This window comes from Tachypleus tridentatus, chromosome 9 (genome assembly GCF_004210375.1).
Source record: "Tachypleus tridentatus isolate NWPU-2018 chromosome 9, ASM421037v1, whole genome shotgun sequence".
NCBI classification, from domain to species: Eukaryota; Metazoa; Arthropoda; class Merostomata; order Xiphosura; family Limulidae; genus Tachypleus; species Tachypleus tridentatus.
The window spans coordinates 87,227,892-87,299,980 of NC_134833.1; the positions used below are offsets into that span (position 1 = coordinate 87,227,892).

The window sequence follows — 72,089 nt, forward strand, 5'->3', positions numbered from 1 at the left end:
CAGAAATCTTAATTTAACCACGACACTTAAACTTTCTTACTCACCATATACTTAACTCACAATTGAACTCCTTATATTTTGGTTTGCAGGAATATCCAACAGTTCAAAAGATATAATTGGAACATAGTAGGCAAGACAACTTTTTTCCTAAGCCTAAAATCAGAGAACTTAGGAACAAAGAACTTGGCATGGCGGTTGAACATTAACTCATAAAAACAAACAAAGGAACTTGTACTTCTTTTATACTCCTAACTCAGATGGATGTATTAGTAGAAAGAAAGTTCATGATATTTCTTTTTATTTTCTCGCAAAGCTACACGAGAGCTATCTGCGTTATCCGTCCCTATTTTAGCCGTGAAAGACAAGAAGGAAGGCACGTAGTCATCACCACTCACAAGCAACTCTTGGCCTACTCTTCTACCAACGAATAGTGAGACTGACCATCACATTATAACGCCTCCACAGCCGAAAGGATAGTATTTTTGGTGCGACGGGAATTCGAACCCAGGACCATCCTATTTACGAGTCGAGCGCCTTAACTAACTGGCCATGCCGAGCCTGGTTTATGATATAGGGTAGCGTTAAATCAACAAGTAGAATTAACTAATATGTGATCTTGAACAGAAGATTTATTCATACATTTCTTTAATAGGCAAGTAAACTATATTCCTTTTACTATGTTCGAATCATGTCAAGAATTATAACTGTATCTTTTAAGCAAATCGAAAATATAAAGGACCTTTTTTATCCAGCTGACAAATGAAACCACTGTTCCATAAGTGCTAATATTTGAAAATTATAGTTATACATTTTTATATAACAGTATAACTCACTTTAAAATCTATTTCTATATATAATTTATTTATTGTAAAATTATTTTATAGTAACTAACCTGCGTATTTCTCTGTGTTTTTTGCATATATTGGTTGTATTTCAAAGTAATGTTTTAACAAATATTCAGTATAAAATAAATTAATTTCATGCATCTAAAGCTTAGAAAATAATCAAGAAGAAATCTCTAGCTATATGGAACAAAGGTCCAAGGGGAGATGAAACAAGTTATAGGATAACTGAAAGTTTGTGGAGGAACTATAGTGAGGAGCTTACAATTAAAGGTAGAACATTCACTAAGTGAGAGTTAACTTGTGGCTAACTACAAGAATTAAGAGAAACTTGGAGCGACCTGCGCGGTGAAACTTTTACTTTGCCACGCAAAATATTCTAAGGCCTATAACTCTGATTATTGTCAAAAGTGATAATGACTTACCTTACCTACTATACTGTATATTAGTGTTAAATTAGGGATGGCTGACGCAGATCGCCCACGTGCAGTTTTGCGTGAAATTCAGAACAAGCAAACAAACATTCACCTTGTTCGATCTTGTTTCCATCTATCGACTGTTCAAGGTATGGAATGCTGCTTAAATCTTCGTTAGGAATAATTAAAGAAAAAGCGAAATGTAACAACACAACCATCTCATATTCATCACATACAAGCCTTCCTATATCATCCCTCAAGAGTCACAACAGCATATCAAAAACATTTATTTACTGTAAAGATCTATAGGTTCCTGTTAAAACTGAAATATTTTTCTACTAACTCGCAGAAGCAAGGCGTGAAATTAGACACGTCGTTTAGTAGTTGTAAACAATTTTTTTTATAACTGAGAGAAATGGTACTTTTGAGGTAAGAGGGAAGGAAGATAGGGGCATCAGCCCATCCGACCATCTTTTTGGATTGATTTAGTCCTATGTGACGTGAGTATTAATTGATCTACATACAGAGAAAGAACTCTGAAATTTAATGCAAAGTTTTTTATTATTCATTTCACTCTTAAAAGGTTTTTTTTCACGCCTTCGTGTATTATTTGTATTTCTAAGTTGTTGTTTTTTTTCTAATACATTGAATTATTAAATTTAGACTTGAAGAATATGCTTGCATGTAAGGCTAGGTGACGCTATATTTCATGGTAGGTAACGCTCACGTAATTAAAATTAGGAGAAACTTCTTACATTAAGGATTTTGTGATTCAGGTAATAAACTTTTAAAATTATACTTCTACTCTTTTAATGATATAAGATGTAAAGTAAATGCTTTAAATGTTTATTTTCGTATATAATAGCTATCTAACGCCTAGTTTTAGTCGTGTTTAACTATTTTTTTTTTGAACCAGTAAGGTCCAATGTATTTGTTAGCTGCAGACCATTGGGAATAACGTCAGTGCATATACTGTTGTCAGCCATGTTAGGTTATTATCTGATTGAAATTTTTACTGTATAACACAGATTTAATTACGTATTAGGACGTCACATTGGATATTGTGATTGGTTGTAGTGTATTACAAATAGTTATCATGTTTTAAGTTATTGTGTTTCTACATCTCTAGCATTTTTGAAGATAGTAAGTTCAGAAATTTAGCAGTTTTACAATATCGGCATTACTGGTTAAAATAAATGTAAATCTGACTTTAAAAAGTTAAAGTTACATTGATTTAACTTTTAATTTTTATTGCAGTTTCATAATTTATTAGAAGCAGTACAACTACAAGTTTTTATTTTACCATTTAATTACTATTTTTATTTGTAGTTAGCTCATTAGTTGTTATCGATTTTCAACTCTTAGAATCTTTTTAGAGAAATTATTAGTAATTTATAGTAATACTAATAATAAGTAGTATATTGCTGTAGTAAACTAATGAATGTAGTAATATTATTACGATTGACAAGTTCAAGCTGTGTCATACTTGAATGGTTATATAAAAAGGATTTGTAGTAGGGGTGTCCTGTTATTGTCACTACAGCAAATGAGAAAACTGAAATAATACTATCACTAATAGTGGAATAATAGACTTAAGACAGATTTCATTTAGTCTGGTATCTAATAGTAGTATATATTGGATGGATTATCTTTGTAAGCATATCAGTAATTGATATAAGAGAGTATTTCCATAGGAGCTACAAATGGATTATATATGTGGGTAAGTGGAATAATTTGATGTATGACAGATTTGTCATCGTATTCCAAATGATTTGACAATTTGTAATGTACATGATGAAGAAAGAAATTAATCTTTAAGATGTGAGTACTGATACCATTTATCCAGTTATTTGATAAGTTATACATTTAATGCTTTTAATTTTCTGTCATTAAATTGTGTAATCTTAGATATAATGCTAATATGTAAATCTATTTTCACATCTAGGGTATTAGTAGAAAAGTCCCAACATCCAGTGTATCTGGTTTTTCAAAGTTTTAGGAACAAAAAAAAATTCTTGTGGGATTAATTTATGGATTACTGTTAGTTGACTGCTTGTTAAGCAGTACATTAGTTTGGTGCAAACAGCACTCTGAGACAGATGATTTTGTCACAAATAACAAACTGAAACTTGTTTATTAAGAAAAGTCAGATTTAGTGGCTGTTTTAAAATATGATTATTGGAGGCATTTAGTGATACTCAATGAGTTTAAGTGGTGACAGTACAAATGTGTATAAACAACTCAAGAAACTTGTGTACACACACACACACACACACTTAAACATTGCTACCTGGAATGACAGGTTCATTTCTCAAATGCTTTCCTGTTATAAACATTGTTATAACAGTTAAAGATGATTCCTAGCCTGCAAAAGTTTGTCTCCTTGTCCTATAATTCTTACTTTTAAGAATAGGGAGGAAAAGATGATGCATTAATACTATTAGTTATCAAAACCTTAAATGCCTTATTCTGATCCTCTCCAACAATTTTAATTTTCTAAGATAAAGCAGCTTTTGGAGATATTAACTTAATCTTTTATGAGAAAATTACCATACTAGATATAATACCAGTAAATCCCCATTTAAACTCTTTCCAACAATTTAATGTCCTTCATGAGGTAAAATATTTAAGACCAAATACAGTGCTATAAGTTTGGTGTAATCAGTAACCTATACAATGAAATTATAACCTCTTTAGACTTGTATTTAGTATTTCTGTAAATACAACCAAACATCCTACTCTCCTACCACTAGCGGTAATATATTACTTGAGTGGTTGGAGAGACAAATGAATTAGAATATCTGTATCCATTTCTTTCAATTATACAAGTAATTAAATTATGGTAGTTTCCATGCATTACCTTGCATCTACTATAACTAAAAGGAAAGTAAGAAAAGATTTGCTCTTGTGAAACCATCCAAAAATTTTTTAAACTTTCTTAAATAACTTTGCAAAGTATTTTAATCAGAATTTGAAAACATTTTCCTTGACTAATGTAAGACTAAATAAGCTTACAACTACTAGTACAATTTTTTTTATCACTTCCTTTATAATGAGTAATATTAGCCAGCTTCCAATCCTTTGGCATCTGCTCACTGTTCAAGGACTTGTAGAAAATATTAGAAAGTAATTCGTATCCAATCTAAACCCTTGGGGAGATGTCTGATCCAGGAATTTTATCATTCTTTAGCATTCCTAATTTTTACTTTTTTTTTAAACAAGTTCAGAATTAATGTGACCATCTTGTTCATTCTTGTTTCCATCTGTCAACTATTCAGGATGAGGAATGTTGTTTAAATCTTCATAAGTAGAAATTGAAGAAAAGGCCAAATTTAATAACTCTCCCATCTTCTTGTTATCAAATATGAATGTTCTGGTATTGTTACTCATTTTCTCTGTCATACTAACATTTTTCTTGGGCATGGACAGGTAATTAGTGTGCTCGACTCATAATCTGAGGATTGTAAATTCAAATCCCTGTCACACCAACATGCTCGTCCTTTCAGTCGTGGAGGCATTATAATGTTATGATCAATTCCACTATTTGTTGGTAAGAGAAGCTCAAGAGTTGGTAGTCAATGCTGAAGACTATCTGCCTTCCTTCTAGTCTTTCCCTGTTAAATTAGGGGCAGCCTGTGCAGATAGCCCTCGTAGCTTTGTATCAAATTAAAAAAGCAGATTGCTCTTAAATTAAAAATTTTAAATAAATCCTTATTATTAATCTATAACTTTCCATTCAACATTTTTCATAGTTTTTCCAATTTTGTAGTTTTTCTTTTTACCAGCTCTTTTTATCTTATGTAACTCCTAGTCTCCAGAGTTGTCAGTTTGAATTTTTTTAAAAATTTGTATTATTTTTATTCTATATACCATTATTGTTTATTCTGTATACTATTTGAGAGCCAACCTAGTTTTTTGTTGTGAAGAACATATTTATCTCGAATATTTAATGTGTTTTATGAAGTTTCCTTTTTTTTTTAATCTGTTTTTTTCCAAGCAATTCAGTTGTCTTGTTAACAACTTATGTTTGCTTTATCCATTCAAAATTTGTTTTTTGGGGGATTTGTATCATTATTCCTTGCATTCATATGCAGCTAAACATCAAAATCAATTGAGCAATGATCACTTTCATCCTTAGGTTTCCTAATTTATATCCTACCAAACAATTCTGTCTTAGAAGCTTACAATAAATCTGAAATTTTTTTTTTCCAAGTTTGTTTTCTGATCAGTTTAAGAAAACTAATCTGAAAAAAATTTAAAAATTTGTCTCTTGTGTGACTTAGCATTTTCGAATCTGCACTTCTGAAATTAAAATGTTTCAAAATTATGACCTTTAACAATTTAATTCTTTATCTCATTGTAGAGTTCTTTACTATATCACTTACTGTCAGTTATATCTTCTACCTTTGACCCCTAGATAGCAAAATGTTATTCTCATTCATGCAAGTTTTTGTCTGTTGTATTTAGTAAGACCTTTGTTTATTTTATTCATAACATTTCGTCAGGTTTATATGGTGTCATTAGATAGGTTACAAGAAAAAACAAACCCTTCCACTATATTACAAAAAAAAATCCCTTTCCAGGTAATCTTTGCTGGAAGTTGTGCTGTCTGTGGTCCCTGAGACAAAGTTCTTGGGGCTTATCTTTGACTGTAAGCTGACCTTTGTGCCACACATCAAGCAGCTACAGGTCATTTGTACAAGAGCACTGAACATCCTTTGTGTCCTCTCTTCCATCACTTGGGGAGTGGATCAATGTTCTGTGTTAAAGATATGTCGTGCTCTTATTCGATCAAAACTGGAGTATGGACCATTGGTCTGTGGCTCTGCCAGGACCTCAGCCTTAAAGATGCTGGACCCCGTTCATCATCAAGGACTTTGGCTCTGCACTGGGGCTTTCCCAGTTTAGAGCTTATACACAGTCTCATGAACCTTCTTTCCATCTCCACCGTTCTCAACTGTCTTTACTATATGCTTCAAAACTACATTCCTTACCAAAGCACCCCATCTGGGGTTGTGTTTTACTTCCTTGGTGGGCCATACTTTTTCAGAACAGAAGATCTGTCATTACTCCTTTTGGCCTTCATATCCAGGTGCAGTTGGATGAATTGGGTCTGTCCTTGATAACATTGCTGTATCCACTGGTCAGCTCATCCCACCATGGCTTCTTACAATCCCTAAATGTGACCTATCTTTAAGTCATCTGAGAAAAGCAGACACTTCTGATTGGAAATACTGTCTGTCATTTGCTGAACATCTTTCTAACCATCCTTCCATTCCTATTTATATGGCTCTGCCATGGTTTGTTGCAGTTCAGTGGTTGCGTGCAGGATTCCCTCTACAGCTTTTGTGTTCACTGCTGAACTGTATGCCATTTCTCTTGCCCTGGATCACATATAAGCCAAGCAGTACTCAAACTGCACTACTTATAAGTTCTCTACTGGCCCTGGAGTCGCTTCACATTAGTTTACGCCCTGTTCTTGCCGATATTCAAAACTGACTGGCCCATTTCTCTTTAACATCTACTTCTATCCATCTCTTCTAAACACCAGGCCATGTTGGTATTCGTGGAAATGAGCTCGCCAACACCGCAACTAAATCTATCAGCTTTGGCACTATCACTGCTAATGTAATGTCAAATAACTCGTAACCAGGCCTGGAAAGGCCTACTTCAGATGACTGGTGGTTTTTGTACTTACCTGTTAGTCCTCCTATGGAGTTATGATGATTACAGTTATACTACAGAAAGTCCTTTACAGCTTGTATAACTAGTTTTTCTCTTTCTGCTGCAGACTAGATGTGAAAATTGATTTTAATGCTGTTTGTTTTTTAATTCAAAAATTAAACATTGTTTTGTTTTACCTTAATTTCCTTTTATGAATTTTACTAATTTTGCTTTAATTTTAACTTTTTACTGGATATTTTGCACAGATAGTCTAGTTGCTTTGTGTCATAAAACACCCAACCAACCTTCTGTCAGCTCTCTTCAAATGGAGGATATTCTTACCACAAAGGCTTGGTGTACAGATGCATTTAATTTTGGGGTACTGCTGTCTGGAGTTGTACCAAAATTTGAAGAGTACTGTCAGTTGTTATGTCAAAGAAACTTTTGACAGAGTATATAGTTAGCCAGTTCACTTTCTGTATGTGAATTTCTTGTGGTGCTGTATGAACTCGTGTTTTGGGTAAAACTTGAACCACTTCAGTGGTGGTTTTTTAGGCTCTTCGTTTGGACGGGAAATTACTGGGTTTCCTTCTGCTCATCTCAAAACTTTCAAGGAATTTAAATTGCAAGATAACTTTTATTACACTTGCAATTTGGCTTAGTCAGTATAATGTGACTTTAGCTAAAATTTAAGCTTTTTCAGTGATGGGTCAGTTATAAAATAAGGTAAATGAATTGTATTATTACAAAACTATAAGGATTTTAGTTTTCTCATTTTAAAGAAAAAATGGTTTAATGTTGTCAATAGGCTACTTGTATTTAGTTTTGATTATATAATCCTAGGTTACAATGGCTAAGAGTAATGTAGGTGTTTAAGTACTTGGTTATTTAGAGGCTTTAGGTGCAAGGATTAGGTTTTATGTGAAAATTGAGGGCTGTCTTGTACACTTAAAGAAATTAGCAGTGAAATTCTAAAGTTTGTATGTCGAGTTTTAAGTGGGAGGAGAAACTGTAGGTTGTTTTTAAATAGGGTAGGGGGCAAAACTGTGGGAGTTAGCAGAAGGATTTAAAGAAGCAATATGGGGGTTTGTGATGAGTTGAAGGTTGGAAGCAGTAGTAACAGTACAGCTGGTGAAAGATTTAATTATAAGCAGTAAAGAACAAATTTCAGCTTTAGGTTTGTATAGATGATGGACTTGAGGAGAGGGTGATAACAATAGGGATAGATAGGGATTGAAATGAAAAAATATAATATCATAGAAGATTATTTACTATGATGTATGGATAAGATAGTCTATGGGATACACAAGGAGAAGATAATTAGATTTTGCTATCCAGGAGCAGGAGGTGATGGGTATAACTGGGATGAGTGATATAGTAAAGGGTGCTAGTAGTGATGGTCTTTGCAGTGCACATAGGAGTTAGTGATATAGGGAATGGTTGATTAGAGTAGGTATTTAAATATAAAGCAATGATAAAGGCATTCTAAATAAAGGGTCATGATAACTAATTCTGCTAAGACTTAACTGTGTAAATGAAATTATAAAGTTACTTGGGCTGAACACTAGGCTTAGGTTAATGTGTAAAGAGGAGCAGATTGGCTGGTTAGATTTATGGCTTCAATTCAATGACAAGAGGAAGAGTTAAAATATATGATTTACATATGAATATGGTAGAAGATAGCTTGTTTACAAGGGCTTTTAACTCAACTACAAGGTTAACTTGAAACTAGGGTTAAACAGTACACAGGGCTGTAATAATGAACGAAAAATGTAGCAAAGAGTATAGTGTGGGAATAAGGAACAAATTTAGTGTCACTGGTAAGCTGAACTGTTGTTATAATGCAAGAAGAATGAAAAATAAAATGAAAGGCTTCAGAAAAGTTGTCAAAACAGAGGAATTTGTTATAATAGGAAGAACTGAAACCTGGTTAAATGTAGACATGATAGTTAAAAAGGAGGGAATGGCTTTGTGTAAAATGTGAGGTGCAGCCTTTTCAAATTGAGGATGTTAAAGTTAATAGCACAGAAGTTGAATCTATTTTGATTCCTTTTAAGAAAATAAGGCTTTTTGTTGGAATTTGCTTGCTACAGATAAAATTGATCAAAGTAATGAGAAACTACAGTGAGATAAAGAATTCAACTGTCATCGAGGCCATAATTATGGGAAATTTTAATTTCAGGTGTATAGATTGGAAAATGCTAGTCAAATCATGAATACTGTATTAGAAACTGTTCAGGATAATTTTCTTCAATAATTGGGTATGGAATTTATTACAAACAATATATTTTAGATTTTTTTGTTAGTTTCTAGTAAAGAAACTGTTGATCAGGTAGATGTTAGAGATTACATGAGTTCAAGTGATCATTGCTCAAGTAGATTAGATGTTTTACTGTATATGGAGGTAAAGATTAATGAGAATTTAGTTTCAAATTATAAGAAAGGAAATTTTAAACAGAATTATGTACTGTCAGTTGGTTAACTAAATTAGTTTGAAACACTAATCAAATTTAGAAAAATTTCAAAAATAAATTCTTAAATATTCAAGAGAAATATGTTCCTGATAGACAAAAAAGGGTGGGTTTTACAACAGAAATAAAGGGTAAAATTATTATAAGTTTAGATTTACTGCAATGATAGGAGATTAAAAGAATTACAGAAGATAGTTGGTTAAACATGAAATTACGGAATCAAAAACTATATGAAAAAGGTTGGTTTAAAATTATTTTTTTTAACGTACAGGGTATTTGGAAAGTCACTGTGCACTTATATATTTATTAACAGACATGTTTCAATATAGAATACAGGAGGTAAATATGAATAACAATTATAAACAAATAATGTTGAAAGTGACCCCTGTTGGCATCAATACAGGATTGGATTCTTCTTATTTTGTTTCTAAACATCGCTATCAGTTGCTGGCTTGAAATAGACTGAATGAATGCTGTTATCGCTGCTTTCAAAACTGCACAGTGACTTTCCGAACACCCTGCATTAAGGGAATGTATTATGTTAGGATGTGAATAAAACTGGAAGGCTGCATTGTTTTTTTATTGTGAGATTACTGAGTTATTAAATTTAAATTTTCTGCTGTTTTTATTCCTGAAGATTTAAACAGTATTCCTCAACATGAACAGTTGGTTAGTTAGAAGTTAAACAAGATGATTACATTAATTTTGAGCTTAAGACAAAATTGGGACATTTTTAAAGAATCATAAAGCATCTGAACCAGATAAGGTTTTGAAAAAGGTTAAGGATTACATGTGAGCTGGTTGGTATTACTTTTTCATAGTCTTTGAATAGTGGACAGGTACAAATAGATTAGAAGTTTGTTAATGTTACTCCTCTCCAAGTAGTCTTACATTGGTGGAAGGAAAGGTTGAAAAATTTTGTTGAATAATCAACACTGGGGCAGTTAATTTTACATTCTCTGAAGAGGTAATATTTGTATTTATATAAATATTTTAGTGTTCTGTTGTATTTCAGTGTAACTACTTTGCAGGTTGTGGATGGATCTTCACCAAAATTGGTGTGGAGGTTCATTGCAGATTTTCAGTTTTGCATTTTGCAGTTTTTATGGGAATTTTTGCAATTTTACCCCTAATATGTCTCCCCTGTAGATGGATCTTTACCAAATTTATCAGGCTGACCGAAATTATAGGTGTATGTCTCTTCTGATTGTTTGCTGTAACAAATCTGTGTAAAATGTAATGATGAATTTTGAAGTAGTTATAAGGATGGACAAGGATGTATTGTATGCACCCATATTAGTAAACAAAAAGAACATTGACCTTATATAACATGTTAATCAAGTGATGTGAATGTGCTGTTAACTGATGCGAATATAAATTTCAATTTGTTATTCTGATACCTTATTTTGCGGAACCATTCAGTTGAAGGTGATTACTTAATTACCTTTTTTTTTTTTTTATTTCTTTTGCAGGTGAACTCACTTCACTTACCTCTTTTATTTATTCGTGGTAGAAAAAGAATGCAACTATGAGCTTCAGTAGTGATGAAGTAAATTTCCTAGTTTATCGTTATTTACAAGAATCAGGTACAGTTTAGGTGTCTTATGTTTCTCATAAAATTGAGAGTATTTCTTTGTGGCTTAGTTAATTGTACTTAAAGGAATATTTAAATGTAAAAATGGATTATTTTATTAAAGAAGATTGTGAAAGTAGTGATAATAACAGCAATGTCAATATTAATAAAATTCATTGATCACATACTTACCTAGTAATCTAATAATTTTTTGTACTAAAACAACTTTAGAAATGGTATCAGTCACTTAGGAAAGGTACACATATCTATAAGAAAACAACTAGTAAGGTAAACTTTGCATATCTAGACACCTCTTTATTGAGCACAAAGAGCAGTTTTAATTCTTTCTCATTGCTCTTTATATCTTTTTAAAAATATTTATTTGGAGAAATGTGATTAAAATCATAACTGCAAGGTTTCTCTTGTTGAAATTCCAGAGAACTATTATACACACTTGTACTAGTAAAGGAATAGCTTGCATTTCATGCATGGTTTGTGGTGACATATTAACACTTTTGCAATGGACTTTATATAATATAAAGAAAAGTATTTATATTGTAACTTTGCAGTATGTTTACCTTCAAAAACATGGTTGACTTTTAGTAAAGATTGCAAGATTTTTAACTGAAGATTTTGTTTGAAAATAGTTTTTTTATTAGTGTGAAGTACTTTTTGTTTGATTTAAAAATGTTTTGAAATGACCAAAAAAAATCACAAATAACTATTTCAATACCATGGAATTCTACTACAATTTATCAAGTTTAACGAGTAAACCATGTTTTGTTGGAGGTGGAGGGTAATGTAATTTAGAACAAACTAAAGATTCAACCTAATTCATATGAAAGATGTAATATTTTAATATCATGACATCTAATTTGAACCAGTGCTGTATTTAACATGCTACATGATATGCAAAAATTGATAAGATGCACTTTTAATATTTACCTTTTAATTATGAAATTAACGAATATATAAAACTGATAGTTGAATTATAATGTAATATTCTATACCAAATTTATAAAAATAAATTCACAAAGTAATCGTTCAATAAAATTTTGAATGCAAGTCAACAACTGAAGTGATAAGCTTTTAACTTGTGACTTGTTGAGGTAGTGTAAGCAACTTTTCAAGTATACTAAACTGTTGTTCATTTCCAGTTGTGTACATAAACCTGCATTAGTAAAAATTGGTGTTAGCACAAAAGACTGTTGATATGTGGCAAGCTGGGTTTTTTGTAGTGATTGACAGTACCTTTATTACAGTACAGCTCATAATGTGTTGATTGTGTACCTTCAGTTGGAGGTGTGTTGTAGAACTACTGGACTAAAGTTTTTTTGTTTTTTCCAGTAAAATATAATTACCTAAATTTTTTGTTGTTGTATAATTTGTTTCATAATTTTATTCAATAGCTTAATTGTAATGAAATTGTTAACCTCTGGGCTGCATAAAACACATTTGTCAAGGTTTTTCAGGATAATTATTATGGGATGTAAGTTACTGTATGTAGTTTTATTCCAAAGTGATCGGAATTGCAGAAAATTTCATGTTTCCCTTTGAACATTGAATGTGGCAGACTCACTGGTAGATTAGTCATTTTGACTTGTCTAATACCAATTTTGATGAGCAGATCTATGCTGTACTGCATTAATCTTTTTGATGCATATGTATTAAGTAATAAATATGGTATATTAATATAAAAAACTTCTGAATTTCTCCTAGTGTGAGAATTGTGACTTTTTCCCTTTTAAGCATCTGTTTTTTAATTTATTTACCACCAATCAGTGGAGTACAAAATTTAATGAAAGTAAATCATTATAATGTTGTAATTGTTTAGGGAAAGCATTCATTTTTACAGACTACTTAATCTTGTTTGATTAAAGATCTTTTAACTAGAAAATAGAATCTCTCTTGCCCCCCACCCACAACTGTCACATTAAACTTTAATACTACATTACTTATCACCAGTAAAAAGTCAACATTTTTAATTGATCAAATGATGTATTACATTGTTCTTTGTAGAGGAAAATGTTCATGTATTCTAGTATAATCTTAGTTCCCATGGAAAATACAGTGACTAGCTTGGATGATGATTGTGTAATGAATATTGTTGGATAGTTAGAAATGCTGTGAAAATGTGATTATTTGTGGAGCATTGTGTGCTTTTTGCATGTTGTTCTGTTCTTTGGTGCATTATTTGATAAAATAAAACTTAAATGCACTACTACAGTTTTGTTTATATTAGTAGTAAAAACAAAAGCCCAGGTAAGTACTATGCATCTTGTGTTTTCACTTTTATTCTTTATTGATTATTATAAAAAATAATTAAGTGTAAAAATAGGTAATTCTTAGAAAGGAAAAAGGTAACTTAGGTATATTTTGTGTGTGAGATTATAAGGGCAGTCAAATTGACCAACTTTGCAGAGAGTTAGGGTAGAGAAAATAACAGATAAAATGTAAAGTTTTACTGGGGGAAGGGGGGAAGGTAAGTTATTTGGGAAGTCTTGGAGATTACACAAATGAACATAGATTTTTGAAATGAAAAAAAAAAAAGATAAAAATCACTTTGTACTTGGACTAGTAAAATGAAAACTATTTATAAATGAATCTTTATTAAAAATACTTCTATGAAAATCAGATTTTAAATGTTTATGTATGTAAAAGCCTTATGTTAATTGAAAATCTGTCAAATTTGTGAAGATAAATATCATACGTTAACATGGTCAGTAAATATGAGCTCATGTTGAAAAAGTTAAGTTACAACTAATTTGATTAGTACGTTTCTTCTGTTCCATATAATTTTGTTAATTAGTACAATTATAAAAAGAAAATGGGATATCCATATAAACTTCCAGTCTGAAAGATTAGAGATCTTGTTTAAAATTCATCAGTGATCATTCAGAAATGAAGTTCAAATTCAAGATGAATTTTAAATTATTTAAGTCAATCATAATCTCCATACTATTTGGTTGTACATAATTCAGCACTCCCAAAGTACTGATTCACATTGATACTTCTAAGTAAAGGAACGAATGGTAAAGGACAAATTTTATTTTATGGCTTAACTGAAATTTTGTATTTTTGCATGTCTCGTCATCTTTCTTCACATATTTGCTTGTCTTGATAGATAACACTATGTAACAATCTTTACTTTTTCTTGTTCCTGGGCAGAAAGTGTTAGTTCCCAATTGCTTATGCCTAAAGTAAATGGAAAAGACTTATTTTTTTCTTAAGACTTTTCTTTTGTGACCTGGGAGCGTGTAACGAAAACATGATGGGAGACTATTTGGGGGCTGATATGTGAAAGTGAATTACAGTACAGTTGCAAATCTCTAAGAACTACTTGCATCTAAACATTTTTTGTTCTTTTTTGTATTATTTGTATATAAATACATGTAAATCTTGATTCATATGTTATTTTATTCGGACTTTATGTAAATGGAAATGTGCAAATTTGCCTGTTTTTACATAGAAAATAGGTTAATTTCTAAATTTCATTATCCAGGTCACAAAAGCAAAGTTTGAAGGTAATAATGGCCATTTTCTGTACTTTTACAACATAAGCAATTAAGAAATTAATGCACACTATCCAGGAACAAAACTTGTTACATAGTGTAATTGTTTGTTTAAAGGATGAATGGTCAAGACTTTAGTGGACTGAATTGTTGAACTTTGCACTTGAAACTGTCAAGGTGAGGATGCAGTGCAGAAATAGCAGGCTTCCAGTACACCACATGAGGATACATTGATATTAGGATGTTTTTACCTTAATTTCTAGTTACCACTACAGTTGTACAGTAGTTGCTTGATAAGTTTTAATCTTAGAAATTACAATTTTATAGGTAATTTAGGGGTTTCATTGTCTTAAGAGTATGGTATTTTGTTTGAATGATAGATCAGGCAAACATAGTGCCTTTTTGGCACAATCAGAAACACTATATTTTTTGCATTTCTGACCAATTTTGAAACATCAGTATAAACAAAAATAGTGGATTGAGATGGTAATAAGTTAATGTATTGAATATTTAGCTCTTATTCGTACTAGGAATTAACACCTATTATATAAATACTGTGTTCCGTGTGAAGTTCTTGCGATTCTTCTGAAGTAAGTAAAAACTTCCTCTGACTGTAGTTTTCTCTGAACTTCCATGATTGAGGGTCATAATCCAGAAATCAAAATGGAATTCTAAAGCACTTGAAGTCTCTTTCATTCTTTGTGATAATCTTTGATATGTACTTGGACTTTATGATATACAGGATTTTCTAAAGAGGTTCTTCATTGATTTCTTCTCATTTAGTGCTTTTACTATCTTTGTCTTTGTGAATACAGCTAAATCAAAGAATGCCAGACTAACAGGTTCCTCATTGAGATACCATAGATGTCTAGAAAATGTTTGAAAATGGGATTTTGCAAGAGCAAAATTCAATTACTCTTTTTATAGGTAACAACACACTTTGGGAAGTTAAGATTGTTATGAAGAGGAACATTAGCATCAGAAACAATGAACTGTACACTAAGATAGGCTTAACAACAAAGTTGCAGATGCTAGACTGCTCTCCTTATACTGAGTGTGCTTAACCATCCATTGTGCACAAGATGTTATAGATACTCTGTGTGCTATAAATCACATTCTGTGAAGAGGGATACTACCACAAAGGGTCATGGCTAGCTCAAGAAGTTTGTGATAATTCTCTTGGTTGGCTGATCTGAAACTGTCTTGTAACATATTCAGGACACTGTTCTTCACTTTCGTTATGGCTTTTAATATTTCATTGTTAAGCTATTTCATAACTATTCCAAAGATTACTGGAATCAATTGAAAATTTCAGTATCTGGACCATTGGAAGGTTGTATACAGTCTTTTAAAACATATGCCAAGACAAATTCTGAGGTATGATGCTACATGCCAGAAAAAAAAACAAACAAAAAGAACTTTAATCCTTATTCTAACAGCACACATGCTATATTTCTACGAACAGTTGCATGCTGTCGTCCCAAAGTGAACCGACGTTACACAGTGGGTGACTTCCCTCCTTTCTTCCATCAAATGTACCAAAGCAGAAGCTTGAGCCTCTTAAGTGTTAGAAATCAACTTTAGAACACTTAGAAGTTGATTTACTTCTGTTCCGGACAGGATCACTGGCAAATGATCCATTTGTTTTTCCTGCAAGGTAATTTCCTGTGAGGGTTTTGTACATAACTCAAAAAGACACTATGAAATGATACAATATTTAATTTTTAATATACTCGGGAAAAGATTTTCTTAATTTTATGCTGCTGCTTGATGCTTTTGTGTAAATGTCATATCCTTTGGTTAATTTCTTAGTTTCTCTAAGAGTGTATACAAGTGTTTCTCTACAGCATGCTACATCAACTGCATGTCCAAATAACCTAAATATCAGGTAAGCTGGTTGTTATTGTGTTGTATGTTTTGGGGTAATCTAGGGTATTTAGACCCCAGGTTTGTACTTTATATTTAAAATATTTTAGTCCACAACTATTGTCCTATGTCTTGAATGTTGTAAATACTGTAACCAGTTGTTTTTTTTAATTCAAATAATGAAAAAATCTTCACTTGGGTAGTTGTCTTGGATTTAGTAAAAGGTTTTCTTCCTTGATGTTCTTTATAAATAGGATGCTTCTCAGCTATGTTATTTTTGCACTTAGGCAAATCACTGATAATTAAAAGAATAGTTCAAATAAATTCATATTATTACTTATATTCCTGTACGTTTCCACATTTTTGGAAAATATGTGACTAAGTCTTGTATACAGAGGGTTGAGTACATTGTATATTCAAATAAGCTAATAATAAGCTACTTCATAACCACAGCTGATAACGTGAAGCCTTGGTGAAATGGTATATATTGGAAATGCATTTTACTTTTCTGTGGAATTTATTTGGTAGTATGCTGTCACTTAAAATGATTGTATTTGGGAGGGGTAAATAACATTTCATTTCTAATGCAAAATATTCATACACTCCAATCATAAATGTATCCTTTGTAATTAATGAATTTGGAAATGTTGTATAAGAATAAAGAGACCTGCATGCAAATGAGTTGTATCCCAACTGTTGTGTGCAACGTGCTGTTTAGTAACAAACAAGTATCTATGAACACACAGGTCAGTGGCAAAAACCATCCATATGTCCATCTAACAGTATGCAACAAAATCAGAAAAGGGATATCTGCCAGGGAAAGCAGCACAAGCCATGTGTGCACAATTTACTTTCACAACATACCTTACAACTGTTGCATACCTCAGGTGGCTGGAAAATGAAATAGGTATTTATTTCATTCAGAGATATACTGGTTTAGTTACAATTGGACTGTTGTGCTAGAAAACATTTATTCTCGTAAACTTGAATTATGGAAAGCAACAAGGAGTATTGTGTTTTAGATGTGTCTTTTTTTCAGGACTGTCTAGATGCATTTGTCAGATAAGTATGATCAGACGTGGTGAGGTTACAAAATCTTTTTAACACAAGTTACTCAGCATTTGTATTTATATACACTTTCAAAATAATTATCTGTTGTGTTATTTCACAAGCGCGTTAGATTTTCATTTCATCTGAATATATAAATTTTCTAATAATGTTGTTTTCTCTGATTCTCTAACATTGAAATACACTTCTTTATCTTCAGTGTGTTGGGTGGAGTCATATTTCGTTTAATAACTGACACTGAAGTGAGACTTTCAGTTCTCACTGCTGTTGTAGAAGAGGTACAAGTATTGGTACAGAATAAGATCCTACATTCACAGTGCTGTTGTGACAGAAATCATATTTGATTTACTAACACTGATGTAAGGTTCTAGATCCTCAGTGTTGTCACAAAGAATTCATATTTCATCAAGGTGTATTTAAAAATTATACTCTACTCAGTATGAGATAAAATTGGTCTTATTCTTTTATATTTTGAATTTGAAACAATCATTAATTAACAAAAGAAAACTATATTCAATTTTATACTTGCTATGAAAGATGTTTTACTGAACAATATGAAACACAACTTGCGGTTGTTGGTATTGGTTGGAGATTCACTTAACAATTGTTGTTGTTTTACTGAACAATATGAAACACAACTTGCGGTTGTTGGTATTGGTTGGAGATTCACTTAACAATTCTTTTTTGCTAATAATCTTATTAGACAGCTAAGTAGGTTATGTGGCTACGTGGTGTAACAAATGGTTTTTCCTAAAACATGTTACTTATAGTTGCCTGCCCATTGTTAATTCTGTTGCTTAATAAACAGATCAACAAATAAGCCTACTCATTCTAAAGCTTTTGAATTAAAACATCTATGATGTACTGCTGCTATCTGGTGCAAGACACCATCAGCAAAATATTTTGAAATTGTGGCTGTTAAAAAGAATAATCTTTCAGGTTTATAAAAGGGGCTGCTGCAGTTTTGATGATTCTGGATAATGTTTGATAAGTAACTGAGTATAGCTTTCTTTACAGGGACTCTCAGTACTCTGTTTTTATTTTAAAGGACCATATAGACATTCATTAATGTTGTTGTTTTTGCCACTGAATCTAGTTATAAGTGGTTTGTAAGGCTTTTCTTTTATAAAACATACAAGTTAATCATATATACAACTTTTTGAAATTTTTGTCTCCATTTCCTTGGAATACAAAATGCCTAGTTGTAAAGGTGTTGTTAATCCTCACTTGTAACATGACTGAGATCTATTGAAAGTATATTAATGATAATGTTAAACTGCTGAACACCCTCTAAAGCTTTTATGCTATACTATATTGAAGACCTCAACAGTGGGAGACTTGTGAAGTAGCTACTTTCATGGCCACATGTAGCAAAGTGGTCTGTGTCCTAGGACAAATTCTATGTCTGATATCCTAAGGAAGCAAAGAGAATGTGGCCGTAAAGTTTTCTAGATACAAAGTTGTTTGGGCATGCCCATGATTGGGATGTATAGCATGACAAAATTAATGCATCTGGCAACATCCTGTAAGCAGTGCATTTTTCATGTACTCTAGAAAAGATAACATTGTGAACTGGAAATAAATAATGTAATCATGCATCTAGAACCAGCATAAATGTGGAAGAAACCTAGGGAGGACAGTGTTGATAAGAAGAAAAAAAAATTGAAAGAAAGTGTATTTTCTAAACAAATGATTTTTTTCTGGGAAGTACTTCATGACAAAAGGTACTTGGATTATACTCGTTAGTCACAGTACAGTTTACAGAGCGCAGTGTTCTAAGATTTTATTGATATAGACTGTAATACTTTTATATATTGTGTGGTACCATGTATTGAGAGCATAATAGCTGTTTTAAGAACTTCAGTTTCTTAGTATTACATTTTAAAGATTACATTAAAAAGATATCAAATTTTTACTTGCATTCCTTGTGAAAGTCATGCTCTTGTAAGTATTTTCACTTAAAATTGTGTTTTATAATAAAAAGGTTGTTCCACGTAATAGATATTTCTAATTGTCCAAGTGTTGAGTACCCAAAGTGTGATATTCTTTATGGATATTTGTTTGAGGTAAAATTCAATAGATAGGGAATGAGTTTTGATTACATATATAGATACTGAGATACGTGCTGTGTTCATTATACTAAGAATTAACAAGAACCTGGAGTGATTATTTAAGAGAAAAAAATCTTTAAGAAATTAAAATGTGAAAAAAAACTGAAGCAAACTTTATTTAAAATAAATATATATGTTCATGATGAATACAAGTTTTTGCATGGAGTTTATAACACTGGAAGAGGGGGGTGTAAAAGCAAGTTATTGATTTTAATCCCAGAATAATGGGTTTAACAATTTAAGCATATTTAATAGGAACCCATGAGTTAGATTAACAAGTCCTATTTTTGTTTTTTATATCTTTGTTGTGTAATATACATTAAGGCTCTTCAACTGGCACCCCATGGGCCACATCTGGCCTGTAAGGGACAATCAAGTTGACTCGTAACATAAACAACGAAAGAAAAATAACTGGAACAAGCACTTAGTGTTATTAAATGGTATTGTAATTTTATTTTTAAAACTACTGCATATAGTCCTATAAACTTAAATGTGATACTTTGTTGAATGTTACGCTGTTCTGTTATTAAAGTGCTACTTGCATAGTGAAACTTGTATGCTGAAACAAGTTTATTATATTGCTTAAGAATCTTTTTCATTCTGGCTTTCTTAAAAACACTGTTGAAGCACCCTCATGCCCATCATATGACAAATGGAAAGATCATTTAGTGATGTTGTTGCTAAATATATAAATCTGTTACAGATTTTGTAAATGGTGAAAGATTACTTCCATATTGGGACATCAGAAAATGAGCAGCTGCAAGTGTATTTAAAATGTATTTTGATGTGCTAAAGTAATTCCTATATCATTTAATTATTACATGAACTCAATATTAAGTGCAATTACCAGATATGCTTAAATAAAAATGTTATAAAAATAGTTTGGAATTTAAAGAATGAGCTCTGATACTTATGTTTACACTTTTCTTTTTTCCTTCAGGATTTCAGCATTCTGCCTATACCTTTGGTATTGAAAGTCATATTAGCCAGTCAAACATTAATGGAGCACTGGTTCCACCTGCTGCATTATTGTCAATCATTCAAAAAGGTCTGCAGTATACAGAAGCTGAGATCAGTATTGGAGAGGTAATGTTCACACTTGGGTATTGTATTTGAAATATTCTGAGAACTGAATTAAACTTGAATTTAATTAAATAAATTAAAAATAAATTTGTGGGTTATAGTGCTTTGTTTTGTTGCTACTTCAACATTAACAGCTGATCAGTTTGCAACTGTAATATTTGTCTCTGCTAAGAAGTAATCCACAGACTCAGTAAATGTAAGAATACTGTTTTTAAATTTAAAGTTTATAATTTTAAGCTAGATATCCTTAAATTTTAATTCCTTTATGTTGAGTATTAGAGAAGAATCCTCTAACAGATTGAACTAAAAAGTTTGTTGAAATAATCAGTGATGAAGAGAAAGCCCACTTGTAGATAAAAATATACATGTAAAACGGCTGGTTTGGGTTGAGAAAATTTTTATGCAGAGGAGTGAACATTTCGACCTTCTTTGGTCATCGTCAGGTTCACAAAGAAAGAAAGAGGTTCACCAAATACTAAATAAAGAAACAAACAAATGCAAAATTAAAGAAGCCTTGCTTATACAACAACTCAAGCCTAAAATAAACCAATACAAAGGAACACCTTTATACCTATATTAATAAATATAATCAAACATCTACGCATGCTGTCTACATTTCTATACTGAGTTGCACAACCCCCTTCAAACATGTGGTCAGCTATCAGTCAGTTACTTGTTTTTTTCTTTGTGAACCTGACGATGACCGAAGAAAGTCAAAACGTTTGCTCCTCTGCATAAAAAATTCTCAACTCAAACCAGCCATTTTACATATATAAAAAGTTGGTTGCTTGAATCACGATAAGTATGATAATTTTGTAACCTTAACTCTTTTAAATATTAATTTTCATGATTTCTTAAGGATAACATCTTTCAAGACTAACAGTTGAGTGTTATAAATTATTTTTCATCTGTTTGTAACTGTACCAATGCAAGATTCTAGTAAAAAATGCATTTAATAGTACTTTAAACCACTTTCTCTTGAATAAAATTGTTCAAATAGCCTTAATTTGATAGTTGACAGCTAGAAATGCTCTCACTTTTAGTGATGTGATTCCTGATTTTTTTTATATTAGATCTAGAGTATGTGATATTTGTAATCATCTTTCAGAACTGAGAGTTGATATTTTAGTAAATGTTCACTATGCTAGAGTATCTAATATAGATTATTTGATGTTTTGTGTCTACATACTTGCAGTGTGGTTCATTAAAGATATGTTAATTGGATTTTATGAAACATAACTCATTGATTTGGGATCAAAACATCCACCTGTATGTTTGCCATGTATGGTAACCCATGAAGGGGAGGAGAGGATCCTGGTGGTTGAGGAGTCCAACTTAAACACACCCTTTTGGCTTTGAATTCCTGTAGATGGGTGCTCTTGGGATGCTTTTACCCCTTCCCCCCTTTCAAGATCAATCAGCTAATCCATTTGGGCCAGGATCAACCAAGTGCCAATGTAGGACGTCCTTAACAGGTGTAGTGGACATTATGTCTGATACTGGTGTTTGGGTGTAGTACTCATGAAGCCCTGGCATTGCTGCAGTGACCTTATATACCACTGTAGTACATCCCTTCGTAGGGTTCCATGGTGGTTGTGGTCAGTGGGCACCAAAATATATTTTTTTATTATGGATACCCCTTACATTAAACAAAAATACAACAAGCATGACAGCATAGAGAAAAATCTGAGTACTGGCAAATGACTGTGCATTGATGATTCTCTACTGTCAAACTCACAACTTGAATCTATTCCATGATTTTTAATTATATGTTGTTTAAGGGAAAACCCTCAGTGCAGATTTCTCCATTTTTTTTATTCAGAAGGGTTTGGAAGGGCTTGCTTTATCACCTAAAGTGGTAAAAAAAATTATGGTCTGGGGACATTTTAGTGGAAATGGCTTCATCACAACATTCCAAATGCCTCTTGAAGTTGAAGGCCATTGAGGTTACTCCTCATTCTACTTTTAATTCATCTAGAGGTGTTATAGTTGAGAGGGATTTAAAGACCATTTCAGAGTTTCACTCAGGTTTCACTCAGATGTCTATTGGCTGTAACATATTATATGTTAGTTACCATCCTATTATTATCAATATCCAAAACGAACTGGCCCATCTCTCTGTCCAGTTTTTGTGTTGGTATTTGTGGGAATAAGCTAGCTGTCAGAGCAGCAAAGTCCATCTATTCTGGCTCTATCACCACCATCCCTGTTCCATACATGGACTATGATCCAGTTATCAAAACCCAACTATACACCAGTTGACAGTCAACCTGGAGTGAGCAGTGAAATAATAAGTTTTTTTAAATCAAGCCTTCTTTTGCTCTTTGGCCATCTTATTTCAAGGTTAGGCGAGGTCTTGGCTAGGCTACGCATTGGTCACAGTTTTTTAACTCGCTACTTCCTTTTATCTGGTACTGATGCACCAATGTATGATCTGTGTGGCAATCAGGTGACAATCATACATATTTTATTATCCTGCTGTCATTATAACCAAGAACAACAATGCCGTTTTAAACATATTTTTAAGGTAGGTTTGCTCTTGACATTAGCCAGTGTCATGGGTGACACTGGCCATCTCACTCATGTTTTTACATTTTTAAGAGCCATTGGTCTTTTTAACTTAAGGTTTTTATTGGACTATACACTGTTTTAGCATGATTTCTTTCACACATTTTAATTTTATTTTGACCTGAACCCAGGACTGGAAAGGTTAACTTCAGGTGACTGACAGCAAGTTTGAACTTAATTCTTCAGTCTTCCTGGTGGTTCTTAATTTTACATATTTTATGTATTTTTAAATTAATTTCCATATACCATTATAGTATACTACATCTTGTTTGGCACAGATAGCCTATTAGCTTTGTGCCAATAAACATGAAATACCTACCTACCTACCTCGTTGATTCATGTGACATTATATAAAATTATTTCACTTCTCTTTAATAAGAAGATAAGACTTGTTACAGTTTGTTTTCCTTAAGGTTTTTTTTTATCAATTTGATGCTAAAAATGAAGGATTTATCTTGTTGGTACATGAAGTTATGTTTAAAAACTAATTCAAGTTTATGTGTATATTTCAGACCGATAAAAGGTTCTCATAATAAATGAAAATGGAGAATCATACTGTGGGTCTTAACCAGATACTTATCATTGTAATGATTGCAGGTTTTTGATGTGTTTCAGAACATTTCCATGGTTAAATAATGTTGTAGAAAGGAACAATTGCCTTTATCTTGGAAGGTGTTATGAAATGCAAAAGTTCTTGGTATTGCAAAGAATGTATGCTTTTCCATTGTGAGCACTTGTTTTGTTTGATAAGTTTGTATAAGGTTTTACAAAAGCCATAGCTCATATTTTTTACAATTCAGATGATCAGTGGATAAAAATAGAACAAACTTTTAATAAGATATTTGTATTTTAACATGTTGGGTTTGTCTGTATTTTAAAGGAGTTATTACTTTATTTACCTACTATTATATTATCAAGGGTAGAAGACTCGAAAGAAGTATGTGATATAACTTTGATGTAAACCTTAGAGATATAATAATAATTTAAATTTATTAAATTTTAAGATATATACACAAAAATTTTTTATAAAATTGAAAGGTACTGTTCCTTTGTCCAGGTTATGAATTAAAAAAAAAAAAAAAGTGGATTAGATGCTCTGACAAATAACACACAAATCCTAACTTGCAAACCAGCTATTTATAACAACATACTGTTACAGTGCTTATTATTACTGTGCTCAAAGTTTTGTATATGCTTTAAGAACTCTTGAGTATATAGTTAAATGTATGTGCTGTATGATTGTCAGTGATTTTGGATGAAGAGGCAGCAGCTAAAGTTGTGGCAATCAGGTGCCAAATGTTCCAACTCTGAGCTTTTTATACCCTTCCAAACTGTTTCATGTTTGTAATTACTTGAAGGTTATTGACAATAGAATTGTCACGTGGGATGAAGTTGTAAGGCCATGTGTCAAAATTGATATAACTCGAGAAATGGTTCTTTGTAATAGTGCTATAAAGACTTTGTAGTAGAAACTTCATCTCAGTTTATGTATTATTGCAGTAGTGATGGTTATTATATTTTGTTGTATTCCTTCATAGAGAGTGCTAGCACACAGTTTGAAACATTCAAGACAATTTGTATGCCCTCTCCTACACTGTAAATTGTTATAGAAAATTTAATGAAGTTTTTATTTTTCAGAAGAACTTTGTGCTACCTATGAATGTAGTTAATGTTAGCTTCATAATGGGATGGAGGAGTTGTAACCTCCTCCCCCATTAACCCTGCTCCTTGTTCCAAATTATCAGCCCACAAAACTTGAGATTAACTTTGAATCAGGAGTAGTCAGATGATGGACAAACACTCGCAGATTTTTTTGTAATCTGTAATGTGTATGTGCTAAAAATCTTAGAACTAGTGTCTTAGTCATTGTTTTAAATCTCGATTAACAACTCTTTTGAGTTAAAAGTGAGGATTAACTCTAGTTGCAGGATTTGTCATTCTTTAAAATAAACGAGATTCTAGAAATGTGTGTGTGTGTGTATTAAAACATTTTTTTTTCCGGTAATGGCTGATATATACTTCATCTGTGTATTTAGTACATACTCAATAATATGCTCAATGGTTTTAGGATGGTTCAGAAAGAATGATTGAGTCACTTTCCCTAATTGATGCTGTGATGCCTGATGTGGTAGCTTCGAGGCAACAGCAAGCTCATAGTGTAAAAAACCCAGTAGTGAAGACTGAAACTAACAATGGTAATGGTGAAGAAAATTCTACAAGTAATTTTTGTAAGTATCAAACATATTATCTTGTTACTTCTATGTTTTAAAAGACAAATTAAAGAAAAACAATAACAACAAGAAAAAAAACCCTTAATCTTCTGTAAATGGGCTCAGTCATCTTGACTTACCTTTGAACCACTGTGAAACCATAATACTATAAATGAAATTTAGCAAACTTTCACTAAACATGTACATGTATGTTGTACATGAATAATCAGATTTTGAATCGAGCATTTTTACTGAGGATTAACCTGTGAATGTATGAAGTCAGTCTGATTTGTGACTATGACTAGTCTGAGTGCAAGGTTGTTTTCATGTTAAAACTAAAAAAAAATTTTTCAATTTCCTATCCTCTAGATCAGTGGTTCTTAACCTGGATTCAATTGAACCCCAGAGGTTCGGTGAGTCAGTCTTGGGTTTTGTGGAGGTCAAGACACACACACTGTGTGTATGTCTGTTCCATTCACCCCACTTGTATGATTTGTAACATCATGCTCCACTTGGCCATCATTGGCTGTGGCTGATCATGTCACATCACTTGGCCTTAATATCTGTGCTGCAGGGAACTTTGTGTGCTTAGCAGTCAACTTGTGACTGTAGTAATTGTGCGTCATTTGTGATTTTTTCCTAATCTTTCAGTCCCTTCATACTATGTCGAGCAAAAACAGAAAGTGGTCTGACGAATACGTACAACATGGATTAACACCTATAACGGAACATGATGGGAGTCAGAGTTCTCAATGCATGATTTGCAATGCCAAGTTGAGCAATTCTAGCCTAGCACTGGCAAAATTAAATGAACACTCCCTAAAGCTGCATAGAGATGGGAAATACAAGAACACAATGCTTGCTCAATTCAAGGTAAAGAGAGCCAGGTTCAATGAAAAGGCTACTTTGCCTGTTCTCAGCTTCATATCCATCAACAGACCGATCCCCACATCATCTTATGAAGTTGCATACTTGACCACAAAGCAGGGCAAATTACACACCATCGGTGAAGTACTCATAAATCCAGCTGCATTGAAGATGGCGAATGTCATGCTGGGAAAAGCTGCTAAAAATAAGTTATCCCAAATTCCTCTTTTCAAATGGCACCATCAGCAGCAGAATAGATGACATCTTGGCTCAAGTAGTTGCAGATCTGAACTCAAGCCCAGCAAAATTCAGCCTTCAAGTCAATGAGACCACCGACGTTTCCAATCTAAGCCAGCTTGTAGTATTCGTGCTCTATGTAAAGAACGACGAGATAATAGATTTCTTTATTTTGTAAGCCTCTTACAACAACTAAGTCAGCCGACGTGAAGTGGATGACTTCTTCAGTGATAACATCTTTCGTGGGATGTGGCTTCTGCAGTTTGTTCGGACAGAACTCCAGTCATGCTAGGATGAAACTCTGGTTTTGGTGCGCTGGTGAAAGCTAATGCACCATACATCATTGTAACGCACTGTGTTCTGCACAGGCATGCTTTGGCAACAAAAACTTTGCCTTCAAAACTGGCAGAAGTATTAAAAATTGTAGTGGAATGTGTGAACTTTGTGCAAAATAGTGCCCTGAAGCACTGCATCTTCAAAGAGTTGTGTAATGAAATGGGCTCTGAATTCGAGGTACTTTTGTACTATACTAATGTTCGATGGTTATCCCGGGGAAAGGTGTTGAATCGTGTTTTTTGCCATACATTTGGTATTAGCCCTATTTTTGTGAGAGCACCAACATTGTCATGCAGATTGCTTTGAAAAATCTGAGTTCATTCTCATTGTGGCGTACATGGCCAATATCTTCAATGCTCTCAATCAATAAATGCAGGGCGGTGGAGTCAACATCATCGAAGCGGAAAAATAACTGAAGGCTTTTAAAAAAAAAAGCTACCGTTATGGAAATGATGAACAGAGAATGATAACTTTGCAAACTTTTCCTTGCTGGACGACTGTGTAAGATCGAAGATGTGTCTGAAATCGGAGACATTTCTGTACCCGGAGAACTGAAGCAAGCAATTGCCATTCACTGAGATGAGCTCGCAAAGTGTCTCGATGGATACTTCCCCACCAGAGAGTCGTATCCAGCATGGGTGAAACAGCCGTTCACGTTTAGTGTTGTGACAGCAGGTGTCGATGATGAATACCTTGACGAAATCATTGAACTTCAGGAGAACCAGGTTCAACAGCAACTTTTCAGAACAACAATGCTCTCAATGTTTTGGTGTCACCAAATTGTAGTGTACCCTCCTATTGCTAAGAAATCTCTTGAGATACTCATACCATTTGTTGTAATGTATCTTTGCGAGCAATCCTTTTCGAGGATGGTAGACATAAAAACAAAGAAAAGGAATATACTTTATTGGGAAAATGATATGAGAGTGGCACTTGCTAAGGTGAAGCTTCGCATTTCTGAAGTGGACTCTGAAAGGCAGCAGCAAAAGTCACATTGATTTTCAGTAAATATTCATTGAGTTATGTTTTTGTTTCTGTGTGGAATTCATGTTTTGTTGGTTTTGTTTTCATTAAACATAGTGATATTCTGTGCAACTGATGCATGGTTCATTTTGTGCACTAATAAAATATCTACTTATGTTTTGAATTTGAAAAATATCATTTTATTTTTCTAATTACGAAGGGTTCAGTGATTGCAAGTACGAAACTTCCGGGGCTCAGTACCTCCAACAAGATTAAGAACCACTGCTCTAGATCATCCTAAATAAAGTCTTTTTTTTTTTTACCAATGCAATGTTTTACTGTTTTTCCCTGTCTTTACACTAACTCTAGTGCAGTAAAATTAAAAAGTGAAAAATATGAAATAAATCTAAATTACCGTTTTCTTTTAAAAAATGACTTCACACGGTAACAGATAAGATTAAAAAATGTGTAATTATAACTTAGACTAAGTTTGAATGTATTCTAAAGACAACTAGTATCAATATTAAAACTAAAATAAAGTACAGAATGATGTTTGACGTTTTTGGGTCATCTTCAGGTTAAGAGTTAGCAACTGACCATTTCTAGGCATGTCATAGGGATGAGAAGGTAAATGGGTGTGACATTTCAAATAGAGATTAGGTTGTTCCTGTATATTGGTTCAGTTTTGGTACAAGTTCTTGTACAAGAGGGACTTTTTTTGATTTTGTTTCTGTATTTAGTATCTTGTGTTTATTTTATTTGCAGTGTTTAAGTGTACAAAAATTTTTTTTTTGTTCTTTGAATCTGGCTTTAATTCCAGTTTTAATAACCATACCAGCATCATAAATGTACAACTAAGTTTATTTAAATTTGTTTTATAGCTGCACTTTAGGTCAGACCCTCTCAGAGTACAGTGAAAACCATTCATCACAGTGGGATTATCTTTGTGTAAATAAAGAATCAAGTTACCAACACACTTGTTATATTACAAAGTTGTATCTTGTGATATTCATGTGCTGTAATGAGTCATTTTATATTTTTATTATTTATGTTTTCTTATCTAATACTTTTCTAAATTTTACACTTCAATTTATTTTGTAAATAAAATATATTCATTAAAAACAATTTATATTTACATTTGGAATCTTGTCTTTCAGTTTATTTATAAGAACTAATTCTGATTTTCACTAACTTCACAGCTTAGTAGTGATAATGTCTCATAAATGATTTTAACCTGAAGTAAGCAACTTAGAACACATAATACTGTAATTTAACTGGTTTTTCAAATTAAGCTATAAATTGGCTAAAATGATTCTGCTAGCTGGTCAAGCAGAGCTTCAAGGATAGCAAACAATGTAATTGAGGCCACATTTGTAAAAACCTGTCATAAATGTTTCTAGCCTTGTCAGAATTCAGTAGATTAAAATCTGTCATTCTTTAACATTATTTTAAAAGACTGTACATAGTAGGAGAGGTGTAGAATGTGGGTTTCACTTTATTGTATAGGTCTCAGTAAAGTTTCAAGCTTAGGGGTCAGACATTCCCACTTTAGTGTGGAAATGTCTTTACTGAAAGTGTGGTATTTATGGGAAGTTTAGAAGATAATTAGTGGGCAATTCAGGGTGAAGAAGTGTTGTGTAATACTGAGAAGTAAAGATTGAAAATTTATTTAAATTGCTTTTGAAATTAATAAATCCAAACTTGTGTAATATTGGTATTTGAATTATAAATTGCATTTTTATTCTGAGTTTATTGACATACATGATAACAAAATTGTATAAATAAATCTTTAATGTAACTCTGAAGAGTTTAGACGTGTGCACTTGTTAGCCAAAAGACCAAATTTGTGTACATAAGGTTAAACATTATTTATAATTCATTGCACTCTAAACTAAAAGTCAAATGAGTAATATAAAACATTTAATTTTAAAGCTCTATTGCATTTAAAAGATTTGAATAGTACTTGTAAAAGACTTTTATAACAGAATCTCAATATGAGACGAATAGAAACTAATGACACTAACTTGTCTATTATATGTATGCTTGTAAAGTTTTAAGTAAAAGTAATTAATAATTAATAGTGTCATTATTAACATTTATAGGTGTGTTTAGATATTTTGAAGAACTTGATTATGCTAATATGTTAAAAAAAAATATTTGGTAAATGTAAGAAAGGAAAGGTTTTGTGTGAGAACATACTATTGGTAAACTTTTGTGTTGTGTAAATTATTAGGTGTGGAAATTTAAATGAAAGTATTGAATTAGTATTAGCTTCTATTTGTAAGTCAAATATTGAAACTGGAATTGTGTGGACAAACTGTCTCAGTGTGGCTTTGAAATGTGAGAAAAAGTGCACTACAAATACAATAATTGATTTTCTTCAACTTCTGTATCTAAACTGCATGTTTTAGAAGTGTGAAGCAATGTTCAGATCAGTGAATTATTCAAACACTTTATGAAACACAAGTAATTCGTTAGTGTATTCTAGTAAGTTGTTCCATTATTTGAATATTAACTGTAATTTTCATATTGATTTAAGAGTTTTAAAAGCTGCTACCTTTGCTACTCATTTTCTAAGTTGATTATAATTATTCTGGTGTTTTAAGTGAATTGATTTGACATTTCCATGTGTTTTTTAAAATTACCAGTAAATGGATTATTAGGTTTCATAAGAATTGTAAGCTTTTCAGATGTTTGGAAAGAATCTAAAGGTTGATATTAATTTATTGATTAGATTGTTTGTTTTTGTTCTGGAAAATGAGATGGATCACTCACTTGAGGTAACTGTCTTACATATTAATTTCTAGCAGCAAATCATACAGAGAATATGGAAGTTAATGGAGGAGTAGAAATTCCAAGTAGGAGAGCAACAATCCTTCGAGGTCATGAATCTGAGGTTTTTATCTGTGCTTGGAACCCCACTAAAGACCTGCTGGCTTCAGGGTTGGTGTGTTATACTGTGTAGTCAGTCCAGCTTCTATCTAATTAAATAAAACTTCTTTAAGATGTAGATGTTCTTATTAAATAGTAAACAATCCTTAATGGTGACCTGCAAATGATTCTGCATCTTGTTTTTGTTACTGCACTTTTAAAACGAGATTAGAACATCATTTGGTGTACACTGTCGTATGTTTGATTTATCACATCAGTTTTGTATTATGAAATGTATCATATAACAGTCAGTCTCTTTTTATTCATTTATATAAGGTTTTTTAATCAAGTGACACGTTTCTGATGTTCAGTTTGTTCTGTTGCATAAGTATTTAATGATTATTCTCTGAAATTGCGTATTGTATGTTTGGTTGTTGCATATATTTGAGTACTGCCGAGTTTTTCTCAAATATTTGATTCATATCATAGGAACTGTGAAAAGAAACTATTAAGCTTTATAAAAGTCTAATTAAATTAATAATTAAGCAAATTGTTTTCGAATAGGTAGAATAAAAGAGAAACTTACAAAATAATAAAACCAAGATATTTTTCACTGAATGAAAGTCTTTCTGGTTATTATCTAACAATTTGTTGAAAGGTTAAGACTAGTGGGTATTTTTATTGGTAATGGCAATTGAGATGAAAAAAACCTCTAAGGTAAAGAAACTGGAGTACTTTTGATAATAGTCCAGCTTGGTGTAAAGATTTGTTAATGAAGGTGTTAGGATTTTAGGAAACAAAAATATCAGTATTTGTAAACATGGCCATTCCTTCTGTAAGTATATACTCAATTCTATCTAAGAGAAAATTGAATGTATAATGTGTTTGAGTTACTGATAATGTATAGATCAGGAATACATTGTTATGAAAGTTCAGTGACATCTGCTTAAATTTTAATGCAGCCTGCTTTGTTTCTTCTGAATTGTTTTTGTAAAAATCTTCTTGTTGTATTATGTGTGATATTAAAATAATTATTTTGTTATGATGCTGAAAGACAAATTGGTTTTTACAAGTGTAATTCTTGTCAGCAGTTACATTTTTATGAAACTGTCTGTAGTACTCATTTCATAGTAAAATGTCCTGATTGGAAATTGAATGAAATTCCATGTTTGAGCAGTCATGAAAACTGTATAAAAGTGTATAAACCTACAGTTTTTAATACTGTATGCAGTTTAATATGGAATATACCTGTTTCAAGGATATGTGGAAAGTTGAAATTCACTTTTTTTTCCATTTGGTACATTTAAAAAAAAAAAAAGTAGTATTCTGGATATTTTACAATATCCAAGACCACGAGTTCAAGTACTTTCTTCTGAAGCAAGTAATTAAAGTATGATATTTAAAAACAAACAAAGTAACGTTAACATTGAGCTTTATTCTATTTTTGCAGAATGGTCAAAATAAGAACATTTTGATGTGTTGGGAGGCTTATCTAAAATATGCAAGTTATCAAATTAAGGAACTAAAATAGTTTCTACGTTTATAATTAAAATAACAAGAATTCAGGTTTTAAGGTATTTTAAATCACTTATTAGGTAATTAATTAAAAAAAAGCACATTTTTTGGGGAAAAATATCCGTTTTTCTTTCTTTTATTTTGGTCTAAGACAGAACTAATTTTATTACATTCTTAAATAAATTTGTTTTATAAATGAATTGTGGTAAATTAAGTTGGTAAGAACAGTAGTGATTATTTCAAACAGTAAAAGCACATAATTTGGGAATGGCACTTTAAAATGCTCAATGGTATGCTATTTTCGAGTTTTAGGTTGTGTAACTAATATCATTACAGTTTGAAATTTGTCTGTTCTGCAACTTTCAACATTAATAATATAAATGAATAACGGTTCTGTGTTACAGTAATAATTACATTGTAAAGACCTGTTTTTTTGTGTTTTTTTACCAGTGAGAGAGTAACGATAAAAAATGTTTATTCTAAAAATATACCATCATTTTCTGCATGGAAAGAACCCAAGAATGTTTGTTTTATTTCATCAAGTTGATATCTTACTGAGAAGAATACAAAATGTGCTTTAGTTGGCCAATTGTGTTCATTTCCAGGGTCTGTAACACATTCTCCATAGGTTAAAAGTTAAAGCTTAAATTGTATTTGAATATTATTTTGTGGAAAATAAAGTAAGATGGTTATAAAAGCTCTGGAACACTTGTGTATTTGGTGAAAATTAGAAATTGTTGATCCCATGCAAGGTGGACTTCATGTAACTGATTTTATTCCAGCTAGAATTGAAAATTTATATTAGGATTACCACAAGCTAAATACAAAATTAATGGTTATTGAAGAAGAAAGAGAGCCACATTCTTGCCATTAAAGACTATTAAACCTGGATAAATTTAAGCTTTGGTAATAACTGTTGCAAACCAGTTAAGATTTAGAATAGATATATCTACTATTATGTGAATAACTGAAAAACTGGCACAACTTCACAGTGGTCATAAGTGAAGAAAGTACCGTGTTTCTCCGAAAATAAGACCGGGCTTATATTAATTTTCACTCCAAAATATGACACTAGGGCTTATTTTCGGGGGATGTTTTATTTTGATATATTAAAAAAATGAAGTTACAAAGTAAAACTATTAAACTAACCATTTAAAATAAACTATTATTAAACTATTAAACTAACTGATTAATACTTAAACAAACTAATTAACTAACTATTAAACTAATTAATAAATTAATTTTTTTTATTTCTTTCCTCTTCCTGCCACTCTTAACTAGGGCTTATTTTAAGGGTAGGGCTTATATTAAAACTATCCCCAAAAATCACACTAGGTCTTATTTTATGGGTAGGTCTTATTATTGGAGAAACACGGTAGATGCTGTTAGAAGACTGATGTAAAGATTACAAATGAACAAATTGCTTTCTCATTTAGTGATATAGCAAATAATTTGATAAGAGTCATTGTAAATCTTCTTGTAGCCTTTTATTAAATATCAAGACAATTTAGTTTTGTAGAACCAGTCATTTTAAATGAACAAGTTATTTCAAAGAAGTTTAATACACTCTAGTGATGCAAGATGAAACCAATTATTTGCTTTCATATCTATTTCCTGCTGCAGAGTAAATTAGGGTATAGGAATTGATTTAGTTCCATTAAGATTATTAGAATGTATGATTGTGTTACTTTTTAATACTTTTGTGTGTATTTGGTTTCTATTTTGAATATGAAGACTGGTTATCAACAAGAAATATCAGACAACTAAACCTGAAAAAGTGAGAGTGAACTTTTTCTATTATTTGGACTGTGAAAATATTTTTATTTCTAAGACATCTGAGAATCATCCATCTTTTTTGGAAAGATTTCCAATAGATAAGTATTTTTAAGAAGCGTATTAATTACTGTATTATTATTTGCTAACAGTTGCATGAAATAAAACATTATTTTTTTTATAATGCTAACTTTAAACATTGCAATTGTTAATATCTGGTTTCAGTTCTGGAGATTCCACAGCAAGGATATGGAATATGAGTGATAACATTGGTGCTGGTCCAAACCAGCTGGTTCTTAAACACTGTATTCAAAAAGGAGGAACTGAAGTTCCCAGTAACAAGGATGTCACTTCATTAGACTGGAATGTGAGTACTAATATATATTAAAATATGGATAGAAAATACTGAAAGTTTTGTTCATCTTACTAAAGCAATTGAAAGATTTTATTACAAAATTTACCTGGACCTTTTATAGAATATTGGTTCGTAAGTAATGTATGAAAAAATGCATATAGTAATTGTTATGGTCAGTTGCTCGTACAATCACAAAGTCTTAATTATTAATTAGTTACATTTTTCTTAGTAGATGCTAGTTATTAATTAATTCTTATCCTATATTTTGATTGATAATTTTATGCCAGAAGGGAAGCCCTCAGAAGGACTGTTTCTGTGGTGGTTGTAGACAGAATTTATTTGTCTTGTTAAAGATGGTGGTATGGTATCTGTTTGTGTGGGATCTTCTTCATTAGGACTTGAATCATCTATTTGAATGATTTCAAGAGTTGACCTGGTGGTTAGATCCTCATTTTATGACATACGAGTTTTGATATTGTAAACCTAGTATCAGACTGTGGGAACATTATAATGTGATGGGCAATCCCATTTTTTATTGCCAAAGATTAGACTAAGAGTTTTGCATTGGTTGCTAGTAGCTCATTCCCTTTCCTGTGGTTTGCTGCTCAAAATTATGGATGGCAGCATTCCTTGGAAGTTTTCATTTTAATTGTGTTAGCAGAATATCTGTATACTTGTAGTGTCTTAAAGGTTGGCATGTTTGGTAAGAAGTTGTGTGTGTATATATTACACACACACACACACACACACACACACACCGTGCATGTGCACTACTATTCTTAACATTTGGAATGTTTTTTGCTTGATTTTTTTTTTATATTCATGATTTATATTAATGCGTTCACTTATTGCCAATGTTTAATAATAATGCCACTATATGATAGCTGAATAATTACAAATGAAACTTTGCATTGTCAATACTTAGAGCCAACTTATAGAATTGTTTCGCCAGATGAAAGTTTAATTCACGTATATCACTATAAAATAAATGACATGGTTTAAGCAGTTAGATTTGCTTTTTCATGATATTGGCTTCCCAAAATATCTGATTGTGACAAATGGGTGATATTTGCAACAATTAAGAACAAACCACAGATCTGTAAACTTTTTTTTATAGTTTCCTTTAGTGCTGATTTTGTTCTTAATTTTTTTTATGTTGAATTCTGTTTTTAAAGCTATGCAAGTTTTCTTTTATGAAAGGCATTAGGTAAATTTAAGATTTAATGAGTATAGTAAGAAATGGCAAAGCATCTCTATTTGCAAATGTAGGAGAGTGTCAAAATTGAGTTACTCAAGAATATTTCTTATAAAATACAGTTCATACGCACGTGTGTCTGTGTATGTGTGTATATGTATATATATCAGATATGTTTGCAAAATTAAACAAATGTATGAATTGTGGAATATGTTTTTAAAAGGAAAAAAGATTTAGAAGGTTATAAGCCATTCATAATTATCTTTAGGTCTATTTCTAGTAGATTGATAGAATTAATGCTGTTTCATGTTGAGGTTTTGATTTGGGTGATTTTTAAACTTGTTTAATACTAACAAATAAAAACATTAAAGTTTTGAGCTTGAATTTAGCTAACTGTTTAGAGACACCAGATATAATAATGCATCTCTTCTTTCAGTATAAAATTGCTGTGTATTCCATGAAATATTAGTTTTGTTTCATCCAACCTTTCTGAAAATAAATTTAGTGCAACAGAAGACACAATGGAATTTTATAGTAAAACAAAGATTTTTCATCCATCATTGTTACAAAATACTAATTTTATTTTAAAATGTTTTGTTCATTTAGAACAAATCCCCAGTACTTATCTGTATTTACGAGAATAATACAAACTAGTCAACAAGATGCAGATTTTAGTAACTAGACTATCATTTAATGGCATACTCTTTGAACTTTTTACCTTACTTTAAAGCATGGATTGATGTGATATTTTGACTTATCAGGCTAGAATGTAGAATAGTCTGTGCAGATTTTTTTTTAAGGACTCGTGTAATTGAACACTAATATCTGTTAATTTATAAATACTTGTGTTTTTGTTTGTCTTTCTAGTCTGATGGAACATTTTTAGCAACTGGTTCATATGATGGTTATGCTAGGATATGGACAACAGATGGTAAGCCTTCACCTTTTCAACTCTTCAGACTTCATTAAAATTGCTTGTACATGTTTATAATTGTTTCTTTATCATGTTTAGAATGCTTACAATAACAGGAAAATTATGTATTTAAGCCTTAAATAAAATGTTTTTTTAGCATTCAATAGAATACCATTTTTAATTATAAAATCTATAAGTTCCTCCATGTTTCATTAAATGTTAGTGGCAGTCTTTCTACATAAGTGGAATTTATAAGCTGAAAACATAAAACAAGATGTATGTATACAAATAATTAATGTTTTAACATAAACAATTTAAATGTTATACAACATTATTTCAGGTGCAATTTGTAAAACTTCCCTGTCTGTATAAATTTAATACTTCATACATGGTAAGACAGTACAAACAAGTACCTAATACTTCCTACTCAACATAAATTTAATATTTCCTATACTGTACAAACATGTAAACAATAATTGTCTCACAATATAAAAGTAAAACTGACACTTAAATTTAAAATATACATAATTTTTTCAGTTACCCTCAGTTAGTTTAATATATGCATAATCTTATCTATCTCAAGTAAAATGGGCTATTGTAATGTAAGGTTTGTTATGGCTATCTATGTCTTGAAAAGTAATGCGTTTCCTAGTAGGTGAGTTTGTTACTGGTGTGTGTGAGTGTGTTTAAGGGTTCTTGTTAACAATATAAGTATCCATGCATGATTTTGTGGGTGTTTCACTACTTGCTATTTGTATTGTATTTTTAAGGTCGACTTGCTAGTACTTTGGGTCAACATAAAGGTCCAATATTTGCTCTGAAGTGGAATAAAAAAGGAAATTACATATTAAGTGCTGGAGTTGACAAAGTAAGTTTTAACATCTTAATTTAGCTGTACACTTTTCTGAGCATATTCTGTATGTTTGGAATTTTTGTAGTTTATACAATAGGAGAAGATATTAACTGGGATGTATTGTACATTCATTAATGTTGTATTAAATTAATTCTTGTTTATTATATATATATATATATATATATTTTTTTTTTTTCAGACAACAATTATTTGGGATGCCAGCACTGGGCAATGCACTCAGCAGTTTGCTTTTCATTCTGGTATGTACTTGATTGGTAATTAGGAAGAATAATTTCATTTTTTTGATAATAGGTAATAATTATGGTTCTTTTATCCTAGTCATCAGCCATCCAGCTTTTCACAACTGCTTTAATTTTCTTTATTTCATTGAACTGTATCTACTAACTAAACCAGATAGCTCATATTACACAAATGAATTACAGTTCACAAGCAACTTGTGTGCATAACTCACTGAGACAATTTTAACTTTTATCAAACCTACCAAGTTCTAAATCTTAATTCTAGTTACTTTTATAACAATAAATTAAAAATATATTTAAAAAGGAAGAAATTTAGTATTTATATCTTGCTCCTTGTTGTTTTGCTTCTAGTTCTGGTGTATTTTTTAAGCTTTTGTAAAGATGGACTTAACATATAAAATGACTTTTATTTCAAATAATATGTAGGATGAATAACTGACATTGTCATTAGAATGGATTAGTTTTTTATGGAAATCTTTAAAATAAAACTTTTCTATCATTTGTTATAAATAATCTAAGGGCAAATGTTGGAAAGAATTAATAACATTTTGAAAGACAGGATGCAAGTTTGTGGCAAGTGGGTTTACTTTTTCTAGCCTATATCTATACACAAACTATAAACATAGACTATGCTGTAGCAATATAATGGTATAGCAAGAATCTTAGAGGCCACATATTTTGTAGCATGGAAAACTCGATACTATAACTGTGTAATTTGTGGAGTGTTTGACTTTTATTCATATATATTCATAATAAAGTATTAAGTTTTTATTGTTACTATAAAGTGTCATGATGAGCACTTTGACGTGCATGTGCAGGTAATGGTTGCCACTAATTAGGACCAGTAGGCAGCTCTTCAGGGTTGACAACACCATATGTGTGCTTTCATAACACTATAACACTTTTCAGTTTTATTAAAAATGGCAATAATATTATTATTATATTTCTTTTCAATGGGCATTTCATGTAAATACACAAATTACAATTTTTATTAGGTGAATTAGGTACACACAAAATTCTTGTAACCTGGATAGCAGTTCCTGGTTGTAGAAAAAGTAACACTGTCTTGGAGATAATGAAAATGGTTTTTTGAAATTCCTTTACACATACACACAGCAGAATAAGATATATTTTGTTTTAAGGAGTTGGTTTCCTTAACTTAAAGGCAAGATATTTTAGCATTCTAAGATGAAATTTTCTGGAGTGGAGAATAATGTGATATAAAACTGAAGGTAGATACAATATTGCATTTGTTTAAATAGTGGCTGAAAATAGCTTGTTAGGTGCAGTAATGAGACTTGGACAACAAGATACACTACATTTTCTTCAGTAATTGATTTTTTTTTAGGATATCTGTTTTTGTCTGTTTTCAGCCCCAGCTTTAGATGTAGACTGGCAAACCAATACTAGTTTTGCCTCTTGTTCAACAGACCAGTGTATTCATGTTTGTAAGCTAGGAATGGACAAACCAACCAAAACCTTCACAGGTCACACGGTAATCAAATGTCTACCTTTTAAAAGTTTTAAGTTTTGTGGAAATTGTATTACGTATTTTTGTAGACAAAAAAAAAATATGTAGTTAAAATTATTTCGTATATTTTTGATGCTTTTTTATCTTTTACTTTCATCATGAATAGGTTTGATTTAATACCATTTATGTGTTCTGTTAATGTACAAATTAAAAATCCCAGAATTAACCTGTGTCAACCAATTATGTGTATGTGTATGGTGAAATGGAATGGTTCTTTGTTACATCTGAAGAACTCAGTAGCATGGCTTATTTTATTGGCTGATAACACAGGCCCACAAATATAAATTTCATAAAGTTTTGATTTTTTAATAATGAATTTTCCATAACTCAGTTATGCAGATTTTGAAAATGTTATTTTTCTATCATGTTCATGTAAGGAGTTTTTTAACAATTAGGAAGAAAAATAACCTTTCTTGTATCAAATTATTGCTTTTATCAAAATGAACATTTTAAATTATTTTGTTGTTTGATTGTAGAATGATTCATAAGGCTCTTGTATTGTGATTGGTCAAGAGAAATCTATATCCAGTGGTTAATATTTTATACATAACAATATTTGACACAATCTTAATGAAAATGATTTACTTCTATAAAGGTACATATGTGAAAAATCTGTATGTGATGGAGAGAAATGAATATTTTCAGATTCATTATACAGGAATTACTGTACAACACGTAAATATTTTGAACCATCACAAGACTGTGTAATAAATTACAAATGACACAGGGGAAAAAAAAAAATGTATTTCCCTGAAAACTCTCCCATTTTAAACACTTTTTACACAAATGTATATGTATTAAAAATAAAATCATTTAAAAATTGAAATAAGTGCTCTTAGTACAACAGGAAATTAATTTATAAAAGCAAAACGTTTGTCTATATGGAATGGTATGATGAAATCACAACAAATTTCTGGAACGAAGAGAAGATTATTGTTCTATTACTTAGTCAGAAAACTGTTATTTCTTAGGGCAAAATATAGCTGTTAGTAAAGATTGATTTTCGTTCCTGATAGTAATGATCTGTGATTTTTGTTTGCAGACAGTTAAAAATTTTAGAAATCTCATGTAATGAGAGAAACCTCACAACAGAAAGAAGTATTGTATTCTCTTAGCAGTTGATAATTATATATTCATTTTGATTTTGTATTGTATGAATATGCTTTTTAGCCACATGTTTTGCAAATCAGTCTGCATACAACATTCCTCAAGGATGTGAGAGTTTTAGGGTAATAAATGTACAGTTTATATGAAGATCTTTGCTTCTGAGAGGAGCATTATGTTATGTAATGGAAGATGTATTGAGTTGAATTTATTTAGTGATATGAATGATACTTTTTTAAAAGCATTTTTCTTAAAACTCTTTGCAATATTTAAATATTTTGTAAATTTCATGTCTCATCTTCATTGTTTCCTTTTATCAAATATTGATAAAAAGAATGTGTTTTAAGAAAATGGAATTCTGTGCTTGTATATTTGAACACAAAAATTCTACAACTAACTAATCATTCATTACCGAGTAACAAATGCACAAACAAGAAAAATATTGAAATTTGTTTTGTAGTGGAATAAAATTTATGTATGTTATTAGAAATATTGTTGGAGTATTCATTGTTATGATCAAGGAAAGGTCAGTTAAACATGTTATTGGAGGCTTAGTTTTAAATTTAATACTATTGGAACACCTATGTTTTAATTTCTTGCTTTCAGAATGAAGTCAATGCTATTAAGTGGGATCCCCAAGGTTCATTACTAGCTTCATGTTCTGATGATATGACTTTGAAAGTAAGTAACTTTTGATGAATGTTTGTTTTATTTTGGACTAATCATATTGTAATTTCAACCACTGCAGCTGTAGAAGAGTTTCAAAAGTATTCATCCATTGATATTCTGATGAGAAATGAACTTTTTTTTAGATCCAAATACAACTTAGTAGGGAAGCCTGATAAATTACAGTGGAATATTTTAGTGTGAGTAAATTAATTTTGATTTCTTTTTAAACTATGTGAAACTTTTTTGTTTTTTGTTAATGCTCTTGACATGCAAAATTTGACGAGGCTTAGCAAGTATAATATACAACTGCATTGTAGTTGCATGTATTTATTCTATATGTTTTAAATTTACTATTCTATGGTTTAGGAAAACTGAAGTTTAAGGATTTACTTGTATAGAGTAACAATGTAATGTGTGGTAACCAAAAGGCACTGTATTTTACAAAATACTTGTATTACTTTTAGTCTTGACAATGTAAGACATCTGTATTTTGTAAAAGCCATTTCTATACAATTCGACATGGTAACATGAGCTGTATATTTGTCACGATTTATAGCTTGTGTGGCAGGATTATTAGGTATACATGATTCAAAAGTTATGAAGAAGTAATAAATATGGAAAGATGTATACCCTATGAGATTTAAGTTACTTAGAATAGATGTTTGTTGGTTTCTGTTGCAATTTGCAGCCATATTAAAAAGAAAGTGTCACTTGTGTGTGTATATGTATATTTTTTATGGTGGTTATTACGTTGGTGAAATCTGTTAATTTCATATGGAGTTAAGGTAGAAAATTAAGACTTAAAATGTAAAGTTTTTCTGAAACTAATGTTTGATATTTATTTATTTAAGTTATAAAAGGTTATGCAAAAGAAATTTAATAATATGCAGATGAGAAATGTAAGTTTGATCCTAAAGTCAATTTGTGTGTATGTTGGACAGTCAACATTTCATAAGAAAAAACCAAACAAAAACCTGATTTTGTATATAAATACTTTGTAATATTTACGGATAGTCTTCAAAATTTTGTGAAGATAAACTTGCATATTGAAAATTGTGTTTTCTCATGGTAACTTTCATGGTTATGCAGCAGGTGCAATACAATAAACCCTATGCTGAAGGAACCTCACTCTCCATTATTTAATATATATTGGATAAGTAGTTGATCATGTGTGCTATCCAGTGGTATTTAAACTTTGTCTATAGCTATTTTGAAAGCTTTGATTAATTTGTAATTGATATATAAAGAGTGAGAGGGAAAGGCTGTAGTAAAAACCAGTTAGAGAAAAACGTAATATAAACAAGAAATGGATAATTATATTAATAAATGGGACAGGGTATCAAAATATTTTCTCTAAAATGGAAATGTTTACATTAGGTGCTCTAAATAAGTCAGTTTTTGTTTTTTTAAATGGGTTGTAGTTGTGTGACAGTTACAAAAAAAAAGTAGGATAACAGGGTACTTCTAATTTCAGCAGTTGTTCAAAAATTCAAACTTAATTTTACCTATTTCATTAATTGTTAAAAGTATTTTGGAATTTATTTTTTGTCATAATAGTTAGTGTAACTTTAATTTTTAATGGCCTAGCTGCGTTAAAGGCGATGGCCAGTAATCTGAGGGTCGCTGGTTCGCCGAAGTCGCTAAACATGCTCGCCCTCCCAGCTGTGGGGGTGTATAATGTGATGGTCAATCCCACTATTCGTTGGTAAAAGAGTAGCCCAAGAGTTGGCGGTGGGTGGTGATGACTAGTTGCCTTCCCTCTAGTCTTACACTACTAAATTAGGGACGGCTAGCACAGATAGCCCTCGAGTAGCTTTGTGCGAAATTCCAAAAACCAAACCAAACCAACTTTAATTTTTTGTTTTCTTTTTATACCAAAGTGTTATTTCTGCACACTTTCAAGGACTCTTTCCTATAAACAAATGTTAAATTTTTCTGTGCTTATATTTGTCAAAAAATATTACTTTATTAGTATTCATGTCTTGTTTCTCATATAACATTAATTCTCTGGAGGGTTTAATTGTTGCTGACCTTTATTTTCACCTTTTTATGTCATGTTAAGTGATGGGAACAATTTTGCTTGTAATAAAGCACACCATTTAAAATAGCTACAATCAAAATTTTTCAGTACCCTTGGATAGAACAATTATAATGTTGGTGAATGGTAAGCAGTAATGTATTATTTCATGGGGACTGTAGGAGACGAAAAGAATATCTGAAAAATTTTTGTGTGGAATTTTAACTGTTTGAAAGCTACAGAAGTTTTAATTTGTGAAATGCTTTGAAGTTTTTCTTTATTACGTAGCACAGTTTAAATTTTTCATTGGAATATACATAACATTTATATTTCAATAAAGATGATGTCATTGAGGAATTTAACAAAAATATTTGGTTATAGTTTTATCATAAAATGGTTCAGTGATTTCTATTTATAATCTTTCCTTGTGAAGATTTGGAGTATGAAGCAAGATACATGTGTACATGATCTTCAAGCTCACAACAAAGAGATTTATACAATCAAGTGGAGCCCTACTGGTCCTGGTACTAACAACCCTAACATGAATTTGATATTAGCAAGGTAATTATAGTAAATTTAAATGTGTAGTTGTGATTTGTTTTTACACTGAAACCTGTTCTGGAGATATTTAAGGTTTTTAATTTATTTTAATCCAGGCTGAAGGCTAGCAGCTAATTTCTTGTAATGGGATACCAAGGACTAGGCTTAAAAGTATTTGTATGCTGTAACCCAACTGACCTGCAACTGGGACAGACTGATACATTTTTCTTACATTTATAATCTTGGAAATATTTATTTTCATTAATTTCTGCCAGTATACCAATCCATCAAATGAAATTTGCTGACTTTGAAAATTTATCTCTATTTTAAATAGAACATTTATGTAACTGTGCAAATCATACTTTGTTCAGTTCAACTGCCATACTGTTGCATAGTGTTTTAGAACTTATTAAATTTCTTCAAGTATTAATACACCATAATATCTTTTAGTGTGTGGAAAGTTCTAGGCTTCAGTTACTATTTATAAATATGCATCTAAATGTAGTTGAAATAAGAACAAATTAGTGAAAGATGTAACCAGATAAACGGAAGTTGATTGCATGTCTAAGTTTAGCTTTCAAGATAATAAAGAAGCTGTTTTAAGGTGTATGATCTGATGAAGAGCATTAGCTGAAAATATTATCCTTCTTTACATAAAGACATAACAAGAAATTGGCAATTATTCAACCAATTTTTTAATATCATTGCATTGAGGTTTGATAACATGGGTTATCTCATTGCCATGCCCTTTACACTAAAGTAATAAATACACAATCTAGCAGGGGAGAATTTACTGTTAATGAACATGGAGCAACATGTTGAACATGAGTCTATTTTGTGTATCTCTCTCCAAAAAGTGTGCTTGCAAGTTGAAAATTAGGATTAAAAACAAATTTTGTTTATGAACTTATCAGTAGATTTACTTGGTGAATGAAATGGAAGAAAAAATCATAAAATTGTCAGCAGTGGTCATTTTATCTTTATTCATTGACGTCAGTATTGACAAGTAAGTGTGCTGTGAAATAACTTAATTTCTGTAATTCATTTCATCTAATAAATGTTAATTATAATAGTATTCATGGTTTAATGTGTTAAGTAATAATGAAACTTGTGTTATTTCTGAAATGGTTTTGTGAAACAATGGAAAAATATTTTACCAATCTATTTACCCATATTTTAAATCAGTTCAGGATTACAGGAAACAAAACTATTTTTAAGCCTGGTCTAGAGTAAATGTATTTGTGAATAACAGTATAAACAAAATCTGTAAGTTCATAGGCTGCTTTGAAAAGTAATGTTAAATTTTCTTCTTGCAGTGCTTCATTTGATTCTACAGTGAGGCTCTGGGAGGTAGAAAGAGGAGTCTGTCTTTTCACTTTAACTAAACATACAGAACCAGTTTATAGTGTGGCATTTAGTCCAGATGGGAAATACCTGGCCAGTGGATCATTTGATAAGTGTGTTCACATCTGGTCAACTCAGGTAGAATCAATTTCTAATACATTTATACATGTTCACATTATTCATATTGGGTAGGCTAAGTTTTTAATGCATGTACAGATTGGTCAACTAGAGTAGTTTTGTTTCCCAGAACATGCATGTTACATTTGCGCACATGATCAGTGCAAATTGTAACTTTTCACTATGGACCTTACTTACCACTTGTACTTGGGTTATCTTTTTATAAAGCTTAGGACATATTGAAACAAGTTTAAGGACCTTTGGATATTTTTACTAGACTTTTTTTCTAAGTGAAAGTACAGATCAAAAGATTTTAATGAAATCATTTGGAATTGAAGGTGTCTTAAACTTGAATAAGGAGTTAAATGATGTATTACTATTATTATTATTATTATTATTATTAGAAAAACTGGAAAGATTAAGGTACATTAATATCTGTAGCTTTGTTGAAAAATATAAATAAGAGTGTGTATTACTCCAGTATGGTAACTTATTTCCTGCAAAATGGCTTTTCTTGGTTTGTACTGCTATCTCTGTGTACAAGTTTTCCTTTTGCTTCTAGCCTCTGTGCCCTTAACTTTCTTCCAAGTGGTATATATGTATTGTAGCATACATATGAGCATGTGACAACCTTTTACCAATAAGAGCGTGACTGACACACCCTCCTGTCATAGCTCACTCCCTCTATTCAGTGAATTGTAACTTTTAATTTCTTGATTCTGTACAACAGAGATCAGGTATCTCACTAGCCTCTTGTTTAGATTTGGTGCTCATTGCATTTGAGACAACTATCATTTTTTAACTTCACCAATGTTTTATTTTTTAATTTTATCTTCAAGTTTTGTTACTATTCCATGTTGCAGTCATTTCTCCTTATGACTGTGGTGTGGTTACAGTCAGGAGAATCTACATAAATACCCACTTTCAAGTAACAGCCTCTACTGCTTCAGACACTACCAGTAAACAACAGCCCATCATGGTGGTTTCCGTTTGTTATTGACTGAAGAAATTTGGACCCTTGTTTGGTGGGAGAAGGTTTCTTTCATGTTGGTCAAGGGGTCTGCTGTCTGGCAACCACTTCTCCCGATTTCAAAGGAGCTGAAACAGAATGAGGAGGGTTTAAACAGCCTTTTCTACCAATTTACTTACTTCCCTCTTGTCCGTGGTCACTTATTTAGCATAACTTTGTCCCAACTCTTTTTCCCTAGCACGAATCCATCCTCTTTCTCTACGTCACCTGTGTTTCATGAACCACTTTTTCGTTTTATACTATATACTGTTGTTCATCACTGACCCACAAGCTGCTAATGGTAGCAGTGAATGTCCTATATGAGAAGGTCCAGCATGGGTCAGGCTGTCTTATTTTTGTGGCTACTTGGGTGCCATTTACCACTGACCCATGTGTTCTTTGGGTATTATCAGAGGGACTTGCACTTCCTTTCTTTTCATCTCTTGTCACTTTTTGTAGGTTGTTGCCTTCTCTCCTTGGAATCATCTTTACATCTAATGTATTTCCATAGCAGTTCAAGATCTTTCTTCAAGGGTGCTGTAGAACCAGTAATTTCTATTCTTCTAGGTTTCATTTCCCATCTTTTTGTAGTCTCAAATAAGACCTGAGTATTAATGGTTTGCTATAGATCATTTCTGTCTGAACCACTCTATGCAAGTTCCTCAGTTCCCATGGAGTCTTTTCTATCTCTGATGGCCTTTTACTCCATCCTTTGGATTACAAAGATAGATGTGTCTGTTTAACTTCATTTCCCAGGTATTTTGTCATTATCTTTGGTTTATCTGTGGGAAATGTGTATATCACTTTTGTGCTCTTTCTTTTGATCTTTACTTCGATCTTTACTTTGTGCAGGTGATTAAGGCATTTTGCTTTGCTTTTTCATTCACAGACTTTGTTTATATCATTATGTGGACTTCTGATGCCTTTTGGATTCTTTCACCAAATGCAGTTTCTTTTTGGAGAATCTGATCTGGTGCTTTGGGTGTCAAGGTGGAAAAGTCTATTATTATACCAACTCAATAGCTCATTCATCTTGGGATATTCTTCAATTCCTGTTTCAATCTGACCCAGTCTTCTCCCATTTGACTGTATTCTATTTTGGAAGACATAGTCTTCACCTATTCTATTTTCTCAAGAAGTTTTTTTTTTGTGGGTGGGGATTTGGGCTTCCTTAAGGGTGCTTATTCTCCTTGGCAGTGCTCACACAAGGTCTCTTCAGTTAGTATTTCAAGATCAGTAGAACCTTAGAGATCCACTGAATTACTCAGTTTCCCTTTCCAAACTGATTTGTCTGGTGGCTTGACAGGGACAATGCAGTGTTTGGTATCCCTTTTGCTCCTCCTCAATTGGAGATGCATCTTTTTACATATATTTTCCTGTGAGGGTAATGAGAGGGGTATTATTATGCCTAAGAAATCTCAGGCTGTTGGTTGTTAGTTGAATTGACTTTTCATGTTAACCTTCTGGAATTCTGGGCAGTTTATTTGGTAATGGCTCCTTTTCTGTTGGCTTTGGGGATGAAAGTGATAATGATCCATTCTAGTAAGTTGAACTTTGCCTCTTTACATCATTTGGCAAAGAATCACCTAGTTGTAGTCCATGTTTTCATGTGCTTACTTGTTATATACATAATACTCTGAATTTTGTTACATGGAGTTTATGATACCCTGACACAATTCGTTTTGTGGAGTGGTTCCTAGACTTTCAGGTTTTCAAATGCTATACTTTCATTTGGGTACTCTTCTGTAGGACACTTTTGCTACCTACCTGAATATTTTGGTTCCCTATTACTAATCCTTCAGCTTTGGCAATAGATGCTCTTTGTCAGGATTGGATGAAACTGTATTTATGGTTATCTTCCATCTGTCTTGTTCCCAGGATCCCATTCATTGTCCAAGCCACCCTGTGTTGGGTCTTCTTGGTGGCTTCAATCTTGGTTCTCGCTTCTTATCCCTTTTCAGTTGTCACCATTATTACTTTTCCTCTCATCTCTTTCCTTATTTCTCAGTTTATTACAATACTTCAGCTTCACTGGTGGCTTTTGTCTGGTCATTTGGGAGAGGTTCTGGTTACATATTCTTCTTTCCCACTGTGTCTACCCCCCCCTTCCATACCAGTCTAAGTGGCATATTTTCTGCTGTAGTTCTTTCCATTTGGGTTTCCTAACCTTCTGCCCTTCACATTTCCACATTTTTTACTTGACCTTCTGACAGTGGTCTTTCTGTTTTGATTATTATTGGTTTATGGAGCTGCATTGTTCTCTACCTTTTGTTTCTACCATTTCCTTTTCTCTTCTGTTATTTCCCTCATCTTAATCCTTTTCTCCATTGTTTAGATTGAGGTCTTAATTTGTTGTCCATGCCCTTTCCTTCCCTCCTAAGTAACTACTGGTTTCATGTTCTGTGTTTCACCTATTCCTAAAAATCTTTTTCCTCCTTCTGTTTTGTAGGCATCGATGGTCAGATGTGTTCACTGTAGATGTCTCTTGCATCCTTTGTTGCAAAACGTTTGTTCTACTTTATCCTGTTTATACCTTCTTCCCTAAAACCTCTGCTGCTTGTGAATGTAATGTTGTCTTCACCCGTAGTACCCTTTCTCTGATTTCCCATCTCTTTCTGTGTTGACGTAGACCATCTCCTCTGTTATATGGCTTGCAATGCCTCCTTTCATGGTTCCTGTTCCTGATTATTTATACACTGAATGTAAGAAAATATTAACTTAAGTCATAGTACAATGGTGCAGTGTGAATGGAAGATCGATGTTAAAAAAAAAAAACAACAAAACCTTTTGTCTTGTACAAAACTTTAATTATAACAAGTAGTACCTTGCTTAAATTGTTTTTAGAATAAATGGAAAACTATATTTATGGCAGAAATGCTTTTAATGTCAAACTCCATGTTTATTTTCGGTCAACTAGACTCGCAAAAGTTTTGCATCTTTATGTTTGGTTAATGGAGATAAACTCAAGTGCTATTACAATAATATAGAACTTGTGGTTACCTGTTTTTACAGGAAGTTTCAGTTGCTATTGTAGAAATCATTTAATGCAAATAATGTATAGTACTACTGTAGAAAGTGTCCCTTCGTAGAATAGTATTAATTCTACAAATGTACAATACTAAAATCCCGCTACGATTCTGTAGGGGACATGACACATAAAAAAATAAAAAAAATTAATAATTCATACTCACCATAACATTGAAAATTTTGTTGTCCTTGTTTGAATTACTTTTATTACTAATCTGTTGGTGGTTAACTGGTATATTTCAGAGTGGTTCATTAATCCATAGTTATAAAGGAACTGGAGGAATATTTGAAGTTTGTTGGAATTCAAGAGGGGATAAAGTGGGTGCAAGTGCTTCTGATGGCTCTGTAAGTTAGCATATTTGAAATTTGTTGTTCATTCTTAACATTTATATTCTCTTTGGCATCATTTCTATAATGTATTTTGTAAGTTGATGAGAACTACTTGAAGTTGTAAAAAGAATTACTTAAAACAAGAAACAGCTAAGGTTGTTTATAAAAATTGTTAATTTATTAATTTTGAAACAAATTTCCAATAAATGTATCTAGTAAGTGTGTAAGTAGGAATTGCAGTGAAGCAACAAAGAATGACTAGCTTTCAGAAAATCTTAATTTTTTTTCTAATCATAAGTACTTTTTGTCTCTTTAAAATCTGAAATCAAAACATTCTGGCTTTTAAGTTGGTTTTTAAAAGATTCACTTCTAAAGAAAACTTGTGTTGAGGTTTTCTATTTGGTTCTATTGTAACAATCTTACTTATGCTGAGTTCTATTTTTTGTAAAAATAACAATTTTATTTTTTCAGGTATTTGTGTTAGATCTTAGGAAGTCTTAAGGAAAATCCAGTGTTCAGCAGCATCATTCAGTATAGTAATCATCTGTGCAACATTGTTCTGCCACCTATCTACCAGTTGTCAACTTTCATTTGTGTGTGTTTTATTAACTGAGAGTTGAGCATTTATGACACAAAATCTTCTGTGGTGTTTTGTTGTGATAAATCTTTCATCTAACTGAGTGGATGGGATTTGAAATATTCATACTGTGTATCCTAATGTATTCATGATGGAATGACTTGAAAGAAGAGGCTGGGATCAGCTTAAACATATAGAATAAGTTATTTCAGTTTTCTGGTAAAAATTGCCAAAAACTTGTTTTCAATTTTATAGGCTGAAGCAAACATTCTTGTGGTTGAACATGTTTTATCTCATTTAAATGACTATGCTTTTCTTCATTTATATAAGCTGAAAACAAAATATTATTGTACTTATTGATTCAAATTTTAATCTTTATGAAAAATTATTTTTGGGGTAACAAGTCTTTCTTAGTTTATATGGTAAAGGACAGAAGCAGATTGGCAAAGAATTGCAAGTTGCTTACATACTGTGTCATTGTGAAAAAATAAACTGTTCATTGATTTTGTAGACTGCATTAAATGCTTTTCCTGTAATAAATTTTTTTACAAAATATAAATGCTGTTTTTGTCTATAAGATGTCAAAAATTACAATTTTTTTATTCCACCAACTGTTTGTATGTTAAGGCTCTGTATAATGTTTTTCTTAAGTAAATAAGATACATTGTCTTCATGAGTTTGTAGTTTTAGTCATTAAATTATTTTAATATTCAGACAACTAGTAGGAAGTTTAAAAGAAAAAAATCGAATAAACAGTACTTAGCATTATTTTTACATCACCATGTAATAGGTAAACGTAAGAGTACTTTGGTACAAAGGGTTCTTTTGTTGGTAACTGGAATAGTGAATGATAATCAACTGTTGTGTTGTCATACAATTCTGAGAAATGCTATCACCAATCTAAACAGAATTAATAAAAGAAAATTATACATTAGTGTAATATGAATTGCCTTCTATTTATAGCCACTTATTTAAAAGTTTTGTACTACAAGGTTGGATAAGTGATTAGCTATGATGTAAGTAAAAGTGGGATTGGGTATTTCTGTACAGCCTTGACTAATGGCTAAAATTACACGTGTCTAAACAACCTGGGTTTTTGCAGTCTTGTAAGAATATATAGTATTTTTATAATTTAAATAAATATAATGCTTTTTACATTATAGTGTGTGTGTGTGTTTAGTCCAGTTCTTTTAATATGTACAAAGTATCTCCAAGAACTTTAATAAGCTAAGACAACAATCTATATATGTACATGCACCTAAAATATTTTGAAGCTCATAATTTGGGCATAAGAGTATCTTCAAATTATATCAATAGCATGTAAACATATGGCAAAATAGAGCTATTACTCAAATTATGTGTAAGCTGAAACCTTTATATATTTTATAATTCATTATTTTTATTTCTATACAAAAACAAATGAGAATAAAATATTAAAAGCCTGATATTTCCACTTACAAAATTAAATGACAAATACTTTTACCATTAAGTGACAAAATTTGATATACTGCTTGCAGTTTGTCATCACTCTTTTATCTTGCAATAAAGTATCATTTTTGATCATACAACTTGAACGTTTCTGAATCCTATAATTGTGGATTTTTGTTTTATTTTTACAACAAAATCATATATAACAGATTTCTTAAGGTAATATTTATGTGTATTTCACTTTAATCATGTCCTAAGTATAAAATATAATTGTGGTTGAATGTGTTATAGAAAAATGTATTTATTCTATGAACAGTTGTACAGTTTTATATTGATTTTCTGCATAGAAAAGGTTTTTGCAAAGAAATCTGATTTTTAAGGTTATAGAAAGAACATTTGATTTGGAATGCATTTATACTAAATTTGTTCAGTACAGAAGGAATTGTGAAAAGGAACAAACATACTTTGATATTTTGTTTCACCTGTCAATTTGTTTTTTCTGCATTCTTGTATTTATATCTTTTGACAATTGGTTGTAACATTTACACAGATCACTTCTCTGAATTCAGATATGAAATACAGAATACAAACTTATTTATTGATCTGCTGAATCAACAGTTTCATGAAGCTTAAACTGAAAGTTGTCATTTTCAGCATAAATTATATTACTTGTGAATACTTACTGTGTTATGACTTTCCATAGTTTCATACTCATGACTTGAATTTCTTATGTGAAGGTTTATATAAATGTGGTTGTAATTATTATCTAGTTAAATATTATGAGCATTCCCTCTAATGACATTTCTATCCAGTGGGTCTAGCAGAAAATGAGGATTCCTTCAAACAGGATCTACATGCATGGATCTTTTCAATTACCCCTCCATGTTTCCTTTGGTGTGGATTCCTGTACGTGGTGAGGGGACCTGCTAGGGAAGGTTCTGTTCTTTCAGGTTATTTTCCTCTGGGATCTAAACATCCACCCACATGTTTGCTATGCTTGGTGACTCGTGAAGGAAAGGAGAGGATCCTTCATGATTTGGACCTGATGATGTAAACTATGATATACACTGTTTATCTCCTGCTTCTCTTGCTATTCTTCTGATTGTTTTTAAGTGGGTCTGGCAGGAGAATGTTTTTCCTAATGCCTGGCACCAGGCTATTGTCCTACCTTTTTCTAAGCCTGGGAAGGATCCCAAGATTCTTTCAAACTACCGTCCAATTGCTCTGACAAACTGTTTCTGTAAGACCTGAGAGAGGATGGTTAATGCTCATTTTGTTTGGTTCCTCGAATCGAACAACCTCCTCTCGCCTACCCAGTGTGTGTTCCAACGACAACGCTCCACTGTGGACAACCTGATTTGACTTGAAACGTCAATCAGAGAAGACTTTCTTTAATGACAGCATCGTGTATCAATATTCTCTGACATTGAGAATGCTTATGATACAACATGGAGACATGGCCATTTGCTCATTTTTATTAACAAATTTTAATGGACAGGAGATTCCAAGTTTGTGTGTGTTAGACACATTCCCGTTCATTTATACAAGTTGGAGTCCCTCAGGGCTGTTTTAATTGTCACAATTTTTAGTATAAAGATTAATTCCATCACTGAACAACTCCCTCTTACTGTTGCAAATAAGCTCCATGTCGACGACTTTCACATCTCATGTTAGTCGTCGAACGTTAAGTATACTGAGCAGCAGCTACAGGCTGCCCTCAATCGTTTACTGAAGTGGACTACAGCAAATGGCTGTAACTTCTCTCTTTCTAAAACTGCTTATATGCACATTTGCTGGTGAAGTTGTGCTGACTGTGGTCCCTGAGACAAAGTTCTTGGGACTTATCTTTTTCCATAAGCTGACCTTTATATCACACATCAAGCAGTTACGGGCCAATTGTACAAGAGCACTGAACTTCCTCCCTGTTCTCTCTTCCACCACTTGGGGATTGGATCAATGTTCTATGGTAAAGATTTATTGTGCTCTTATTCGATCGAAACTTGACTATGGATCACTGGTCTATGGCTCTACCAGAATCTCAGTCTTAAAGATGCTGGACCCCGTTCATCATCAAGGACTTTGGCTTTGCACTGGGGCTTTCTGCATTTCCCCAATTCACAGCTGATAGTCTCATGAACCTTCTTTGTACCTGTACTATTTGCAATTGTCTTTACTATATGCTCCTAAACTTCTTTCCTTACCGAAACATCCCACCTGGGGTTGTGTTTTCATTCATCAGTGGGCCATACTTCTTCAGAACAGACGATCTGCCATTGCTCCTTTTGGCCTTCATACCTAGGCACATTTGGATGAATTGGGTCTGTCCTTGGATAACATTGCTGTATCCATTGGTCAGCATATCCCACCATGGCTTTTTACAGTCCCCAAATGTGACCTATTTTTAAGTCATGAGAGAAAAACAGACACTTCCAATTGGAAGTACTGTCTGTCATTTGCTGAACATCTTTCAAACCATCCTTTCATTCCTGTTTATACAGATGGTTGGAAATCAGGTGACTGTGTGGGCCCTGCCATGGTTTGTTTTTGGATGGTGGTGGCAAGCAGGATTCTCTCTACAGCTTCTGTGTTCACTGCTGAACTGTACGCCATTTCTCTTGCCCTGGATCACATAGAAGCTAAGTAGTACTTAAACTGCACTATTTATACTGACTCGCTTAGTTCTCTACTGCCCCTGGAGTCGCTTCATGTTAGTTAATACCCTGTTCTCGCTGATATTAAAAACTGAGTGTCCCAATTCTCTTTAACATCTACTTCTATCCAGACCTCACTGTTATTCGCGGGAATGAGCTCGCCGACACTGCAGCTAAATCTATCTGCACTGTCACTGCTGTGCTTGTTCCATATATGAACTATGGTCTTGTATTCAAGGTTCGGCTCCGTGCCAGTTGGCAGCCGAATTGGAGTGAGCAACGTGAAAACAAGCTTTTCCAAATAAAACCCAATAATTGGACTTTGGCTGTCTTGCTTCCTTAAGGATCGGAAAGAGGAAGTTGTTTTTGATAGACTCAGCCTTGGTCACAGTTTTTTAATTCATCATTTTCTTTTATCTGGAACTGATGTTAAATGTGTAGTTTGTGTAACACTCAGATCACTATAAGCCACATTTTACTTTCTTGCCATCGTTACGACTCTCGATGACGGTACCATTTTAAACATGTTCTATCCCTAGGTTTGTCCATAATGTTAAGACAGTGTTACTGGTGATGGAAACACTGTCCACCTTGGAAATGTTTTTATTTTTTAAAGACCATTAATCTTTTAATGCCATTTAAGTTTATCAATTTATGCATTAGACCATTTTTAGTGAGATTCCTTTTTTAAGAATCACGGTCCATCTACTTTGATTTGGAATTAGAAAGTGGCAGTAACATCAAATAACTCAAAACCAGGACTGAAAAGGTCAACTTCAGGTGACTTACGCTGCTGTTTGAACTACCCGTTAGTCATCCTTGTGAGTTATTATTAAAATTTTGCTACAAGTCTTTTAAAACTTATATTACTTTACTTTTGAAAACAGCCATAACGTCAAATAACTCGGAACCAAGATTGAAGAGGTCAACATCAGGTGAATGATGGTGGTTTTTGTACATACCTGTTAGTCTTCCTGGCGAGTTATCGTAATTACAATTACATCCTTGTGCAAATTAATTGAAACAAATGGTCATTTTACAATATTTTCAGCATGGCGGCTGGTGTAGGCTCGCTGGACCCGCTGATTTCCTTTAATAGTCATTTTTTTCACACAGACGGCGTCATTAGCTGTGTTTTGCAGTACGGTCGATTTATTTTTGGGACATATGACGAAATTTTGAGAAATATTACGTCATTCGAAATCGCGTTAGAAGGGCAAGGAGACTAGTCAAAAAAGAATTTACCAACTCAATGAAAAAAAAAAACAGTATCAATGGGGTCTGAATTACAAGAAATGGACGCAAGAACATTGGAGGAAGGTGTTCTTTAGTGACGAGACTCATTTCTTCGTACTGGGTCAAAGAAGTCTGCATGTTTACAGATCTCCAGGTGAGAAACTTCGATAATCTCACATCAATCAGTTTGTAAAACATCCCTCGAAGAAGATGTTTTGGGGCTTTTTTCAGCTATTATGGCGTCGGAGGCTTACATATCTTAGAAAGACCACAATACATCGAAGTTTTGCAGAGAAGAGTCGTTCTAGAATTGAAAAAGAGATTTCCAGACGGATCTGGCATTTTTTTCAGCAAGATCTGGCTTTGTGCCACACATCGAAACCTTTGTGACTACAATGCGAGTAAAGGTGCTGGCCTGGCCTGGCCTGGCCTGGAAACTCTCCGGAGTTAAAATCCTATTGAAAATCTTTGGGCGATTTGTAAAGAAACACTTTGGGGAAAAGACTGTACTGCGAAAGATAAGCTAATTGAGGCCATAATTGAGGTGTGGTACCGCGATCCAAAAATTAGTAAAGATTGCAGTCAACTCGTGGACTCAATGACAAAGCGGATTAATGACCTTCTTAAAAATAAAGGCGGTCATATCATGTATTAATTTGTAAGTAATTTTTGGATTCTTAGAAATAAAACGCAAAAAATTTAAAAAAGTCGTAATTTTCCGTCTTGTTTCAATTAATTTGCACAAGAGTGTATGTTACAGAAAGCCCTTCACAACTTGTATTACTGTAGTTTTTCTCTTTATGTTGTAGACTAGATGTAAACATTGGTTTTATGCTATTTATGATTTTTTAACTTTATTTTGTTTTACCTTAATTTTCTTCTATGAATTTTACTAAATTTACTTTAACTGTTTACCGGATGTTTGAAGCAGATAGCCTAGCTGTTTTGTGCCATAAAACACCAAATCAACCAACCAACTACTCCTCCATGTTACTCGGATTTTTTAATTTTAATATTTAAGGTTCCTTAAAAGTTTCTTAATACTGGCAGTAATTCCTTTGATACCTTAATTTGTAGGGTGAAAAAGTAGTTAACTTTCCCTCAAGTGATGTCTTCTTTTCTAGATACTTTAGTAATAGCATTAATGCCTTTAAAAATGTCTCTTAGTATTGCATTTTGTATTATGGTGACTCATTCAAGTGACATTTGTATTTTAATTACCCTTGTGTATCAAGACTTACTAATGACTAGTAATACATGTTATTTCTGAATTATTTTATGAGATGTCCTTGTTACTTCAAGAAAATACAAAATAGCTGTATTAGGCCGAGATTTAAGTTACTCTTCTGAATGCTGAAGTTCAAGTCCTTCTTTCCTGAAGCAAAAGACTGGACTAAAATTCAAGAGCTACTCTACTGAAGTACAAGTCTTGCTTTTCATCGAGCAAGAGACCGGTTACATTAATAGTATTTGAATTTCTTCCAGTATGGCATTTGTTATCTGGATTCCAATTAGAGGTGATCACTTGCCGATTTTGACAAGTACTTGGCCAGGTTACCATTTAATCCAAATTCTGTTGTTACACCTCAGCTAGAAATACCCAAGACTTTGGTGGACTTTAATAATATTCTCCTATTATTAATTTAAATAAAAAGAGAGCAAATGCCTTAGCAATGACTCCAGAGGCACTGTATTAGTAACAAGGGCTCAGTTTGATGTGGCTGGCATGGCCTAGCGCGTTAAGGCGTGCGCTTCGTAATCTGAGGGTCGCGGGTTCGCGCCCAAGTCGCGACAAACATGCTCACCCTCCCAGCCGTGTGGGCGTTATAATGTGACGGTCAATCCCACTATTCGTTGGTAAAAGAGTAGCCCAAGAGCTGGCGGTGGGTGGTGATGACTAGCTGCCTTCCCTCTAGTCTTACACTGCTAAATTAGGGACGGCTAGCACAGATAGCCCTCGAGTAGCTTTGTGCGAAATTCCAAAAAACAAACAAACATTGATGTAGCTGTATTAATAAAAACCTTTTGATTTTTCCCATTCAACAGTCCTGCAGCTATTTGACTAATCTTTCCTCAACAATTATTCCTATGATCTTATGTGATTTTTTTTCTTGGGTGAAAACTTCTCAGAATTTCTTTGAATATCAAACTGAAGTTTACACCATCCCATTTTTCAGTTAACACAATTTTCTGTAAAGAAGATAATGGATTAGTGATTCGACATTTCTCTCTGGTGAATCCATTATGACTTTCTTATATGTTTGTGTAGTTTCTTTTACCAAACTCTAGAATTTTTCTCACTACAGAGGTAAGACTAACTGACCTACAGTTTTAGGACAACTCACGAACTCTTTAAAGATAAGAATAAATTTAGCATCTCGCCAATCCTCGAGTATCTGCACACTGTCTATTGACCTACTAAATATGAAAGAGAAACATTTGCATATCTGATCTTTGACCTGCTTTAAAAATTTGAGAAAACTGTCAGGTCCTGGTACTTTATCTGTTCTTGATATTTCATTCTTTGTGGTTATAGGAATTAATAATTACAAAGTTCAGGTTAATTTTAAAACTTTCCACAGAATGAGCAGGGTCAGGGAAATTAATGTCTTCTCTTAAAACAGAAGAGTAGTAATTGTTTACAAGCTTACCTATCTTATGTTTTTCAGCAAAAGTTTTGCCATGAGTATCCTTAAAGGGCCCAAAATCTATTTGAATATTCTGGTTACCTTTAAAACATTAAAGTTGTGTAAGGCATTCAGTATTCGTATAAGTAATAATCTATATACATAATAAGCTTCCGGTCAGTTACCTCTTTCTTTGTGAACCTGACGATGACCGAAGAAGGTCGAAACGTTGTTCGCTCTTCTATGTAAAATATTTTCTCAATCCAAATGAGCCATTTGTGCACATAAATTTCCCAACAAGTGGGTTTCTCGACATCACTGAATCTATACGTGTATTGATAATGTGTGTAGAAACCATGTTTTCTTACTTTATTGTAAAACCTTATCTCATTTTTCGCTTCAGAATTTCAATAATGTAAATTAAAAACGGACCGAACGCACTCTTAACAGTTCTTACGGTTTTTTTTTCAGTCCGTGGAGTGAATAAGTTAGAAATCTATGTTATAGATCCCACTTTTTTTTGTCAACTTTATACTCTTGGGTTCCTTTCAGTAAGGCCTTCATCGGAGTTCTTCGAGTAAAGTTGGGTAGCTGACTTATTAAAGTTGAAATTATATTTCAAACATCTTAACGTTGTAATTATTGATGGGGCCAGTTTTTTCCTAAATTATGCACAAAACTGCTTGTGGGTTTATGAAATATAGTTACGGGATACACAATACCAGTTCTTTGAGTAGTTGGATAGAAAAAGCCAAAAAGGGACTCAGTATGATGAAATACGTGGACTGCACCATGTTTGTGAACTTCATAAAATAATTCTATAATTGAAGGGTTAATGTAGAGCTTTATAACTACTCACGTATCTAAGAATTTCAGTGTATGTTGTAGCCATGCATAATTGTTCCAAATATAAGTTGTCAGGTAGTGTTAAAAAGTAATATGTTGCTTTGTAATTTTTAATAACTATTCCGAAACTACACTTATTTTCTTCGTATTTCACAACGTTTTGTTTTCTGTTAAAGAAATTAAAATATTTATTAATTGATTCACTAGATGGAAGGAGTTTCGGTAATGTTTCATTATTTCGGATACTCTAGTAAGGCTACATATAAGCTAATTGTGCTAACTTTTCCTACATCTGGACTATAATACAACAGAAGGAAGGGGCTATTCAGAAGCAATTAATGGACTACTCTCATCGACAACGGTCAATTTTGTTTAGGATAACTTATATGTTACATTCAGCTCAAAGATGCTACATCTTAAATTTAATGGTTTAGCGTGCAGTTGTCATATCCGGTTTGTGAATCCAATTATTCTTAACTTGTTACTGGGGAGTACCCCTTACTTTGTAGCCATGGTTGCATTGTAAGAGTGACTGTCAAACTCTACTATTCGGTCAGGTAGAAGTAGCCCAAAGATTTGAAATGACTGCTGTTGACTACTTGCCTCTGTCTGGTCTATGAGGTAAAACTGAGGACGGCTATTGAGCTAACAGCTCTTGTTTTGCTTTGGGCAAAATTTGAAAGAAAACTAATTAACTAAAGCAGATCACAGAAATATATTGTAAAAATCGAAAAGAAAAGGAAGCCTTTTAAAAACATGCAATAAAATTCAGGTAGTATTTTGTGCGGCTTTTCTCAAATGCATAAGTGGTTGACTAATGAACCCGAAAATCTCAAATATTAAGAGTTGTAAACCTAGTTTAATATTCTCATTTCGAATGTTTTTATAAGTATTAAAATATTGTAAACATTTCTTTTTATTGTGATTGTGACATTGATCACGAGTTAAACAACTCAGTTCCGTGCTGATTTGTTTACTAGTGATCCTGAATGTGCCAAATCGCTAATTAACTTTTTTGATGTTAAAGTCCTTCGCTAAGAAAGCGGTAAGTCTACAAATATATATCACTAAAATCAGGGATTCAACTTCTCTCGGTGGATACAGAAGAGGCCTCGCGTGGCCAAGTGGTTAAGGCACTCAATTCGTAATCCGAGGGTCGCGAGTTCGAATCCTTGTCACACCAAACATGCTTGCCCTCTCAGCCGTGAGAGACTTTATAAAGTGACAAAAAAAGAGTAAAAGAGTAGCCCAAAAGTTGGCGATGACTAGCTGCGAAATTAAGGACGGCTAGCGCAGGTAGCCCTCGTGTAGCTTTGCTCGAAATTCAAACCAGACACAGAAGTTAGTCCGATGTGGGTTTGCTAGGAGAAAAACAGATCTAAACATGAATGAATTAAATGATAACAAACTTGATTCTTTGTTTGTGCCTAACAACAAAGAAAAAAAGGGAAAACTTTAAAATTAATAAACTGTTTAAAACATTGGCATTAACTTTTACTATGTAGTTGTCTTGTTAAAGTGTTGGTTTTATTTAAATGTTAAGTCGAGCATCCGATGTTTTCTAAAGTAATTAAGTAGTTAGTACTGAATTATCAAATTTACTCTGAAAGGTTAACGGTGTCCCAAGATTTTTTAAAAGTGTTCGCTTCAAGAAGTTTGACTTTTATCTGATCAAACTTTCCCAGTTCATGTTAGATATGTGGTAAATATTTTAGATTTTTAGTTCTCTGAAAAATATATCAAAAATTGGGGTCGATTAAATTATAGCCTATTATACTTTACAAAATTTGAATATGAAAATATTCGTTTCAAACTGTATTTTTATATTTGCTACATTTAAATCCTAATCAAAATTAGTCAGTAAAATCATAAAGTAGTTATATAGCCTTTATGTGACTATGTCAGTCAAAAGAGTTACTTTTGCTCAACTGAGTGATAGATAAGAGTTTATCTAGACGTTTATGGAGCGCTAATCAACCTTGTAAATTGTTATGGACCGTGACTTTTTAATGATTGTGTCACACTGGAGATTCAGTTTTCCTTAAGTCCATGGACTTTAATTCGAATGTACCTATTCCTACCAAGAACTGAATCATATCAAAGTAAATATAAGAACTATCTGTTTATTAGTATAACAAACAAATAACACGTGTAATTTAAAATGAATTTTGTCTCTTAAGGGCAACATATTAGTTTCTTCTTTTGCCTCTCTCGGTTTATTTGTTCTCTTCTTCGTCGAACCCTATCTTTTGTATTTCATTTTTTTTTTTAAATCTACACAAAATAGGCCCCTTTCTTTTTAACTTTCTACGAGTTTCATGTATACCGGATTATAAGTTTTCACAATAGTAGAGGCCTTGTAGTTTCCATACTACCTGGTCTTAAAGAGACAGCTGCTCACTCCAATCGTTTTATAATGTCTTAGAGACTGACCGCTTACTTTTTAACGATTTTCCAACCCCAGATGATGTTTCTAAGACATACGTTTATAACATAAAGAAAACACATTTCAACACATAGTCCGTACAAAATTTAATTTTATATACTTTATTACAAAGAAAGCTGGTAAAATGGACAGAAATATTTTAAGTTTAACAAAAGTTGGGTTGAAAATATAGGGTTACCAGTAAGTTAAGATATTTCAGTTTAGTTCTAGTAGTATGTATCTTTCACATTTGACAACACACATGAAGCAATAATTGATATCAATAATGTCCGACAATGTAGAGTGTTAATGCGTTCACAGAGAAGAGGTGCTAATATTTTCAGGTTGTCATACCACTATGACCACTAGTATATATACAGTGATCCGCATAATCCATTCATTAATATATTCATTCATCACAATATATTCCTACATCGAGTAGCAGCAATGCATATCATAAGCAAGACATGTTGATATGTTTCTGAGGCGAGCAGTTCTAGCTTATGTTACTGCATAAGGTGGGTTCACTCCTGAAAATATGGTTAACGAAAAAGGAAGCCAACTTCTGAAATAATGCATTCATATTATTATATGTAAGAATGTAATCACAGTATACTGTAAATTCACAAGGAAATAAATTGTCATTTCTGGAGAAGTAGGGTTAGAATTAAAGATAAAACTGCCAACGCGTTTTTATTTGTTATTAAACTACAACACAGGGTATTCTTGCTCTCCTCAACATCAGTATCGAAACCGTATTTTTAGTGTTAGAAGTAATAAAACCTACCTCCTAGCCAACTGAGGGGGGCATAAAATAAGAGAGAAAACGTACGTTTGGCAGAAAAGCGATTTTAGTAAGACTTAAAAATTTGAATGTATACACACACACTCATATACCAACACGCATTGAGTTTCTTTCGTAAACTTTCCGTAGTTTTCTATGAGTCATTTTTCTTGTGGCCTTTCACTTTTTGAGGAAGAATAAAAAAAGCAAACTTAATAGATTGTTACGACAGAGAATACTTCTATAACAAAGTTGCTACATAATACTGCCTGCTGTCATGCCAGTCCCTAAAGGTTAAGGTGGCAAGGCTGCAGTGCTGCACTCGGTCAATACCATTATTAAGTTGAATATCTGCTTGTCACCACACCTGACAGACTATTATCCCCAGCACACTGTTATCTCCTTGGGGGTTACAGCGATGGCTTGTCTTTCTTTAGACAGTCTTGTTGGGATTCTTAATGGAACGTGTCGATTGTCCAATACAGAGTAGAGATTACACCCAGCGGGATAGAAGCTCGTGCTAGTCGTTAAACATACACTAGTAATGATTGCCTGATCCCCCGTTACTGTCCAAATTATATCCACACTATTATCGAGGGCTCGTGAAAGAGTCGAAGGATACATCAACGAAGAGTCAGTATGGATTAAATAGCTTTGTGACTGCAGGATAATATAAGCTCGTAAAATGTTTGAAAGTTTTTCTGTCCGTTTTTATGTTTGACTCTTAGAACAACGGAAAGGCAAGACAATTAGCCGAGACGTGCTTGTCATATTCAATGATGATGAGGGCCTTATTCGAACACAAAGTGGTCCGTATTTTCTTTGTACGAATTTGTACTTCATGTAGTGTATACTCTCAATTTGTTACATAGAGCAAAGTCTGGCTGTCTGTTATGTCCACCGAAGGAATCGAACCCCAAATACTTGCAGCTCACCCGCCAGGGGGCCGGTATATAGCTGTTTTGTGTAGATGAAATCACACTAGATGGTGAAACGTGCTACTTTGAATCAGAAAGTTCTACTGTAGTAATTATCTAATCTGGTTACGTTCGCCTTCCTACGTGAAACCTACGCACCAGTATTTATTTTATCGACGCACATCTTGTATTTAGTATATAAGATAGTTATATTTGTACGCTGAGAGAAGGATTAACTTTGAATAAAATTCTGGCACTTATTGTAATTTATGTATTTTGTTTTGGCTGATATATGAACAAAATAACCAGAGATTAATGCCTTGAACATTGGTATTCTAAGCCTATTATTTAATTACTACTCTTGAAATTAACCGATCTGTATCGGCATGAGATTAAAACTCCCCTGAGACAGTAAATACACAGTAAGTAGTGTGTATTTACTAGAGTAACTCTTAATTTGCACAGTTAACTACTCGGTCTCTCTCCTAAACCTACTTAAAGCTTGAAGTTACAACAGTTTCACCAGATGCATCGCCCTTTTAACGAGAGCAACCACATTGGTTACGTTACTCACTAACTGACCTATAGTCTTAAATCCCATAACATAACCAACCAATGTTTTTTTGTATTCAGTCTTCCCGATTCACATTTGTGTGCTACATCTGCAACAACTGTTTGTATTACATTTACCAAAATAAAATAATATTGAAACTATATTTCATTCTCAACTTATCCAAACCACACCAATCTAAAACAATGATTTTTAACCTATCCACACTACATCAATCTGAGACACAATGTTTTTCAACCATTTATAAGAAGAGAAATAGCCGATACCCAAATAATTTTTTTTTTTAATTTCTCAACGTTTCACCTTACAGCTTTATCAAGAAGTAGACTAGCCTTAACAGATTTTTGTTTGTTTGTTTTGGAATTTTTCGCACAAAGCTACTCGAGGGCTATCTGTGCTAGCCGTCCCTAATTTAGCAGTGTAAGACTAGAGGGAAGGAAGCTAGTCATCACCACCCACCGCCAACTCTTGGGCTACTCTTTTACCAACGAATAGTGGGATTGACCGTCACGTTATAACGCCCCCATGGCTGGGAGGGCGAGCATGTTTGGCGCGACGCGGGCGCGAACCCACAACCCTCGGATTACGAGTCGCACGCCTTACGCGCTAGGCCATGCCAGGCCAGCCTTAATAGAACAAAACAGCTGATGTAATTTAAAATAACAACATTTTGTTCTCGTGTAGCGTCTGTTTGTTTATTTTGAAATTCGTTCAAAGCTATTCAGAAGGCTATTTGCGCTAGCCGTTCCTAATTTAGCAGTGTAAGACTAGAGGGAAAATAGTTAATCATCACCACCACCGCCAACTCTTTCGCTACTCTTTTACCAACGAATAGTGGGGTTGACCGTCACTTTATAATTCCCCACGGCTGAAAGGGCGAGAATGGTTGGTGTGACTGGGATTCCAACCCTCGATTTACGTGTCGAATGTTTTAACCACGTGGCTATGCCGAACTGTATACTGTCTGACATAGAATATTGAAATAGTATAGAGGTATAGAAATATACGAAGACTTGTTTGATACTTTTAAAAATTAATATATAGTAAAGCAGTGGACAATGCTGTTGTCGTTTAAATAAAAAACATATCAAATTTATCTTCTAAATTATCATTAACCGAAAAATAAATAAAGTCATGTAAAGACTAAATAAAAAATGTAGTTTTGTGCACTGTCGAGTTTTATGAATCAAATTGAGGGGGGTGATTGGAAACTAAGAAAAGGAAAAACAAAAAAAACACATACAGTTAAATATATTAAAGCGAAACACCACTCTACAAACCCCAAGAGTACTAACAGAAAATAACAGATTTAGGGATAAAACTAATACCTAATTTCTCATAAATCTGTGATTTTTTTTTTTTTTTAGTTTTCGAATGAGAACGATAACATCTCCATCTATCTGTGTTGTCTGCTTTCATGTTGTCATGGAATTGAGCAAAACATTTTGAATATATCTGTCAGCGAAAACCGAAAATATAAGGATAGAAACTCAAAACATATACACACACGCACATACACATTATATCACAAGAGAAATAAACATGTGTTAAAAAGGAGACATTTCTTAGAGATATTTTCATCTTTCTACATTTTTATGTTGCTACTATAAACAGCATTTCTAGAGCAAATAGTTTCAAACATACTACAAAGAACAAAATGTAGAAAATAACACCAGATCCATATCATAAAGCAGAGCATTTTCATTAGGAAAATATATTTGTACTCATTCATGTTCTGTTATATTCAGGCAACTTTGAAGCGCCTTCTACTTTCCTGAGAGTTTTATAATTAATGTTCCATTCTATATAATTTATTTTGAAATGGCTTTACCCCCCGTTGGAACAGTGGTAAGTCTACAGATTCCCCTCGGTGAACTCAGCAGATAGCCCCATGTGACTTTGTTATAAGAAAACACACACTCAAGTGATTTTGAACATGCTGTAAAACTATGCTCGGTAAAGAACAAAATGTTAAAAAACAAAAACCTCTTAAGTCAGAACAACAAAGAATTGAAGATTTCGTTTTCATCTTTTGTATTAAGAACTCCAGACAATTGATATTTTCTCTGAACAACAAATACGCTGTAAATTAAACCAATACTGTCATAGCATGAATTATCCGGACAGGAATATTTATCGTTCTGCTTCATTTTTTACTTATTTTTATCTATCGCTCTTTTGTGGTTTTCTGTTTGTTAGATGAAAACCAGCTGTTGGTTACCGACTTCTTTTACCACAGAATTGAATCTCGTTGTTTGTTGCTGTTCACTGAACCACGTGTTTCTGTACGTTGGAAAGGAATGAAGATTTAAGCTGTAGTAAACGAATCAGCTTCCTTATACTAGTTTCACGGAAAAAAGGATTAATTTGCATCAGCACCACCAGAGCGTTCTGCTCGTAGGCTTACTTTCTCAGTGTGTGTTATAATAGTTGTGTAAACCCTCTTATGTCTGAAATCTAAACTGCTAACAATGAGATTCATTTAAGAACTAACTAAACAAAGCTATGGTTCGAATAATAAAATCTGTTGTCTCCATACTGTTTTGTTTACAAACTTTCAGAATACGGTCAAGTATTCACAACACAAGAAGATACTTAATACAACGACGAAACAACTTGCATCAAGAACTAAATATTTACTACTGTTACCGTAGCTTGAAGTTAAAAACAAACACAATGTTGTAGTAAGTTGTATCGAGAACTTTAGGCTTGTGAAATATTACAAGCTTAAATGTGCAGATCTAAGCGAATGTGTAATAAAACAGTAAAATATTTTAAACAGCCAAACTCTATGCTCTAATGAAAGTCTTGTGAGAAATTACGAATATCCTGACAATTGTTGGACACATGGGAGAGACATTTAAGCGAAATTCCTAATGTTATCAAATTGCTTTATCTGAAATTTAATAACTCGCCTGAATTTTTCGTCCTTACGTCTATTTTCCCTGAGTTTTCTATTTAATAAAACAAACTAAATTGTACTCTTTTATTTTAAACAAAGAAATCGTTGAGTCAAATGAACTATCTTCAAAGTTAATTCGTTCATCAGTGGAATGAAACGAAAAATTCTGTTTATATTTGTATATATATATAATTTTGAAGCTTTTCCCAGTCTCTCGTGGGCTGTAATAATTAATCATTGAATGGTCCTCTCTGTGACGTCAAGAAGTAGGAATTAAAGAAACAAAAAACGGAAAGGGAATTTGATTTGAAAGTTATACTAGAATCTAATAATATTATGCAGAAAAGAAAATGCATTTATGCAAATTTTGAGAAAAACAAGAACATATACACATGCATTTATATACACACTCGAACGCAAAAAAAATTAGATGTTAAATTATCATATGAATATATATTTCATGTAAATTAACACTGAATATGATATAAGGTATACAGTTTATATACATTGTTTTAACTTTATATACAAATATCACTTAATTCTTCAACACGTCTCTGAATTACCACTATCTGCACTCTAGCATTTGTAACCTTTAAATTATTTTAATATCATCCCATAGAAAATAATAATATTCTTTGTAGTTTCATCACATTATATGTTTTTTGTTAGCTTAATATAATCACTCAGAAGCTGTTGAAAATAAATACTTTGTTTTACTTTACCAAATCTTGAATTGAGTATAACTTAACGAACTTCAACAATTTTACTTGAAAATATTTTTAGTTTATTTATAAGCTACTTTATTTGGAGAGTCTGTTGCTTGTTGTTTTCTCTAGGAATACGTATATCAGAAAGTGATGTAATACTTTTTGATTAAATTTATCTTTCTTACTTTTACAATAAACTTATTTAAGCTCATAAAATAAAACAACTTTAGGTAGTTATCAACGTATTTGGGTTGAAATATCTTAAGCATTATTTTTTTATTAATAAAATTACTTTATTATTTGGGAAGAAAACTTTTTTGTAGTGCTACTTCGCGTATAAAAGTTATAAGAGCAACATGCAGAAAATAATTGTAATTTATAAAAATACAAAACCTTTCAAGTTATAAATATCCCGAACACGTTTAGTAACACAGTTAAATGATGGAACTCTTCTTTAATATTTTATAAAAGAGACCTGTTTTACAGGATGAGACGCCATATTGAAGTCTTACTGTAAAATAATATGCATGTTATATCGTAAAAGCTTATTCTTCCTAACGATGATGCTCCCAGTGACTCAACAAAAACCTCGAAGGCTTATAATGCTATAATTTGGGGGTATATCCTTGAGGTGAGCACTATGCAGGTAATTCATTGCAAAAATTTACATTTAAATGAAATAACAAACACACTGTATTGTAACCCCACTACGGCGATAGTATGTTTTTTGTGACGAGAATTCAAACAACCGACCCTCACATTAAAGTCGAGCGCTCTGACCATCTAGCCCTACCGGTCATACATTGACACGTAAAACTGAATTACTCAAATCTGTACATAAATTCAATGGCACAGTATTTTTGTTTGCTGAATGATTTAGGAAAGTTTCCTTGGGAAGGAAGTTTGTAATAAAAGAGAAATTAACACTTTTCTGTACAGAAAACAACGTAATATAAAAGTTTTTTGATAGACGAAAACCTTGGCTTTTATTGGTTTTAAACAATATATTATTGAATGTCAGAGAGAACTATTAACAAACCTTGAAAGATTGGGTGTGACAGGTTAATGTGGCAAGAAGAATCTGATTTTATATTTGTTGGCTGTATAAGCAAACAAAATTGAAGGCTATGAAAATTATGCCTTACCTGTACAATGAAAACATTATTATGAATAACTTCTGTAACGTTGTATTCTTTTTGGATGGGTAGTAAATAAACTGGAGTAAAGGGGATGCATGGATTTTATCAGACTAGAGAAAATTCAGGATTCTTTTTTAAATGCTGCCTTATAGAATTAAGAACTTAAAACTTACATCCTATTCACATTTTGATTATTATTTACAGTTTTATAATATACTAATTGGTATAACATGAACAAAAGGTAGTTTTATTAAATTTTAAATGTAACTTACTACAAACGTTACATGCGCTGTTTAAAATGCTCGTGACGAGAGGGTTAAATCAGATCAGTTATCTCCAACTACTTTAAAAGTTATTGTATTACATGGTTATTAATTGAGTCAAGTCTCTTGAGAGAATTTGAGATGGCTACTAAACTTACTTCAGTGGTACATTAACATGCCATACTTCCTCTTGATAAATCTGGCCACATCAAGAACAAGTGTAAATATTGTAGGAAGACTGTTTCTGCTTCAGAAAAAAATAAATTTTAGTTTGCTGAAACATGTTACTTTTCTGTAATAAAAATTTGAACTTGATTTAACAGAACAATGAATTAAAAGAGTAATTATCTTTAACCAACAGAAAACTAACATGAATAATCTTGTCCAGCTTTCGGAAGTACAATGTGGTGTGTGTGTGCTTTTCTTATAGCAAGGCCACATCGAGTTGTTTGCTGTCTCCACCAAGGGAATCGAACGCCTGATTTTAGCGTTGTAAATCCGTAGATTTACCGCTGTCCCAGCAGGGGTCCGCAGTATGGTATAGAGTTAATATTTCTAATGGAAACATAGAGTATGTGGAACAAAAATACTTCTAAGTATAACATAGAATCTGATATGTAAAAAAATACTTATAACAAAAGAAGTAGAATTTGATGTGGTAAGAGTAATTATTATGATAAAGTAGCATATGATAGAAAAAAGTCAAAAGTATTTTTATAATTACATGTTTATAAATAGGCGAAATAGTAGAGCGTATTCTAAAATAAAATTACCACCAAAAGCTTCAACAATGAGTCTGGTATTATTTACCATGGACAGTAGCAACAATTTCAAATTTTAGTTATAGATCAAAGATGCTATTAATTTAAATATCGGTATTAAAATACCGTTTTTTATATCAAACCATGTGATTGTGAGCACAAATACACATGCCTAGTGTGTACATAGGTCAGTACTGTTAGATTCATTTAGTATTGGAATTTTAGTTATAAATATCTTAATTACATGTATTTTACTGTTGTATAGTTAGTAGAAACTGATGTTTGATTTAATTTACTCGAGTCATTGTTTGGTGATACTTTCTTATGGTAATATTTTCGTCATATCGAAATGATATGAAAATGTTTATAAAAATAAACTGAAAACAGAAACAAACAACAGTGCAGTTTTGGGCAATATGATTTTGTGATTGGAGTTAGTGAGAGTTCGTGTGATTTCTATGGATAAATTTAGTATCTTTATCACTTGACTGTAAAACTTATGTAGGGAAATTGGCAGTTCATTTTTATACTATACACCAAAAACTTTAAAATGTTTTTAGTAGCAAACTTTTACATTTGCAATTAACAAGGTATAGATCTTAACAAGGATAGTTATAATTCTAAATTAAAAAATAACCCCCTTTTTAATATCTCAAATGAAAACATAAATAAGTACCTCAACGTTTTTGTTTAGAAGTTAGGGGTTTGAACTGGTACCCAAAACACCCTTTCTTGATGTTGAGGACCTGATAAACAACCTTTAAATCCCTTTTACTATAAAAGTATGTGCTGAAATCCGGAAAACCCTTTTGATGACAATAAGAGCTTTGAATAACGCCTTTATTCAACTAAACTCTAATCTCGATTTCAAAAATACAAAATACAATAAACTAACGAGTTTAAAATTAATATCAGTAGGTTCTATCAGAACCACCTGTTCTCTTTGACACAAGAAACGTTTTAACAAAAACAAACAGCTAAAAATGAGTTATCTTTAGCATTCTTCTCGACAAGAAACTGTACGAAGATATTTAAATATTTAATTATAATTATCCAATTTTAGGTTTTCGTAATTATTTTTTTCCTTTGATAGGAGAATTGAAATATTTCATATAATTAGCTGCTCTCTGCTGAATTCATTAGATTGTAACATTTTAAAAATAAACTCCGATACTAACTTAAAAAAAATTGGTACAAGGACAAGAGGAATCTATCAAAAACTTACCTTAATTTTTAAAGTCCAAACAAAAGGTCTAGAACGAAAATTGAATAACATAAAAACATATAAATTCAGTACAAAAAACCATGCCTCTTTTTGGCACTTTTTAAAACTGAAATTAGAGCGCTGCCTTACTAAATGTTAATAATAACACCACTAAATATTAGAATAAAGCAACTCAATAATTAAGAAACTTAGAGTAATTTCATTTTAAAGATCTTCTACAACCAGTATGGAATATAAAGGTAAAGGTAAATTAGAGCTTTCATGGAGTAAACTCAGGAGTGTTTGAACTTCTTGGTCTTGAAAACTATCGTTTATTTTATTTGGTGACACTTTTTTGTGCTAACGTTTTCGTCATGATTCCTACATAAACTGAGATATGAGGATGTTTGAAAAATCAAAGTGAAAATAGAAATAAACAACAGTCTAGTTCTGAACAGTAATATTTGCTGAACGAATACCAACACGTGTGGAGTTAGTGAGAGCTCGTGTGGATAAACATAATATCGTTATCGCATGGATGTTAAAATCATGTAGGGAAATAAACAATTTTTTTATACTGATACGTGCACAAATTTGAAACATTCTGAATTTGGTTTCTTTGTGACTAAGCACAAAGCTGCACAATGGGCTATCTGTGCTCTGCTCTCCACGGGTATCAAAACTCGGTTTATAATGGGGTAGGATCACAGACACACCGTTTTGCCACTGGGGATGAAAGCGAAACATTAGCAAAAGTTTAAAATCAGTGCACTTTTATCCAAGAAGAAAAATTTGTAGCGCTTTTTTCATTGATTTTTATGCTCCAAAGGTTTATTAGACATGCTACATTATAACATAAATGTCCACGGTGAGTATAATACTTCAAAATAACATTAAGAGTATATATATGTATATACCTATACACATGTACATAGCTCACACCAGGTGATTAATTAAAAAGTTTGCTGCGTTTTAAGATCAATAAATATTGTAAAAAATATAATTTTCATTACAGTTAATGGTTTACTTCTTACTACGAAATTACGACAAAAATCGGTAATGATTATATGTATGGTCAATATGTTTAATTACGAGTTTATATAGATATTATATAAAGAGTCTTGAGTCAATTAACCTTATTTATCACTTTTAATTATATATATAGATATTAACAAAACGTTTAATGAATCCTTATGTTTTTAATTTTTCTATCTAAACAATCAAACTACCTCTAGCAAATCTTTCAAAAACATATTTCACATTTCAGTTCTCAATTACCTAGACTCTTCAGGAATGATTGCTAATTCTTTGTAGTAACAATTTCCACATGGGATTGGTTGGGTTTATTTTGAATTTCGCGCAAAGCTACACGAGGACTATGTGCGCTAGCCGTCCCTAATTCAGCAGTGTAAGACTAGAGGGAAGGCAGCTAGTCATCATCACCCACCGCCAACTCTTGGACTACTCTTTTATCAACGAATAAGGGGACTGACCGTCACATTATAACGCTCCCACGGCTGAAAGGGCGAGGATGTTTGGTGTGAGGGGACTTCGAACCCGCAACCCTCAAATTACGAGTTGAGTGCCTTAACTAACTGGCCATGTCGGGCCTTCCACGTGGAAACTTAGATGGCAAAATAAGCTCTCACATTAAAAACATTCAGTATTGGCTTCTATTTCTCAATATTTTTCTTAAGTTGGAAATTGATATTAAACTTTGTATGTGATTTGGAAAATAGACGTAAGAAAATGCATATGAATTTTGGTTACACATGAACGTCTTACGAAGCTTATAAATGAACATAGAAAGCATATACGTTTCCTACACTGTATATCAAAAT

The 72,089-nt window shown here is 32.3% G+C and overlaps 1 protein-coding gene across 8 annotated transcripts; it reads left to right on the plus strand.

Moving 5' to 3' along the window:
- The first annotated feature begins 1,896 nt into the window (after positions 1-1,896).
- On the plus strand, positions 1,897-50,947 carry ebi (transducin beta like ebi). Of its 8 annotated transcripts, none has more exons than XM_076455560.1 (16): positions 1,951-2,034; positions 10,866-10,979; positions 19,848-19,963; positions 20,464-20,609; positions 25,243-25,402; positions 30,595-30,730; positions 34,172-34,313; positions 36,364-36,427; positions 37,180-37,277; positions 37,462-37,522; positions 38,896-39,017; positions 40,764-40,838; positions 43,277-43,404; positions 44,700-44,865; positions 49,124-49,225; positions 49,682-50,947. In XM_076455560.1, the coding sequence occupies exons 5-16, from the start codon at positions 25,258-25,260 to the stop codon at positions 49,709-49,711; spliced, it is 1,269 nt and encodes a 422-aa protein (XP_076311675.1). In that variant the 5' UTR covers positions 1,951-2,034; positions 10,866-10,979; positions 19,848-19,963; positions 20,464-20,609; positions 25,243-25,257; the 3' UTR covers positions 49,712-50,947. The 8 variants fall into 8 exon arrangements, with proteins under 8 accessions (XP_076311669.1, XP_076311673.1, XP_076311670.1 ...); XM_076455561.1 differs by having other exon boundaries at positions 1,954-2,034; positions 30,598-30,730; XM_076455554.1 differs by lacking the exon at positions 19,848-19,963 and having other exon boundaries at positions 1,897-2,034.
- Positions 50,948-72,089: the final 21,142 nt, after the last annotated feature.

Coding starts and splice junctions, on each gene's coding strand:
- ebi (XM_076455554.1), top strand. CDS start 10,922: ATGAGCTTCAGTAGTGATGAAGTAAATTTCCTAGTTTATCGTTATTTA. Junction 10,980..20,463: donor TCGTTATTTACAAGAATCAG/GTACAGTTTAGG, acceptor TTTTTCCTTCAG/GATTTCAGCATTCTGCCTAT. Junction 43,405..44,699: donor ATGAATTTGATATTAGCAAG/GTAATTATAGTA, acceptor TTCTTCTTGCAG/TGCTTCATTTGATTCTACAG.